The sequence below is a fragment of the Cricetulus griseus genome, chromosome X, assembly GCF_003668045.3.
Source record: "Cricetulus griseus strain 17A/GY chromosome X, alternate assembly CriGri-PICRH-1.0, whole genome shotgun sequence".
NCBI lineage: Eukaryota > Metazoa > Chordata > Mammalia > Rodentia > Cricetidae > Cricetulus > Cricetulus griseus.
In genome coordinates this window covers 107,213,771-107,274,718 of record NC_048604.1, presented here as the reverse complement: position 1 = coordinate 107,274,718, position 60,948 = coordinate 107,213,771, and the positions used below count along the sequence as shown (strand labels likewise).

Below are 60,948 nucleotides of genomic sequence, written 5' to 3'. Positions count from 1 at the left end.
CATGGAAAAAAAAATGTAAACATCCAGGCTTTTTTTTGTAGCAGTAGTTGCCACAAAAGTATACACACACTCAGTGTTTATACAGTTACAATGCATACAGAACAGCTGAAAGCATTCATTAAAATGCTGATGGCCAATGATGCTGGGGTAAATATAATATATTTTTACTCTAAGTGGGACTAAAGCTTCTAAAATTCCATATTCTCTAGGGAGTGGGGAGTTTCCTGCTTTCCTTTAAAAATAAAATAAAATAAAATAAAATAAAACAACAACAAAAATCCCAGAGGTTTAAGTCTGGTTAGTCTTCTCCCAGATACGGGCCCAGAGTGTGGGGTGGGGATTCCTCGAAATCACCGCCTTCCGTGGTTCACACAGAAAAGACCTGGGAGAAAAAGCAAAGGACATTGGGGAGGAGCTGAAAACCTGCCTGGGATCTAGGGCATGTGCGTGTGCGTGTGCGTGCGCGTGTGCGTGCGCGTGCGCGTGTGCGTGCGCGTGCGAGCGCGCATGGCCGCGTACCAGCTTGGGCCCACTACCTAGGGACACTAGCTCCTCTTCCGGTTTGTCTAGAGACTGCGCATGCGCACCACTGGCCTTTAAACGTGCACCGATGGTCCATCCGGTAAAAGGATCCGGCAATCAAATTACAATTTTGTTCCTCCGCCGGCGACATGAACTATTTTCTCTCAGTCTTGTAAATACTTTTAACTAACCACCCCCAAATAAGGGGCATATATCACCCGATTTATCTTAGTAACCACAGAATGAAGGCTTCCTAGGGTTTATTCTGACTCAAAGTAAACAAAACTCGGAGAGACATCTCGCGGAAGGATCTGGTTTGTTGTGGTGAGGTGCAGAGGAGGGGGAGGAGACGCTGACAAACCAAGATGGCGGTGGCGGCGATGAAACCTGCCGCGACTGGGACTTAGCTGTAGTAGCGAAGGCTGCAATAGTTGGGAGGCAGCGGTAGGGTGTGGAAGAAACGGAGCAGGATTAAGGACCGGTAATAGGAACCTCAGCTTGAGACTTTTAGAGCTCGGCACCCGCCCCCCCTTGGCCCTTGACGGGCGGTGGCCGTCCTGCTTAGGGCCTAGACTCCGAGAAGTGCCTCGGTTCCAGACAGCGGCGGCGCCATGAGTCCTTAAGGGCGGTCTGAGCCCTCCCGATCTCTGGCCCAGTCCTCGGGCCCACCATGGAGCTGGGGTCCGACGATTTCCTACCGCCGCCGGAGTGCCCGGTGTTCGAGCCTAGCTGGGCCGAGTTCCGAGACCCTCTTGGCTACATCGCGAAAATCAGACCCATCGCGGAGAAGTCCGGCATTTGCAAGATCCGCCCACCTGCGGTAAGGCCGGGAGCTGATGATGGTCGCCAGCGGCGAGCTTGTGGGTGGATCCGGGTAGCGGGTGGTGAAGTCCCGGGCGGAGGGCAGCAGGTGTGGGAAGATGGATTGGCTGGGATCTTGTGGATGCCTCGTGAATCGGAGAAGGGGTGCTGGGGTCAGGGGTTCTCTCGTTTTGTGGCATGCAAGTGACCTGGTGTTTGAGCCCACTGCCACCCTGCTCATGAGAATTGTTCTTGGTACAATACACAGATGCTTAGTGGGCTGGGGAAGAGTTCTCAGCGGGGTACGGAGAGCGCATCTCTTATTTACTTTGTATCAGCTACATCAAAGTAACGACTACTGTTACTTTCTTTAAGGCAGGCTGTGTGGTGTAGTGGAAAAGTGGGAGACAGATCTGAATTTAAAACTACTTAGAAGGTTAGCATCTGTATGACCTTGGGCATGTAAGGTAATCTCTGAGCCTGTGAATTGGTTGCTGGGAGTAATTAGATTAAACTAGGTAACATAGTACACTCTGCTAAGTAGTAATTACTGTGACTCTGAAGGTGCTTGATGTGGTCATTGGTTTGCTCCTATGTGTGTTGACTCATGTTTACTCACACCCTGTCAGGCCACTTCATCTATGATAATATCCTGGCCTGATGGATCAGTCAGGAAATCATTCTCACAGTGGGTGCTCTTTCTGGCTTCTCAGAGATGGGTTTAGGAAATTGTTCCGTTTTTTAGTCAGAACTTTCCTGCACATGGTCTCCACAGACTTCCTATAGAGAAATCTAGACCAGTTCACGTGGTATGGCCTTCTCCGAAGATTTCTACTTTACCTCTGGCCCAGTATGTAGGTGATCTATAAGATAAGGTTTTCTTCGGTTCCCAGAAACAGAGCGGAGCTATGGCGGTTCCCAGAAACAGAGCGGAGCTATGGCGGTTCCTAGAAACACAGCGGAGCTATGGACATCTCCCTTGATTCCCAAATGTCAGCAAAAAGGACCGTATCTTGGTACTAGCACTGACTAGACCAGAAGTTTTCCAAAGGCTAGGACAGGCTGCTGCTTTGACGACACTGGAGGAGAAATGATGATCAATGTTTAGTGACCACATGGGATTCGGTAGGCTGGATTGAGTTTGCCTACAACAATGTATTTCTGAGGAGGTGGTTCAGGATGTGAATCCTTATTCCCACTGGAGGAGAGCACCACAGGTCTCCTTATCCAACTTAATGCTTTTGGTGCCCTTCCGTTGGCTCATTTTAGATGGATCCTCTAGGCCCTAGAGTCTAGAAAGTGTTGTGTTAAGCTAATTTTAATTTCTTCCTTGTTGGAGCTTGGCCACAGGTGTCTGAGTATACTTTTCTGTGGTAGTAATAGTCCAGGAGGTCAGCAGAAAGCAAAGGTTGAACTCCTGGATTGCCTTAAGGAAAATTCCTTGAAGTAGACAGGAGAGGCATATCTGACATGGGGATAATTGAGGTCTGAATTTCCCTTTTTCTCCCTTGGGCTTTTGGGAAGGTTGGCCATATATAGGTGCTATTACCCTGCTTTGGGGGACCAGGATGGGAAGGAACAACACATTCATGGTGTGTGTGGCCACAGGGGACTGTGCTCCAATAGCACGCTTCTTTCCAGCCCAAGATAACTGACTTTTTATTGTTGATGATTTTCTGTGCCCCCTCCTCCACCCTTAAACCACCTTTAGGCCCTAAAGCATTTGGCTTTCTTCTGTTTGGAACTTGAATTACTCACCCAAGTAATGATTAGGCTCAGGATGCAAACCTGTGTGTGAGTAGGTATTGGAGTTTGTCTTAGAGGGGTGATTTGGGGTTTGAGTTTCAGAGCATATGACTGCTACACTTGGCATAGATGGATGGGCAATATGGGAGCATTTCAACTTCTTGAATTAGATAGCCATCCTGTTTGTCACCACATTCTAAATGCCATTCTCTTGAGCACTGCTCTAGTACAGGACTTAAGATGAGAGTTTGCTGGACCTTCCCCATCTGTCTGTTGCATCTATAGCTCCTGCTTTAGGATTTCAGTTCTTCACTCTCCTGTCAGGTGCTTGATGATGTACCAATTCTTTAAAACTTGACTGAGCAGAAAAATGGGGTACTGGAGCTTTTTGGGTTTGAGTACCTTTCTGTCTGGGTTATCTGGGCTGATGGGAGTATTGTAGTCTGGTGGAAGGTAAGAGGATATGGGGAGGTCCACTGGGCTTAAGCCATACCATTTTAGCCTAATTTTTTTTCTCTCCTACTTTACTTGACCTCAGGCGCTTTCTGTTTACTACTGTGGGTTGGAGAAGAATATGTGTACTTGCAAATATGAATCCTCTGGCTCCTTTTCTAAGAGAGAGAGCGTGTGTGCAGAAAAGCTCAACAGCTTTCTTTCTCTTTTCCCATTCCTTTACCCTCCTTTTGTATGTATGTACCTGTGTGTATGAATGCTGGTAGTTTGGTGTAGTGCTAAGAACCAGTGATCAGAGGACATGGGTCTAGTGTTGGCCCTGTTTCTAACTAGCATGTACTTTCTTCTCTGAGTCTTACTTTCTCCATTTGTAAAATGATGACATTGATCTAGGATATTCTGGGGTCTTTTTACCACTTCCTACACAACAGAGTTCCAGCAAAGAGAGGACTGTCTGGGGAAGTATTCATGAGGCTGTTGGGAAGGGGCGTCTTCATAGCTGTCCTTTGGGTAGAACAGAAAAAGCTCTAACTTGGCATGGTAAAGCTTTCCTTAATTTTTTTTTGGCTTCCCCTCCATAAATCTTTGCATTCTTTGCCACAACTGTTGGGCTTCCCACTTCCAGACTTCCTTCCCTGCCTCTTATACCAGCCAAGTATATGAGAGAGGACCCACAGGAAGGCCTTTCAGACCTGGTGAATGAGTATGAGATGCAGTTGCATGTTCCTTGGTCTTCCCTACAGTGTCTTCTGTGACTGTTTGAGAGAACAGATATTGATGGCCTAAACTGTTAATTCCTGCCAGAAGCAGAGCTGAGCTACCCTGCATGGGTATTCACTGGTGGGGGTCAGACTTAGAGATCAAATGTCTTATGAGGAAGCCAGGGCCAGAATTCATGTGCCCACCTTACAGAGAAGAAAACAGATTCAGGCCGGGGCGGTGGTGACACATGCCTTTAATCCCAGCACTGGAGGCAGAGGCAGGCGGATCTCTGTGAGTTCGAGACCAGCCTGGTCTTCAAAGAGAGTCCAGGACAGCTTGAACTGTTACACAGATAAACCCTGTCTTGAAAAACCAAGAAAGAAAGAAACAAAGAAACAAAGAAAGAAAGAAAACAGATTCAGAAAGATAAGATCTCGTAGTTGGTAACTAGTAGAGCTACAACATGAACCCAGGTCTTTTGACTGTAGGTCCTGTGTGGTTTGCCAGAACTCTGGGCTTTGTGTCTTGCCTAGAGAAGGGTGATGATGCAGGTATATGGAAGATTTGTGGTTAACTTATTTGAGCTTTTAATACTTATCAAAATCCTAGCACTTTACTGTTGGGAAAAACATAGAAGTTTACCAGGGCATGTACATGAGGCCTTTGCATATGGTCCTTGAGGGGCTCTTATGCACTGCTATAAGTCCTGGGGCAAGTTGGGAGTGGGTCCATTTGGATGTTTGCCAGGTTGATGGATCTAAGGTATCTAGAAGTTTTAGGAAGTATTAATGGAGCACTGAGCTGCTTTAGATGCCCTGTGATCTTGCATTAAAGTGAGATAACCCAAGTTCCTTTCCCCTTTCTGTTCTCCTAGGATTGGCAGCCACCCTTTGCTGTGGAAGTAGACAACTTCAGATTTACTCCTCGAATCCAGAGGTTGAATGAGCTGGAGGTGAGTTTGGCGGCTGGTGATGTGGTTTGGAGAGGGTTAAGTGTGCCCAGGACATAAAAGAAGCTTTGAAGCACCAGATGTAAGGGCAAGGACAATTCACTTTTTATTTATTTATTCATTTATTTATTTATTTTTGGTTTTTCAAGACAAGGTTTCTCTGTGTAGCTTTGGAGCCTATCCTGGCACTCGCTCTGGAGACCAGGCTGGCCTCGAACTTACAGAGATCTGCCTGCCTCTGCCTCCTGAGTGCTGGGATTAAAGGCATGCACCACCAACGCCCAGCTTTTTTTTTTTTTTTTTTTTAATTTGACTTTTCAAGACAGGGTTTCTTGAGCCAGGCGTTGGTGGTACACGCCTTTAATTCCAGCACTCGGGAGGCAGAGGCAGGTGGATCTCTGTGAGTTCGAGACCAGCCTTGTCTATAAGAACTAGTTCCAGGACAGCCTCCAAAGCCACAGAGAAACCCTGTCTTGAAAAACAAAACAAAACACAAAAACAAAACAAAATAAAACAAAAAAAGCCAGGGTTTCTCTGTGTAGTTCTGGGTGTCCTCAAACTCCTATGTAAACCAGGCTGGCCTTGAACTAAGAGCTCCAACTGCCTCTGCACCCCCCCCCCCCATAGGATTGAAGGCATGAGAGACTGCCTCCCAGCCACATTTTTAATTTGATAGCCCAAAGGCTGGAGATATTCTTTTCTCACAAAACTTTTCTACTTATGAATTTTTCCTGTCAATACCTACCCTACCTGGGTCAACAAAAGGTAGCTGTGTGGCTGGCTGAAATCTCTTCCTTCCTTGACCAGCTCAGTGTGACCTCATATATCTAATTTATACATGGCTTTGTGCTTCCTAATTCTTTCTTTGATACTTGGTAGAGTGGATGGTGGATGGTGGGGTTAAAGAACAAAATCAACACAAGAACTGGTCTGTAGAGGCTAGAATGGTTAGAGACATGGACAGGGGTCGGGCAGGTAGACTTTTCCTTTTCCCTTTTCTTCTATACAGGAAGTCTGGGCCCCTAGGACAGGTAGTATTTTTCACTGAAGCTTGAGAATGCCCTGGGATGATGAGAGTAGGTATCTTAAAGCTGGACTTTTAGGCAAGGTCCTGGAGTTTTCCATAGAAGATGCAAGTTCCTTTGCATGTTCCTTTCCCACTCCTCACCCATTAATATGTAACTTTGAGCCTTTTTAAATATTCTAGTGGAGTATTGGGCCCAGCTGAATTACGAAAACCCTAAAGTTTGCTTGTTTTTGAGACCAGAATTCTTCATCACTAGCACTATTGACAATTTGGGTCAGATTTACTTATTCATTTATTTTGGTCATGGGGTAGTTGTGTGTGGATGAATATGGAGCACAAAATTATTCCTATTTAGAGCTACTGCCCTAAACTCAGTCTAGATATTGTTCCAGTCAGAACCAGAGTAATCTGTTGTAAGTAGTATGAGTTCCTTGGAGAAATAAATATGACCAGGTCTGTATCTGGTATAACTGTGGCCAGGTATTACCTAGCACTGAACAAGAGCAGGTCTTCTAGAGAGTTTGTGCTAATTAATGAGGGGAAGGAGGAGCAGGGATGAGGCCAAATTTGGAAAGGTAAGGGTTCATATAGAAGGTATTCTTAGCCCCTTAAGGATTCTTTCTCACTGACAACCGAACATTGGTGGTGCATGCCTTTAATCCCAGCACTCAGGAGGCAGAGGCAGGAGGCTCTCTGAGTTCGAAGCCACCCTTGTTTACAGAGCAAGTTCCAGGACAGGCTCCAAAGCAATAGAGAAACCCTGTTTTGAAAAACCAAAAAAAAAAAAAAAAAAAAAAAAGGATTCTCAGTGCCAAGGAACTTTAGTTCATTCCTTACCATGGGTAGACCTTAGTTCTTCTCTACCTAGGACTCAAAATTACTGACTAGAAAAGTGCGTCTGTCTCAAGTGATGAGTTACAGACTTAGGACCTTTGGGGAGCCTTCTTAGGCCAGTGAGATTTTAGGCAAGCTTGGGAAACCTTGTTTCTAGGATCTTTCATCCATATCAGGTCTTGAGTTAGCCAGATATCATTGCTGTTTCAGTATGCCTTCTTAGTTCTTCAGGCCATTCTCATAATTCAGCCACTACAAAACAATTTTTGTGGTACAAAAGGTGATGAATGTGCTCTTTTGGAGCCGTATGTAGAACTTGGCTATAATTCTGAAATTTCCAGAGGGCCTTCACTACTCTTAATTAAGCCCATATCTCTGGGGTAAGTGTACCATTTTAGTTCTGAGACAGTGTCTTAAATAACCCAGGCAGGCCTCAAATCTGCTATGTAATGGAGGCCAGACTTGATCTCCTTATCTTCCCTCCTCTTCCTTTCAAGTGCTGGGATTACTGGTGTGGGAGCTACCACACCTAGCACTTATTTATTTTCTAATGAAAGCATATGGGGATGCAGTGAGTAGTGCTCATTTGCTCAAATGCAGCAAATCAGTAGTAGCGGAAAGAAAGCTAAGCTTAGAGTTATTTGATATTTAGTGTCTTAGTGCTTGTTATGTGACTTAACTCTTCTGTCCCCATTTCTTCATCTGTACAACAGATAATAATACACAAATAACCTTGTTAGGAGAATGAGAGAGAATATGTATAAAGACTATTATGATCTTCTGGAAGATGAGAGAACAGTGGGGCTAAGTATTGTCTGGAGCCCAGAGCTCATTCCATTGGGAGCCAGAAGATGGGTCACTGCAGAGTGGGGGGCGTGGGTGGGATGGAGTGTTGGTGGTAATGGATGGGTGTTGGTAGGATGTGGCCAGTGTCTTTGAGCCATTTCTTCTTTAGGCCCAGACAAGAGTGAAACTGAACTATTTGGACCAGATTGCCAAATTCTGGGAGATCCAGGGCTCATCCTTAAAGATTCCCAATGTAGAACGACGGATCTTGGACCTCTATAGCCTCAGCAAAGTAAGAACATGTTTTTTTCAAATATTCCCCAACCCCATCTCAATATAAACCCTTGCTACTGTATGACCCCTTTTGGTTTGAATATTGGGTCTCTGGGCTGTAATGGAAGGGGTAGACTGGTAGCACACCAGCATGTTTTCCCACCTCTTGTAGCAGTTGGAGATTGGGTGGCTCCTAGTGAAGTGAGAGGCTGCAGTTGTCTTCCTTACCCTTTTCTGTAGGCTTGCTTCTGCATGTTCACACACATAGTGCATCATGTCCCTTCTTGCTCTTCCTTCCAGATTGTGGTGGAAGAAGGTGGTTATGAAACTATCTGCAAAGACCGTCGATGGGCCCGTGTGGCCCAACGCCTCAACTACCCACCTGGCAAAAACATAGGTTCCCTGCTACGCTCTCACTATGAACGCATTGTTTATCCCTATGAAATGTACCAGTCTGGAGCCAACCTTGTGGTAAGGATGCCAGGCTGTGGTGGAGTAAGAAAGTCTTTGTCCCCAGGCACATATTGGCACAATTTTTGTTTGCTCCTAAAAACTTTTATTTATTTATTTATTATTTATTTATTTATTCATATTTGGCATGGGGTCTTTATTTGTGGCAGGCTGGTTTAGAATTTACCATGTTGCTATTCTACTTACCACGTAGCTCAGACTACTTAAAACTCCTTTTTGGTGGGGAGTGCAGAGGTGACTAATAAGTAGGATATTTCAACTGCCATGCCCTTGTTGTCTTAGATTCTTTTTTATTTTCTTTTGAAACAGGATCCTCTTATAGCCTAAGCTGATCTCAAACTTTGTAGGCAAAGACGAGTTTGAACTCTTGATCCTTCTGTTTCCACCTCCCAAGTCACTGAGATTACAGGCATGCCCCACCATGCTCAGTTTAAGCAATACTGGGGATCAAACTCTGGCTTTGTCCCCAGATCCCTACTTTGAGCTTTATAAATTACATTTATGATGTGTGCATGTATGCACATAGAGGTCAGAAGGTAATTTTCAGGACTTCATTCTCTTCTACCATGTGGGTCCTTGGGATTGAACTGAGATTCTCAGGCTTGACAGCAGGTACCCATTGAACCATCTCGCTGGGCCCTTGGCTTTGAACTCTTAATCCTCTTTTCCTCAAGTGCTAAGATTACCAATGTGTACCACCACAAACTACTACTCTTTTTTTTTTTCAAACTACTACTTTTTTTTTTTTTAAAGATTGTATATGTATATCTGCACACCAGAAGAGGGCATTATAGATGGTTGTGAGCCACCATGTGGTTGCTGGGAACTGAACTCAGGACCTCTGGAAGAGCAGTCAGTGCTCTTAACCTCTGAGCCATCTCTCCAGCCCTCAAACTACTACTCTTAACATTTGTTTTAAAGATTTATTTATTTTTTATGTATACAGTGTTGTTCTGCCTGCAGGCCAGAAGAGGGCACCAGATTTCAATGTCTTTGCTGGGAATTGAACTAAGGACCTGAAAGAGCAACCAGTGCTCTTAACCTCTGAGCCATCTTTCCAGCTCCAGCCATCTCTCCAGCCCCTATATTACTACTTTTTTCTTTTAAAGATTTTATTTATTTATTATGTATACAACATTCTGCTTCCATGTATATCTGCACACCAGAAGAGGGAACCAGATCTCATAACCGACGGTTGTGAGCCACCATGTGGTTGCTGGGAATTGAACTCAGGACCTCTGGAAGAACAGTCAGTGCTCTTAACCTCTGAGCCATCTCTCCAGTGCCCCTATATTACTACTCTTAATAGGACTGGTTCCATGGACTGGATACTGGGAAACTAGACCTTACCCTTTCCTAGTAATGCTTTTTTGTGTTTTTTTTTTTTTAGTGTCTATTGTCCAAGTCCTATAGTTATCTGTAGAACCCCTGGGTTCAGTCCCACCAGAGTGAGGGAGGGGGGGAGAAGAAAAAGGCTTGTCAGTGGCAGGAAGATGACTCATTAGGTTAAGATGCTTGCTTCCAAGCCTGGTGACATGAGGTCGACCTGGAATGCACATGATGGAGAGAACTGGCTTTCAGGGGTTATTCTCTGACCTTCACATACTCACTGTGACATGAATGCCACACACATAACGTAGACACATACAAATAAGTTGAAAAGGAGAAGGAATTCCCAAAGTATGTAAGGTGTTAGTGATAAAGACCAGTTGAACTGGGGGTATTGGTGTTCAGGGACATAGGCCACAACTTTGGCCATTGGATGAAGGCGAAAGGAAGGTCTTACTTTGGGGGCTGAAATTCCATGCCTTGGTCCTTACTCTTTACTTATCTCTAGCAGTGTAACACACGTCCATTTGATAATGAGGAGAAAGATAAGGAATATAAACCCCACAGCATTCCCCTCCGACAGTCTGTGCAGCCTTCCAAGTTCAACAGTTATGGACGACGGGCAAAGAGACTACAGCCTGATGTGAGTGCTTTTCTTCTTGCCAGATATGGGGCTTTGGGGTAGAAAGCATGCTGCTTGTTGACTGAAGCCATGTACACTGTTGCATTTTCTTTTGTGCTCTTAAGCATTAGCATGCCTCTCTGGCTTCATTATTATTGATCATTTCACTACTCAGTTGAGTTGGAGATCTGTTTGGACTATACCTTTTATGTCTTGTGTGCCTGATTTGTTCCTTTCTGCTCATAAAGTAGAAGTCATTTTTTTTTTAAGATTTATTTATTTATTATATATAGTGTTCTGCCTGCAGGCCAGAAGAGGGCACCATATCTCATTACAGATGGTTGTGAGCCACTATGTGGTTTCTGGGAATTGAACCCGGGTCCTCTGGAAGAATAGACCGTGCTCTGAACCTCTGAGCCATCTCTCCAGCTCAGAAGTCATCTTATTTCTATACCCTACCTTCAGACAGAGGATTATGTACCTTCCTTTTTTTTGGCATGGGACAACAGAGAACAATATATACACTATGTGCTCATTGAGGAATATTAATTTAGCAGGCCATATTAATGTCAAATGGTGTTTTCCTTTTTTTCTTCTTCTTTTTTTGGGGGGGGAAGGGGCATTAAGACAGGATTTCACCCTGTAGCTTTGACTGGCCTAGAACTTGCTATGTAGACCAGGCTGTCCTCAAACTCTCAGAGATCTACCTGCCTCTACCTTCCAAGTGTTGGGTTAAAGGCATGTACCTCCTATACCCAGCAATAATGTTACTCTTTATTTACTCATTTACTCATTTATTTATTTAGAAAGGTTTTTAAAAATGTTTTTAATTGAAATTGAGTTAATTACATCTTTTCTTCCTTCCCCTTCCTTCCTCCATCCCCTTCCAGTTATCCTCCTTTAAAGCATGTCCTCTCTCAAATTGATAGCCTCTTTTTTCTTTGATTAAATTTTTTGTGAACATACATGCATATATGTAACAAGTATACATATAAATATATGATTTCAAAACTGATCACTCAGCATTGGGCAACCAAATCAAGGGGCTTATTCCTGTGAGAAGCTAATTCTCCTAGCAGTCAGTATTTGCCTGTAGTTCTTTGTCTGGGGATGGGACACCATGAAATCTGCCCCCCCCCCCCATGTTAGCATGTCCATTAATATTGCCATTGTTCTGGTTTTGCTTATTTAGTCTTTTTTGTTTTGTTTTTTTGAGACTGGGTTTTTCTCTGTGTAGCCCAGACTCCATGGAGCTCACTCTGTAGACCAGGCTGGCCTTGAACTCACAGAGATCCTCCTGCCTCTGCCTCCCAGAGTACTTGAACTAAAGGCATGCACTACCATGCCTGGTTTATGCAGCCATTTTTAGGAGAGTCTTTCACAGCAGACTTCTTGGTGTTCTGGCTCTTAGGATCTTCCATCCCTCTTTCACAATATTCCTTGAGCCATAGATTGAAGAGCTGTGATGCAGATTTATCCACTGGAGCCCCGCTCTCCACAATTCCATTGGCTTCTCTTCATTGTGTCCAGTTGTAGTTTTCTGTAATGGTTTACATTTGCTGTAAGGAGAGGCTTGCTTGATAAAAGATGAATAGCTTCTTTGAATTGCTACACTTATTTGGAAAAGGTGGTTCAAGTACCACTCTACTTCTTATAATATGTTATCCCTAAGTTATAAGATAGAAGTTAATATTTTTATTTTATAGTTGGCAAAACTGACATTTTGCTTTTAATTTCTTGTCAGTTTTCTTTTAAATTCTTAAAAACATTTTTTTTTGAAGTTTTAAAACATTTTATGTGTATGGATGTTTACCTGCATGTATGTATATCCACCATATGTGTGCCTGGTCTTCATGGGTTCTAGAAGAGGGTGTTGGATCCCCTGGAACTGCAGTTACAGATAATTGTGAGCTGCCATATGAGTGCTGGGAATCGAACCTGAGTTCTCTGGAAGAACAGCCAGTGCTCTTAACCACTGAGCCATCTCTCCAGCCCCTAGATTTCCTTTTTAATTATGTGTATGCACATGTTTTTGTGGAGAAGTATGAGCATGTAAGTTCAATTGCCCACAGAGGCCAGAAGGAGGAGTCTGATTCTTTGGAGCTGGAGTTACAGGTGATAAATTGTGAGCTGCCTGCATGGATGCTCTTAACCATTCAACCATCTCTCTAGCTCCTAAAATTTTTATATTTATTTGAAAATTTCATGTATGTATACAGTGTATCTTGATCATATATACCTCTCAGTCCCCCTCCCCAACTTCCAGGGTACTCTCATCACATCTCCCAACATGTCTTCCTTTTATACTTTTTAATTAATTAATTAAATTTCTTTTTTAGTCTACCGAGTTCAATTGTGTTGTTCATTTGTGCATAGGTGTGTGGTCATGCACCAGGACATGAAGAACCTATCAGTTGCTTCTCTCCTTTTACTGGCAGCTGGACATAGGACCTCATGAATCCCTAAATGTGTTTCATTGTTATTATTAGATTTGATGTGTGTGTGTCTGTGTGTGTGTGTGTGTGTGTGTGTGTTTGTGTGTGTGTGTGTGTGTGTGTGTGTGTTTGTTTGTGTTTGTGTGTGTATTTGTACATGTGCATATCTGCGTATTTCTGCTTTGGCAAACATGTACTAGAGGACAGTTCACTGGAGTTGGTTCTTCCCTTCTACCATCTGGGTCCCAGAGATTCAACTCGGGTTGTCAGGCTTGATAGCAAGCAATGCTGACTCATCTTGCTGAACCTTTAACGAAAAGACTTAGGACTTAATCCCTAGTCTTCAAAAATAAACTCTGAATTCTTGCCCCGGCCCATATGTGCATTAGTTCCTGGCACAAACTTAGTGGTGTGTGTGTGTGTGTATGTGTAGATATAGTCTGAGCTTTTCTTTTAGGGTTGGGAAACCTGCTCCAGATTGTAGTCTTGACTCATTTCCTGCTTTCTTTGTAGCCGGAACCCACAGAGGAAGATATTGAGAAAAATCCAGAACTGAAGAAGCTACAGATATATGGAGCAGGTCCCAAAATGATGGGGCTGGGCCTTATGGCTAAGGACAAGACTCTGCGGAAAAAAGGTAAGACCTAAGATACCGGTGATGGCTTCATATGGAGGGAGAAGGCAGGACCATACATATCTCATTTAAATTTGGAACCACTTTTCTCTCCTACAGATAAAGAAGGGCTTGAGTGTCCTCCTACTGTGGTGGTAAAGGAGGAATTAGGTGGGGATGTGAAGATGGAATCAGCCTCGCCCAAGACCTTCCTAGAAGGCAAGGAGGAACTGAGTCACAGCCCTGAGCCCTGCACCAAGATGACCATGAGGCTTCGAAGGAACCACAGCAATGCCCAGTTTGTAAGGACCCAGCCCTGACTTCCTAGAGCTCTGCTTCTCATCCCTTCAGTGAGCATTTCTCCAGCATGGCACTGGACTAGGTTGCATTAAGTAGAAAAGTGGGTCTAGAGGGCCCTTCCTGCAGGTAGTTTACTTAATGGGGGGGGGGGGGATAAGGCCAGCTAATTTGGAACACAGAACAAGGATGAGTAAATAGCTACTTTCCACATAAAGTGCTAGAAGAGTCCAGAGAGGACTCCTATTGTCCAGTGCTTCAGGATAAAAGCTAAAATCTTCATTATCTTCATTATCATGCATGGTCCAGTTCCTGCTGATCTCTAACCTCATTGTCCAGCACTACCTCCCTCACTTCTCTGCTATAGCTGTTCTGAACTACTTTTACATATATTTGTTTTTTTTTTTTTTCTTTTCAAGAGACAAGCCTTTATTTCTTTTGTAATTCTGTATTCCTTGTACATATGGTTTCTCAAAGAATTTCTCTTTGTGCTCTGATCTAGTTGCCAAGCACTAGCTTCCTTTCAAATTTCAGTTAACTTCAAATGTTCCCTTCAGAGGGGCTGGAGAGGTGGTTTAGAGGTTAAGAGCACTGGCTGCCCTTCTAGGGGTCCCGAGTTCAGTTTCCAGCAACCACATGTTGGTTCACAACCATTTGTACTGAGATCTGGTGCCCTCTTCAGGCAAGTAGGCAAGCATGCAGACAGCATACTGTTAATGTAATTAAATAAATCTTTAAAAAAAAAAAAAAAAAAACTCCTTCGGGTGTTGGTGGCGCACGCCTTTAATCCCAGTACTCCAGAGGCAGGTGGATCTCTGTGAGTTTGAGGCCAGCCTGGTCTCCAGAGCGAGTGCCAGGATAGACTCCAAAGCTACACAGAGAAACCCTGTCTAATAAAAAAAAAAAAAAAAGAAAGGTCTCCTTCCTGGAAGTCCTCCCTCATCTCTAAGTAATATGAGTGCTGCTTCCTTTCTCTAGGAAATAGAGAAATACTGTTCCCACAGTATTTCTTATTGGCTGCTATGGCAGTTTTCTTTTTTTTTGGGGGGGGGGGTTCTCGAGACAGGGTTTCTCTGTATTGTTTTGGAGGCTGTTCTGGAACTTGCTCTGTAGACCAGGCTGGACTTGAACTCACAGAGATCTGCCTGCCCCTGCCTCCCGAGTGGTGGGATTAAAGGCATGCACCACCAGTGCCTGGCTCAGTCTTCTATTTTTATGAGCACTCTAGAGTACTGTGCCCTTTGAAATCAGATACCAGATCTTTCTCATCTCTGCCATAGAATGTGGTGTTTCTTGAATGATTAAAATGAGAAGATTGAAGAGTAGTAAAACTGCTCTCAAAGGTCAGTGGTGGTGTGAGCCTTTAATCCCAGAACTTGTGAGGCAGGGGCAGGCAGATCTCTCTGAGTTCGAGGTCAGCCCGGTCTATAGAGCTAGTTTCAGGACAGCCAAGGCTACATAAAGAAACCCTGTCTTGAAAAACCAAAAGAAGGCTGGGTGGTGTTGGCGCATGCCTTTAATCCCAGCACTTGCGAGGCAGAGGCAGATGGATCTCTGAGTTCGAGACCAGCCTGGTCTACAAGAGCTAGTTCCAGGACAGCCTCCAAAGCCACAGAGAAACCCTGTCTTTATAAAAAAAAAAAAAAAAAAAAAAAAAAAGGAAAGAGAAAAGAAAAAGACTGCCCTCATCTCTACTTGTCTTGGGGAGGTAGTGCCTGCATGCAGCTGAACTCCAGGTCTTTAATGACTAGCTTGTATAGGGACATGAACAACCAAGCCAGCAAACACTAATGGCTTCCAATTGGGAACTCTCTGGAATAGGATATTGTCTGGAGGGGCCTGATGTTCAATGACTAGACAGGGCCTATGTTAATAACCCTTTGCTTCTCTGTGGCAGATTGAGTCATACGTGTGCCGAATGTGTTCCCGAGGTGATGAAGATGACAAACTTTTGCTGTGTGATGGTTGTGATGACAATTACCACATCTTTTGCCTGCTGCCTCCTTTGCCTGAGATCCCAAAAGGTGTCTGGAGGTGTCCAAAGTGTGTTATGGCGGTAAGGTCCACATGGGATATCTTGCTTTCCTTTGTATGGTCTAAGAGGAGCCTCCTGCCGCAGCTGTAGAATTAGGACTTCAGAGTAAGGCTAGGCTTTGCAGAGCTTTATGAGAAAGAGAAAGAGAAAATGTAATTTATGCTCCTGTCCTGTGGGAGCTCCAGACTACATGTGGGGTATTACAATTAGATGGACTGTGTGGTGATGAACTATGTGTATTGACTTGTAAGCAGATGTTAAAACTGATAGAAACCCTGAGTTGTAGTAGTTGACCAGATAGGAAAGGTGGATTTTTGTTTGTTTGTTTGTTTGGTTTGTTGTTTTGTTGAAATAGTGTCTCACTATATAGCACAGACTGGCTTTAAACTCACATCAATCAGTCTTCCTTCCTCGGCCTCTCAGAGCCTGGGATTATAGGTGTGAGCCACCATGCCCAGGTCAAGGAAAATTCAGAGTAGTGATTAGGGAAGATATCAAGAATGAACTTTAAATGACAGGATTAACTATCTACGATAGACCATATAGCTATTTATTGAACCTATAGCTTTGAGCAAGCTAAGGAAGTACCCTCTACTGCTGAGCTATATCTTCAGCCTGTGTCTTATTTTTTATTTTTTGTTTTGAACTCACTTTGTGGCCCAGGCAGGCCTTAACTTGTAGTCCTCCCAAGTAACTGGATTTGTGGGCTTGCACCATCTGTCCTGGCTAGAAATTTAAAACAACAACAACAACAAAATGCTGTCCTTTTGATTCCCAAGTATTTTCTTTTTTTCTGTCATATATATAATTAACTTTAAGACACTTAAAAATCTTGTTCTATACTCTAAAGACTTTTGTAACGCCGGGCGTTGGTGGCGCACGCCTTTAATCTCAGCACTCAGCACTCAGAGGCAGGAGGATGTCTGTGAGTTCGAGACCAGCCTGGTCTACAAAGAGCTAGTTCCAGGACAGCCTCCAAAGCCACAGAGAAACCCTGTCTTGAAAAACCAAAAAAAGGGGGGAAAAAAAAAGACTTTTGTAAGATCATACCCTTTCTGTATTAAATGAATTAAAAGATTCAAAGTTTTCATCAAGAGGGTATATTGATTACTTACTTTCTTCCTGTTAGGGTATTTAGATTTGGTTTATAGTGATCAAGGGTGTAGAAGAGGGCCATTGGTGTTCCAGGTAGGGAAACAGGATTTTACACTGCCTAGGGCAGATAGGTATAGTGTAGTAAGGAGGAGCCACAAAAGCAGCAGTGAGGCCCAGTACCCAAGATGTCTGACACATTCATTTCATGTCTTTCCTACCTTCATCCATATTCTACATTTCCCTCTGGGTTTCTGGAGGGCATACATTGACAATCTTACCTTATTCTCCACAAGACAGGTGTGCAAGTGCATACATATAAAGGGGTGAAAAAGGACTAGGATACTGTACAAAATGTTCTTGGTAGTCTTGGAGATTCTAATGGAAAATTATGGATGCCAACAGTATTGTAGATGAGGGAGACAAACTGTTTGGCTTTCTTCTCTGAGTAATGATGAGCCAGTGGACCAGATTGACATTTATTTTTCAGATCTATGCAGGATATGTATCTGACTTTGGAGTATATATGGTTCCCATCTAAATCATGAACATCACTGCAAGTGAGGTAGACTCATGCCTGTAGCTGTGACAGTCTGAAGAGAAGGAATAGTATAGGAGTTGACATTGTAGAAGCTGTTTTCTTCATTTTTTGTCTAACAAGGCACTAGAAAGAATATTGAGTGCTGGAATTAAAATTCCAGGATTACAGTTCCAGCCTAGACATTAAAAATTTTCCTGAGCAATCTGCATAAACTCAAATTTTATTGGAGAGATAATACAGGATCAGAATAGCATATTGAAGTCAGAGCTTATGGTCTATTTTAGATGGCGAAGTTCTAGAAGATCATGAAATATAGTGGGGAGGACTCTTTACAGGTTATGAGATTGAAACTGGGTTTATGTTTTCTTTCTTTTTGGGGGGTGGTAGTGTTACTGGGGATCAAACTTAGGCTTTGTGTATGCTAGGAAAGTAATCCCACTGAAATCTCTTTTTCTTTTTTGTTTTGTTTGTTTGAGACAGGGTCTCTGTAGAGCCCTGGCTGTCCTGGAACTGCTATGTAGATCAGGCTGGCCTCATAGAAATCTTCCTGCTTTTGTCTCCCATGTGCTGGGATTAAAGGCATATACTACCATACCTAGCAATTTTTACTTTTTTTTTTTTTTTTTTTTCTGACAGTGTCTTGTTAGGTAGTCCAGGCTGGTTTGTGACAAATTATGTACACCTGGATGGTATCCAACATAGATCCACCTGTTTGTGTTTCCTGGAAGCACTTGGTTTTTCAAAATCAGTTGTTAAGGCTGGGCGGTGGTGGCGCACGCCTTTAATCCCAGCACTCTGGTGGCAGCTCAAGGCCAGTCTGGTCTACAGAGCCAGTTCCAGGACAGACTCTAAAGCTACACAGAGAAATGATGCCTTGAAAAACCAACCAACAAATAAATAATTAAAATTTGTTGAGTAACCTAGGTCATAAACCCCTTGTCTCGGATTTTCCAAGTGCTAGAATTAAGATGTGAGCCAAAGCACTCTCAAGTTGGGTTTTGTTTGTTGAGACAGGATTTTCTTAAAAAGTATCTTGCTACATTGCTCAGGCTAATCTTGGGTTTGTGGGCCTCAAATGATTCTTTTGCCTCAGGATCCGAGTAGCTAGGATTATAGGTTTATACGACTGTACTTGGCTTGGAGTTTGGGTGTTTGTTTCAGTGTTGAGGAATGATCCAAGAGTTCCATACATTCTGGGCAAGTGTTCTAAAAGTTGTGTTTTGAAGTCAGTAAAAGGAAGGAGGAAAGGGGCTCAGTGGTAGAGTGCCTAATTAACACATATAAGACTTTGGAGTCAAACCCCAGCTCCCAGAAAAGAAACATAAAAGTATTAGAAGACATTTCCATGGAGAATGAACTCTGTGAATATGCTATAAAGGCATCTGAAAGAAACAGTTTAATATTTAGTTATGTTTATTTTATTTTATATGTATGAGTGTTTTGCCTGTGTGTATCTTGCACCGTGTACATGCCTGGTGCCCACAGAGGTTGGAAGAGGGTTGTGGATTTCCTCGAACTGGAGTTGCAGATGGCTGTGAGCACCGTGTGCATGTTGGGAACTGAACCTGGATTTTCTGCAAGAGCAGCAAGAACTCTTAACTGCTGAGCCATCTCTCCAGATCCTGGGAGAAATAGTTTAAAGGAAGAAAGATTTTGGCTTATGGTCGTAGAGAGTTTAGTCCATCCTGGTGGGGAAGTGCTTATGGTACAACTCACATTATGACAGCTAAAAGGAGAGAGGAAGACCATGTTGGGCTGGGCAAAGATACTGCCTCCAAGAACCCAACTCCTGACCTACTTCCTGCAGTGAGATCCTGTCTCCTAAAGTCTGTAGTGCTTTCCAAAATAGCACCACCATCTTAGCACCAAGTCTTTAATACATGAACTTTGGGGGAGGACACTTCATATCCAAATCCTAACAATGAGCAGAATGATAGAAACGCTTGTGTGGCATGAGTAGATGTGCTAAGTTGAGAGTTAGAAAGAAAAGGTAGAGCTGTAAAATAAGGCTTTTTTCCCCTCCCTACTCCCATCCCATGTTTCCCTTCCACTTGAGATGATTCTCTCTTTGCCTCTATTTTTATGACTTGTTCTCTTTCCTTTGGGTTTTAGGAGTGTAAGCGGCCTCCTGAAGCCTTTGGCTTTGAGCAAGCTACCCGGGAATATACTCTGCAGAGCTTTGGGGAGATGGCTGACTCCTTTAAAGCTGACTACTTCAACATGCCTGTGCACGTAGGTGATGGAGGGCTAGGGCAGTACTGGGGCTACTTTCATGGGCACTGGTACTGTACCTACCCTGAGTCAATGTGGACAGGATAAAATGGGCTCTGATCATCACCCTTCTTTGTTCCCCCAGATGGTACCCACAGAACTTGTAGAGAAGGAGTTCTGGCGGCTGGTGAATAGCATTGAGGAAGACGTGACTGTTGAGTATGGGGCTGACATCCATTCCAAAGAATTTGGCAGCGGTTTTCCTGTCAGTGACAGTAAGCGACACCTAACCCCAGAGGAGGAGGTGAGTGGGTGATTATCATGGTTGTATATGTCAGCTGTATGAATTTGGGCACGTCATTGAGTGTCTGAAAGACCTGTGTCTTTTGGAATAGTTATGCCTGCCTCAAGTAGTTGCTTTGAGATTTAGATGAAGTGCTATATGTAAAGAACACAGCCTAGGTAGTATCCAAAATGTGCATGTATAAGATGCTTTTTCCCCGCTCTGAGCCCTATTTCTTAATTTGTAATATAGCGGTATACCTGCCATGCAAATTTGTTATAAGAATTATGTGAAAAGTAGGTGAAGGGACCTAAGGAGTGCTTGGTATACACAAATACACAGTAAGAAGGATTGAGAGTCCAGACTTGACTGAGGAGAGAATGTATTTGGGTTCAGGGTTTTTGTCTTTGTTGTTGTTTTAGCTCCCCCGCCTTTTTGTTTTTGTTGTTGTTGTTGTTTTTGGCTTGTTAGACTTTAATTTAAACTTGAAAAATTTGTGCATAAAAATAGGTAGGCAGTGGTGGCGCACACCTTTAATCCCAACACTCAAGATGTTTCTAAAATCTAAGCAATCTTTTTTTTTTTTTTTTTTCCCCACATTGGAACGAGATTTGCCTTCCTGTGCCTGGCTTATTTCACTCAATGTAGTGATCACCAGTTCCATCTGTGCTGCCACAAATAACAGGGTTTCATCCTTTTTAATGGCTGAATAGTATTCCAATGTGTGTGTATATTACATATTATATATATTTTTTGATTGATAGACAACTTAGACTGGTTTCCTTTTCTTGGCTGTTTTGTAAATAAACAAGCAAGTAAACAAAAAACAAACTCCCATGTTACAGTAAACATGGGAGTGCAGATAGCTTTGCAACATGCTGATTTTGTTTCTCTTGGTTATGTAACCTGTAGGGAATTGTACATTATATGATAGTTTTTTTGTGTGTTTTCTTTCTTTCTTTCTTTCTTTTTTTTTTTTTTTTTTTTTTTTTTTGGTTTTTCAAGACAGGGTTTCTCTGTGTAGCTTTGGAGCCTCTCCTGGCACTCGCTCTGGAGACCAAGCTGGCCTCGGACTCACAGAGATTCGCCCGAATGCTGGGATTAAAGGCGTGTGCCACCAATGCCAGGCATATTTTTTGGTTTTAAGATTTATTTATTATGTATGCCAGAGGAGGGCACCAGATCACATTACAGATGGTTGTGAGCCACCATGTGGTTGCTGGGAATTGAACTCAGGACCTCTGGAAAAGCAGCCAGTGCTCTTAACCGTGGAGCCATCTCTTCAGCCCCCATTATATGATAGTTTTATTTTCAGCGTGTTTTTGAAGAACTTCCAAAATGTTTTCCAGCATGGCTGTACTGGTTTATATATATATTTTCAAAGATGTATTTATTTATTATGTATACAGAGTTCTGTCTGCATGTATGCCTTCATGCCAGAAGAGGGCACCAGATCTCACTACAGATGGTTGCTGGGAATTGAACTCGGGTCCTCTGGAAGACCAGATAGTGTTCTTAACCACTGAGCCATCTCTCCAGTCCCCCTGATTTATATTTTTATTACAATATTCAGGGCTTCCCTTTTCTCCATATCACCACTAGTGTTGACTATCATTTTGCTATACTGGAGATTGAACACAGGGCTTTTGTGCATGCTAAACAAGTATTTTGCTACCTGTTTTTATCCCCTGTCTATTTGCCTTTTTTTGAAATTTACTAAAACTTTATTATAAAAAAGTTATAAATAGAAATCATCATACAGAACTGTGATTTATTTATAATAAGAGTCGTTTTTATTGAAGCCAGGTAATATATCATTGTGGGTTTGGCTTGTGTTTCTTTGATAATTAATGGTAGAGCACTTTTCATATACTTGCTTGCTGCTTGCATGTCATCATTTTAATAATTATTGAATCTTTCCATTGTTGATAATTTTTATATCTACCTACTCTCTGTTTTAAAATCTGGCCATCTGCTTTTATTGTTCCCCCTCCCCCAGTGGTTCATATCTTGTTAGGCAAATAGTTATTCTGTATGTTGTGTCCTTTTATTGTTTTTTTTTGTTGTTATTGTTGTTTAGTTTTGGCTTTTGGCGGGGGAGGGTGCATAGGGTCTTGCTATGTAGCCCTGGCCTGGTTCTCAACTCCTGTTAAACTTGTGGCAGTCTGTCTTCTTTCTTCTTAGCCTTCTGAGTGCTGGGATTGCAAGCATGTGTCTCTACCTACCTTGCCTTTGTTTCCTTTGCTATACATAAGCTTTTTAGTTTGTTGCAGGGACATTTATCTTTCTGTTGTTGTTTCTTGTGCTTCTGAGAGCTTTGGAGCTTTGGAGCCTATCCTGGCACTCACTCTGGAGACCAGGCTGGCCTTGAACTCTCAGAGATTCGCCTGCCTCTGCCTCCCTAGTGCTGGGATTAAAGGCATGTGCCACCAACGCCCAGCGCTTCTGAACTTTTGTACAAGAAACTGTTGCTCATTTCAATGTCCTGTAGCATTTTCCACATTTTTGTCTCATAGATTCATAATTTTAAGTCTTACATTGAAGTTTTAATCTGTTTAGAGTTAAAAATGAGATGGGGGCCTAGTTTTTCTTTTGCATATAGCTATTCAATTTATGTAGTATCTTTTATTAGAAAGACTACCCTTTCTCTAGTATGTGTTCTTTTGCTTTGTTTATTTGTTGTGGTTTTTTGAGACAGGGTTTCTCTGTGGCTTTTGGAGGCTATCCTGGAACTAGCTCTTGTAGACCAGGCTGGTCTCGAACTCACAGAGATCCACCTGCCTCTGCCTCCCAAGTGCTGGGATTAAAGGCGTGCGCCACCAATGCCTGGCTTGTTGTGTTAAAGAGACCAGGCTTCACTATGTCTCCCTGGCTGGCCTAGAACTCACTATGTAGACCAGACTGGGATTAAATTTACAGAGGTCTGTCTTCCTCTGCCTACTGAGTGCTAGGATTAAGCATGTACTGTCATGCCCAATTTCATTTTATTTTTTGACACGATATTGCAATGTGGCCCAGGCTAGCCCCAGATTTGTGACCCTCTTGTTTCAACCTCCCAATTGCTAGCATTAATAGGTATGTGTCACATCATGTCCCTAGGACTTTTGTTGAAAACCAGTTGGCAGAGCAGGCCTTATGGTGGATACATATACATAATCCTCCTGAAATTAAAGTGATTTCAATTGAAATTTTGCATGTGTGCATTTTGGGGGAAGAAGTGTAGAAGACTCATACATTTTTAGGTATGATTCCAAACCTTATACAAAAACAAATAACTTAAAATTTAAGTTCTTGTTGAGTGTGATCACTCACTCTCAGCCCTTATAAGGCTCAGACACTGTTAGGACTTTGATGCTTGTCTGGATTACAGAATGAGATGCTGTCTTAAATTTTAAGAAATGGGGCTGAGGAGATGGCTTAGTTGATTAAGTGAGTGCTATACAAGCGTGAGGACCCAAGTTTGGATGTCTGGCAACCACATAAAGAAGCCAGGTATGGTAGCTTGTCTCTATTACTCTAGTGCTGAGGGAAGGTGGACAGAGACAGGGAGATCAGCGGAATCATTTTAGCTAATTGGTGACCTCTGGGATCAGTGAGAGATCCTGTCTCAAAAAATAACATGAAGAGTAATAGAGGAAGATACTTGATGTTGACCTCGGGCCTCCACATGTATGTTCATACTTGTGCACCCACAAAAACATACAATACACTGTAAATACACACACACACACACACACACACACACACACACACACACACACACACACACACACACACACACACACACACACACACACACACACAGTAAATAAAACCAAAATGCTAGTCTTGGTAATTTAGGTCTATAATCTGAGCAGGAGATTGAAGGAAGAAGATCACAAGCTCAAGGCCTGCCAGGGCAACTAATGAGAACCTATCTCAAAATAAAAATAGAAAACACTCAGGCTATAGTGGTAGAACATTGCCTCGAATTTGTGAGGCCCAAGGTTCAATCCTCAGTACCGGGGAGAAAATTTCAATTCTTTAGCATAATCTCATCCTTCTGTACAAATGCTTGATCTGGCAGGAGTACGCTACAAGTGGTTGGAACCTGAATGTGATGCCTGTATTAGAGCAGTCTGTATTGTGCCACATCAATGCAGATATATCTGGCATGAAGGTACCCTGGCTCTATGTGGGCATGGTCTTCTCAGCTTTTTGCTGGCATATTGAGGATCACTGGAGTTACTCCATTAACTACCTCCACTGGTGAGTGGGGCCATGGTGTGCTGGGGAGGCTCTCTACATAACTGTATATATGACCATTGTGTATCCCCTTTTAACTTGAGCAGGGGTGAGCCAAAAACCTGGTATGGGGTCCCATCACTTGCAGCAGAGCACTTGGAAGAAGTGATGAAGAAGCTGACACCTGAGCTTTTTGATAGCCAGCCTGATCTCCTTCACCAACTTGTTACCCTCATGAATCCTAACACCCTCATGTCCCATGGTGTGCCGGTAAGTACCCAGAAACATAAGCAAGGGATAGGAATGATGTACTGATGATTTTTGTGGTAGTATTTGTAGTCTTCACTTGGGGTTTATCACTACTTTTTCTTATTTCTGTTCTTTGATCGGGCTGTAGGTCTGATTACTCTGAGATCCGTGGTCCTCATGGTTGATTAAATATACAATGTGGTAGAGTTCTCTGGGCCATGTGTTTGAGGGATACCTTATTATCATATCTAGGTTCCAGCTAGTGGAAAAGGGAAATAGAGGAAGGAAAGTCTTGCTTTTCTTTTTAATTTTATTCATTTTTATGTGTGTATGTGTGTGTCTGAGTGTCTGTATTTGTACCACATGCATTCAGTGTATACATTTGTTATATTTCTAAACATTTGTTATATTTGATAGTCGTTAGCCATGTGTGGCCACTGAGCATTTCAAATATGTCTCATCCCACATAAAATGTACTGAGTATAAAATGGATATTGGAATTCAAGACATAGTATTAAACAAAGAATGTAAAGTATGTCATGAATACTTTTATATAACACCTACCCAATGTGATGACAACATTCTGGTTTGTTAAATAAAAAAAGTTATTTTACCTGTTTCTTTTTACTTTTTTAATGTGGCTACTAAAGAATTTTCAAGTGGCCGGGCTTTATGTTCTGTACCCTATAATCTGAGCTGTTTGAGAAACTGAGTCAAGAGGATACTAAGTTCAAGGCCTGCAGCTTGGTAGAACATTTGTCTAGCATTCACAAGTACTAGCATTCTCTAGTACTCAGTACCAGGAAAGGAAGAACATGTTTTTTCTAAGCACCTTTGTGCCTGGTATATTTCTCTTGGACAGTGCTGCTCTAGTGTGGTTTTATGACTGCCATTGCCTTTTTTTTAAAACAGCTTTATTGCAATATGGTTTACATTCTCTATAAAATTCACCCATTTTAGTTATATAATTTAGGTGTCCCTAAGAAGTTTGCTGTTGTCACTGTAATCCAATTGTAAAACATTTTGCCATCCCCCCCCCCAAAAAAAATACTTCATACTCATTTACAGTCTCTCTCCATTCTAACTTATAGGACTAGGCATCCATTCAGTTTATTTTCTGGTTCTAGATTTACCTTTCTTGCTAGCTCATACAAGTAGAATACTGTTTGGTCTTTCATGGTAGGCTTCTCTCTGGGTTTTCAAGGTTCATCCATGTTGCAGCATGTATCTGAACTTCATTCTTTTTATAGCCCATTAATAATCACTTCACTCTTTGGGTTTAAATTTTTGTTGTTTTTTATTCATACTTCTCTTTTTTTGGGCCAGTGAGATGGCTTAATGGGTCTTACCCAGCCTAGAGACCTGAGTTTGATTCCCAGAACCCACTCGGTAGAAGAAAAGAATCATATTACTCTTTTTTAATAGCTGTAGACTAGAATGACTGGTTCTTGTTGTTCATTTTGTTGTCGAGAGAGTACTGCAGTGTGTAATAGCCCAGGCTAGCCTTAAACTTGTTAGATAGCTCAGGCTGTCCTCAAACTTGCGATTCTCCTACCTCAGCCTCTAGATACTGGGATTGTAGGCATGTACCACCACATCTGGATCAATTTTTTTTTTAAACCACCACATAGGAAACTGTAAAATAATACTGGCAAAATGGGCTTAAAAGGAAATCAGGAACATTATTTTCCTGGGTCTGCTGTCTGGGGCTTCTCTGGAACTTGGCTTTTCCATCCATGAAATTAGAGAGTCTGGGAATAGATTGTTCAACAGATATTGCTGAAGTTGTTTCTGTGTGCAAGGGCACTGGTCACCACCCTGATGGTCAATAAAGCAATTCCTGCCTTGGGTGTGTACCCATGAGTGGAAGACAGAGAACAGTAAACAATTAAATCGAGAGACATCATAGAACACCAGACTGGGTCATTTAGGACTGGAGTAATTGGATCAGGTTTGTAAAAGTATTTATATGTTTAATTTGTTTCCTTAAACAAGAAGTTTCACAACAATTTTAAAGATGAACTTTAGCCGGGCGGTGGTGGCGCACGCCTTTAATCCCAGCACTTGGGAGGCAGAGGCAGGTGGATCACTGTGAATTCGAGACTAGCCTGATCTACAAGAGCTAGTTCCAGGACAGCCTCCAAAGCCACAGGGAAACCCTGTCTCGGAAAACCAAAAAAAAAAAAAGATGAACTTTAAGTGCCCAATGCACAGTCCTTGATAAGAGATTAAGAATTTGCCTGCCAGACTCCTGGCTTCTTTATCCATGTAATCTTGGCATTTATTCCAGAGGAGTTTGGGTGAGGCATGCCATGGTCAGAGTTGGATCTCCATTTATTTACAAAACATTTCTGGAGGGTTGGAGAGATGGCTCAGCAGTTAAGAGCACTAACTGCACTTCCAGAGGACACGGGTTCAATTCCCAGCAGTCACATGGCAGCTCACAAGTGTCTAATTCCAGTTCCAGGGGCTCTGATGCCAATGCACATGAAATAAAGTTAAAAAAAAAATTCTGGTGATTGTTGGTGGAAGCAATAGTAATAATAAGAGCAAGAAATGTTTCAAGACTTACTGCTTTAAGAAAAAAATATGGTGATACACTAATAATGGGAAGATTTATTTATTTTCTTTTAAATATTTTATTTATTTATTATGTATACAACATTCTGCTTCCATGTATATCTGCACACCAGATCTCATAATGGATGGTTGTGAGCCACCATGTGGTTCCTGGGAACTGAACTCAAGACCCCTGGAAGAGCAGTCAGTGCTCCTAACCTCTGAGCCATCTCTCCAGCCCCAGAAGATTTATAATAGATGTTGATACGCCTCAAATTATGTAATCTTAGCAGAGGAATTACTGGGCTGAAACAAACTAGTTTCTTGGTATGTATTAGCAGGTTAATGAACTGTATATATAGCTCAGAGGTCATGGCTTTAATAGCTAGCACCAAGTTAACAAATAATAACAAACAAAGAAAATGTGCTTTTCTGGGAGACTGTGGTTCTTATCCTGGCACTTACTCCTTTTACTTCATGGTGGCTAGCATTGAATGTTCATCTGTAAAATTTTGTGAAACTTCTTGGTTAAAGAAACAAATTAAACAGCTGGTGGTGGTGGCTCCTACCTTTAATGACAGCACTCAGGAGGCAGAGGCAGGTTGATCTCTGTGAGTTCAAGGCCAGCCAGGACTACACAGAGAAACCCTGGTTGGGGGGTGTGGAAGAAAGAAAGAAGTCAACATATAAATGGCTACTTCTCCTTATTGAAGCCCAGTAAAATGACAAAAAGGAATTTTAAAAGATAAATCATAGAGGTGGAGAAAACAGGAAACAATGATAATTTTTTTTTGAATTGACATTTTAAAAATTGGTGTGTGTGTGTGTGTGTATGTATGTATGAAAAACTCATATACAAACAGAAAGTATGAGTATTTTTTACTGCAGACAGAAAGTGTGAGTATTTTTTAGGGGGAAGGGGAATTTGAGAATCTGACTAGTATAAGAAGAGAGAGGAAAAAAAAAAAAAAACCTAGAATTTCCTAAACTAAATAGTTTAGCCGGATCATTCATCCTCCAGTGAAGCTTACAAGTTGATAAATGTCACCTATGACATTTATTTATTTATTTATTTATTTATTTATTTATTCTTGGAGCTTCCATTCAGCATTTTTTTTTTGTCTCTTAAAAATAAGTAGGCAACCAAAGATTATCCAGTAATCAAAATGAAACAAAAACCCTAGAAAAAAATGGAACCAAATAGTAAGAAAGCAACTTGGAGAAATAGGCTAGGCAGGGAGGGAAACATAATTCCTTCAAAACATAATTCCTTCAAATATCAATTATTTTGTTTTCTGTGGTTTTAGTTATCCATGGTCAATTGCAGTTCAAAAATATTTAGTAAGAAATTCCAGAAATGGACAATTGTTTTAAAATGACATGCTATTTTGTGTAGAATGATGAGATCTCATGTTACTGTGCTCGTGAGAAAGATAAGTCTGCTTGAGGCTGGATGTGTTCACACACCTATAGTCCCAGCACTGGAGTGACTGAAGCAGGATTGTGAGTTCAAGGCTAGCTAGGCTACATATGTAGTAATAACCCCATATCCAAAAGCACCCCTCCCCCCAAAGAAAACAAAGCTGAGAGACTTACAGAAAGGTAAAAAAATGTATAGGAAAGGGTGTTTGGACTTCCACCAAAAAGTTGGGGCTCGAGTTAGTTTATGTATAGAAAACTAAGCCAGTTGAGAAAGTGGATGCTGTCCTCTGGAGCTGGACTTATTGGCGGTTATGAGCCACCACTTGTGGGTGTTGGGAATCCAACTCAACCCCTCTGCAAGAGCAGCCCACATTCTTAACTGTTGAGCCATCTTTCTAGCCAGACAATGCTAGTTTTTGTTGTTGTTTTTTTAAGGCAGGATTAAACTCAAATGCCACTATGCCTGGCTGACAATGCTACTTTTATTATAGTCCAGATCCATACTATTATTATTACTTTGAAACGGTTTCTCTGTGTAGCCCTGGCTGTCCTGATATTGGGATTAAAGGCGTGTGCCACCACTGCCTGGCTCAGATCCATATTATTTAGAATGGTTAAGGCTAATATTCAGATAATCAGAAGAGATAAACATGGACCCTGGGAAAGAGAATAACAGCACTTGATTTTGTGACTGGTATCATAAAATCATTTGATGATAAAACAAATGAATATTAATGTGAAATCATGGTCATCTTTTTAAAATTTATTTATTCTTATTTTATGTGCATTGCCATTTTGCCTGCATGTATGTCTGTGAGGGTGTCAGGTCTTGGAGTTACAGACAGTTGTGAGCTGCCATGCGGGTGCTGGGAATTGAACTGAGGTCTTCTGGAAGGACAGTAGTGCTCTTAACCACCAAGCCATCTCTCTAGCCCAAATCATGTTCATCTTAGTACAAAGTGATGTGTATAATTTTATTAAAATGGTAACAGGAAAGTTGAAGTGATTTGATGCATATGTTTCCTCTCTCGTGACGTCAATCACCTTTCAGAACAGAGGCCTGGGATTCTTTTGTTGTACTCAGTTCCCTGAAGCTTTCCTTTGTCTCCTTTAGGACCCTGCTTTAGGTCAGGTTGCTGACAACTGGAAAGCCTTGATTATCTCAATGGTCTTAGCCTTTTTTACCCCCCTTAGGTTGTTCGAACAAACCAGTGTGCAGGAGAATTCGTCATCACTTTTCCTCGTGCTTACCACAGTGGTTTCAACCAAGGCTACAACTTTGCTGAGGCAGTCAACTTTTGTACTGCTGACTGGGTGAGTCTGGAGTGTGGCAGTTGGTAGGAGAAGCAGAAAGGTTGTGGGGAAGCCAAGGCACTGCTCCCTTCAGGCTTGAACAAGTTCAATTTTGAACCTGTCCACAGCTGCCTGCTGGGCGCCAGTGCATTGAGCACTACCGCCGGCTACGAAGATACTGTGTCTTTTCTCATGAGGAGCTTATTTGCAAGATGGCTGCCTGCCCTGAGAAGCTGGATCTGAACCTAGCAGCAGCTGTACACAAAGAAATGTTCATTATGGTGCAGGAGGAGCGGCGTCTACGAAAGGCTCTACTGGAAAAAGTGAGTGGTGGTACTTTTGATCAGGCATCCTAGCTTGGTAAAGGTTTGGGAAGACCAGGGTAACTTCCAGGGATAGATGTAGCTTTTATTCTTAGAGTGTAGTAAAAAGAGCTAGGTACACCTGAATTGAAAACCACATTCTATTGTCAGTGCTTCAGTGCCTGGCAACCTTACACAGGTCAGTTTATTTCACTGAGGGTAAACTCCCTCATCTGAAAAATGGAATTCTGATTGTCTTTTTTAGATAGCTAAGTGAACTACAGATACTTTCGTTCAATAATTGTAGGCTATGGTTATAGCAGCTATTACCCTTATGCAAATGACCCACTAAAGTAGACAGGCACATGACCCCCCCCCCCAACCCCAGTTGTTGCTTAAAATGTAAGTGATAGTCTAACTTTCCCACCCTGTAAAATGGTAATAAATTCCTAATCTTGATTTTGTTTGTTTTCAAGACAGACTTTGTGTAACAGCCCTGGCTGTCCTAGAACTTGCTCTGTAAACCAGGCTGTACTCTAACCCAGAAATTTGCCTGCCTCTGCTTCCCAGGTGCTGGGATCAAAAGCATGGACCACCACACCCAGCTTAAGCTTGTGTTTGTAATGGTAGTTGTAAAGCTTGAGTGAATTGATGTCTGTAAAAGAATCTATTATTGCCCTTACATTGCTAATGTTAGTAGTATTAAGTATTAATGTTAGTAGTATTAAGGCATGAAGAAAATGAAGTATGAGATGTTTCTTAGGAAATTCTATTTTATTTACTTACTGAGATGGGATTTTGATCCTTTTTCACAGTCTCCTGAGCCCTGAGATGAATAGGTATACTCCACCATACCTAGCTATTTTCTTGAATTTCTTTTAAAAGATGTTTTGCTATTGTTGTTATAATTTATTTATGACTGAGTATAATGGTGCACTCCTTTAATTCCAGCATTCCAGCGGCAGAGGCAGGCAGATCTCTATGAATGTGAGAACAGCCTGATCTATATAGTGAGTTCCAGGACAGCCAAGGCTACATAGTAAGATCCTGTCTCAAAAGTGGGGAGGGGTCTATTTATTTTTTATGTGTATGGGTATTTTGCCTGCACATATGTGTATGCAGTATCCATGGAAGCCAAAGAGGGGTATTAGATCCCCAGGAACTGAAGTTACAGACAGTTATGAGCTGCCATGTGGGTGGGAACTGAACCCAGGTTCTCTGCAACAGTTAAGTGCTCTTAACTGCTGAGCCATCTCTCCAGCATCCTCAGCTGTTTTCTTAATTTCCAATGCTCCATCAACTTGGGTAAAATAATGTTATCTAGTAGAAAGTGAGCCTACTTCAATAGATTTTCCCTAAGCATGTGTCAGTTGTGTGTGGCTGAGTGGCTTTTGCTACACCTGCCTGGTTAGGGAACTGCTGTAATGAGGATCCTCCATGAGATGATGTAGGAGGTTTAGTATTATAAACTCCTACAGAGTGCTAACCAGCATGTACCAAGGTACTGATTTCATCCCCAGCATTGCAAAAGAAAGAAAAGATTACAAAGGAATGCTGGCCCTAAGGGACCCTGAGAGGCCTGTTTTCTGGAGTAATGCATTTTTAGTTTAAAGTTCATATACAGGCTGACTGTGGTAGTGCATGCCTATAATCTCTGCATTTAGCAAGCAGGGAGAACAGGATTGCCCTAAGTTTCAAACCAGCCCAGGCTACATACATAGCAAGGGTTGTCGTAAAACATATACACATAGATACACACTCATAACTTTGCTGTGAGTGTTAGCTATAGTAATGTTGGAAGTCTGGGGCTTCTCTCATTTGTTGTATTAGTTGGTAAATCTCTTGGCTTTTATCATGTACTTACTCTCTGTGTTATTAAATGATGGCCCCATTCTATGCCACAGTATGAAAAGAAACAAAATCAAAGTTGGAAGAAAAGAGAACTACCTTCCCATTTGCACAGAATTTTGTACATTTGGCACTTAGCTCAGAGATGAGTTCTGGACATCCTAATCTTGATATCTGTAAGATATGTGTTTTTGAGTATTTCTATGGAGATGACTTAGTATGTGTACATGTCTGTGGTCTGAAGAAATCTAAGGGCTTCACCCTTCCAGCATTCTCTAGCTTTCGATTCAGAATTGTCTGCAGTCAAATCCTCACTTTGACAAGCTCCTGGCTTTCTCTGTTATCCTTTAGTAAAATGAGATGTGCTGATGAGATGCATATTCTTACCTAAAAACTAGAGCTAATATTTGTTGACTACTTCTTAATTCATAGTGTTTTTTTGTTTGTTTGGTGTTTCTCTGTGGCTTTGGAGGCTGTCCTGGCACTTACTCTGGAGACCAGGCTGGTCTCGAACTCACAGAGATCCATCTGCCTCTGCCTCCCGAGTGCTGTGATCAAAGGCATGCACCACCAACACTTGGCTTAATTAAGTCCTTAATTGAAATACTTAGAACAATTGAGCAAGGATGATAGTTACTGCTGACAAGAGAAGCAAACAGACCCAGAAAGATTTAAATAATTTTCTCATGATGAAAGGATAATCACAGCCCCATTAGCAACAGTTTGTTTTTAAAGTTGTAAGGCAGAACTATTGGAGCCAGCATTTCTTCTTAAAATTCCTAAAATTGCTCATAATTGTTGTCTTTCAGTGACTCCAACCTATTTGCATATTTGGCGTTTCTTCATTTTAGGCATGGATTGCTTTTTTTTTTTAAATAAAAGCCAAAACAAAACATTCAGTTATGTTTCTATAAGCTCTATTGGTGCAGTGTTTCCATTTGCTAAGCAGTAGTGTCTGGAACATAGTGAAAGGTGAGTGACTGAAGCCAGCATTGTTTCCTAGGGCAGACCTTATATTTCCATCTCTCTGTGCTTAGGTCCACATTCTTTATCTCTCACTTATAGGCCCTTTATTCTCATTCTAATCTTTTTTATTTTTGTTTTAATTTTTTTTTTTTCATTATTGGGTGGGTGCATGCGCAGTGGTGAGCCTGTGGAGGTCAAAGGACAACTTTTGGGAATCTGTTTTCTCCTTTTCCCTAAAAATGTGGGTTCTAGGAATTGAACTCACATTGCCAGGCTTGTGTAACAAGTGCCTCTTTACCTGCTGAGTCATCTCGATTGTCCTTAGTTTGATGAGACGATAGCTAGCTGGCACTAAATTCACAGTAATCCTTCCGAATGCTGAATTACAAGCTTTTCTCTTTATAATTTTTTTTATCCTGAAGTCCACATTGATCTGATCGATTGTGGTCCATCAGAACCCTTGCCGTGAGATTGTGGACTAGGCAGATGCGATGTGAAGTTTGATCTTCCAATCTCCATGACCATCATCATAGATTTAAGTTCTTCTGTAATAGCTGAGATGGGGGCTTTCTACCGCCCTGTCTTCATTCTGAATAATGTATGGGTTGAATGCCCCCAGGGTATCACCGAGGCTGAACGAGAGGCTTTTGAGCTGCTTCCAGATGACGAACGTCAGTGCATAAAGTGCAAGACCACATGTTTCCTATCTGCTCTGGCTTGCTATGACTGTCCAGACGGCCTTGTCTGCCTTTCTCACATCAATGACCTCTGCAAGTGCTCCAGTAGCCGGCAGTACCTTCGGTAAGTCTAGGGCCTACCTGAAGGAAGTAGGAGAATGCAAACTTGGGCTAAAATTCTGGTGCTTTCCCAGGTATCGATACACCTTGGATGAACTCCCTGCCATGCTGCATAAACTGAAAGTTCGAGCTGAGTCCTTTGATACCTGGGCTAACAAAGTACGAGTGGCCCTGGAGGTGGAAGATGGGCGCAAGCGCAGTGAGTGATTGCGGGGTAGGGCAATGAGGATGGGGTTGGAGGGACTCTACAGCCAAGTTCTATTCTCTTTTCTTCTATATTCCTGGCTTTTCCCTCTGCCTTTACATAATACTGCTTATTCCTTGTTGCTCTCATTCTTCCTCCAGGCCTTGAAGAACTGAGAGCACTAGAATCTGAGGCCCGTGAGCGAAGGTTTCCTAACAGTGAGCTACTACAGCGACTGAAGAACTGCCTGAGTGAGGCAGAGGCTTGTGTGTCCCGGGCTCTGGGACTGGTCAGTGGCCAGGAAGCTGGGTATGTTGGTGTGAGGTGTTGCAGCACAGATAGGTTGCTGCTACTGAAAAGTATGTCACAATGGGTGGGTTCTGAATATAGTTGGGTCCATGGAACATTAACAGGAGATTGCCAAGTGGGAGACGGCCTGAGAAGTACCACAGAGTGCGAGGGAGACAGGCAACTTTTCGTGGAGGAGAGCCTTAGCAATAAGAACTTAGAAGTGTTTGTTTTATCAGTGTCTAGAAGATTTGAGAGGTAGGTTGAGGGATTTTGTGGGCAGGGAAGAGTGTGGAAGGTTTAGGGAGTAGAATAGGACACAAACAAGAAAACCTGAACATAGTTGCAATAGAGGGTGGATTGTAAAGTGTAAGGGTTGGCAGTGTAACTTAATGCTTATCTAGTATATGAGGCCCTGGTTCTATCTCTGACTCCATGCCGGTCAGCCGGTCAGTGGTAAATGTAAAGTCTGGCTTCTGTTACCATCGGTTAGTTTATAAGCTCCTTCACCTCCAACTGTTTCCCTCTCTCCTTCTATCCCTTCATCCTATGACTATCTTAGATTTAAAAACTCTCCCTGTAGCCCGGGCAATTGTGGGAACATTGAGGTACAAGATCAAAGTAGAACAGATACGATGAGGAATGGCTTTGGCACAAATGGAAGGAGGGACCTGGGTTTGAATCTGAAATCTCACACATGAAACTCCATAGCCCCGACAGGGTGGCTGGTCTACAGATGACCCTGGCAGAGCTACGGGCTTTTCTGAGCCAGATGAACAACCTGCCTTGTGCCATGCACCAGATTGGGGATGTCAAGGTGAGGAGAGGTGGGCTTAGGTAAGACAGAGTGCATGTGTGAGAAAATAGTGGGAAGTATGAGCAAGTGTTTAGATTTGGGACTTGGGACAGGGAACAGGGATGTGAGTACAAGATGCTGAGTGAAGACAGTGTTTGCTCAAGGGCATAAAACAGGAGGTTATAAGGGTGCTTGTTGGGCCTGAAACAATGAATGAAGTTTATAAAAATAAAAGAATGGAGAAGACGGGACCCCAAAGTGAGCATGAGGGCACAGTACTTCTTAGGGTAGAGGATCTCTTAGTGCTTTGAGAACAGAATCCCATGTAAAGATAAAGTAAAAGTACAAATTTTTGTCAATCATGTATAAAACTGCCTAGGAATGTACATTTTGAATACATTCCCCAGGGCATCATAATGAGCAGTCAAATGTTGCAGGGAACTATTGTTTTAGAGTTCAGTCCATGGTAGATTTCCTTTTCTCAGAAGGTTGAGTTGGGAGGTACTGGAGCAAGAATATGTAGTGGGACCTCTTAAGTGGCCTCAACTGAAGGATTTGTTCTTCATCCTGTATTTTGGTAGGGTATTCTGGAACAGGTGGAAGCCTACCAGTCTGAGGCCCGTGAGGCCCTGGTCTCCCAGCCCTCCAGTCCAGGGCTGCTGCAGTCCCTGTTGGAGAGAGGGCAGCAGCTGGGGGTTGAGGTACCTGAAGCCCAGCAGCTCCAGCGGCAGGTGGAACAGGCGCGGTGGCTGGATGAGGTAAAACGCACGCTGGCTCCCTCTGCCCGAAGGGGTACCCTGGCCACCATGCGGGGACTGTTAGTTGCGGGCGCCAATGTAGCCCCTAGCCCTGCTGTGGATAAGGCCCAGGCAGAGCTTCAGGAGCTGCTGACCATCGCTGAACGCTGGGAAGAGAAAGCCCACCTCTGCTTGGAGGCCAGGTAAGTCCAGCCCTTCCCCTCCCTGCCATTCTTTACCTTCAAAATTTAGTGGAGAAGTGGAAGAGAATAGCTATGGGTGGCCTTGAGTATCACACCTATCCCTGTATAGGTATATTGAGCTTCTCTGCTCTTTTGTTCTTGTCTCATTTTTTTGTTTTTGTTTTTTTCTTTTTAAGTCTGTATACATAGAGGCAGAGGTAGGCTGATGGAAAAACAGAAAATAGGGTGTGTGCGCATGCTCGCGTGCGTGCGTGCGTGCGTGCGTGCGTGCGTGCTCATGTATATATGCTCAGAAGCACAGAAAACAAGTAAGTAAATGGATATAAGTAAACAGAAGACACACACGTGTGTCTGACAGGCTTCAGCCACAGGATATGCAGTAGTTAGTATGTGAGCTTCTAGTAGGCTGCCAGTGGCAAACAGGTGCGAGAGCTATGGTGGAGGATATATGGGTACATGCAATCTGAAGAAAGCAGAACCTGGCAACCATCTTTACCAACATAAAATCACAGAAATATAACAAGAGAAAACAACAAGAGCCTCAGCTGTACATAGCTACTGATCAGACTGGGCTCTGATCCATAGGCTATGCCAAACCAGCCTGCTCCCCCCAGCCCCTTCTTTTGTTGTTGTTTTTAGGCAGAAGCATCCACCAGCCACACTTGAGGCCATAATCCATGAAGCAGAAAACATCCCTGTTCACCTGCCCAATATCCAGTCTCTCAAGGAGGCTCTTGCTAAGGCCCGGGCATGGATTGCTGATGTGGATGAGATCCAAGTAAGAACCTCCCCATCCACACCTAGACCTTCCATGTAGCTGGAAGAGATCATATATAGGGTTGTGCTGTGTTTGCATACATAGAGAGAGGAATGAGGTACCACATATTGTGAGGAGGCAAAATGTGTTTCTAGAGTAATGTTCATGAGAGAGGGACTTAGGAGGCTGGCTGGAAGGAAGTGGGGTTCCGGTCAGGGTAAGGATGGTAGAACATGAGAATGGAAAAGGACCTACATGGCGGTAGATAGAAAAGGAAGACCACAAAAGCATAGCTGGTCCACTGTACCTGAAGATTGACTGGCTGCTCTGACAGAGCCAGTCGGTAAATGCAGGTGTCGTGTGTGGCAGAAGGTATTCCTGAGGATAGTATCAGTTTGTGTTTTGAGACTGTGAGGACAGACCATCTTCCCAGCTCAGGCCAGACATGGAGAATTAGTAGATAATTGCAAGTTCGTCTTGCCTTTCTCTCTCACCTGTGCTTAGAATGGTGACCACTACCCCTGCTTGGATGACTTGGAGGGCCTGGTAGCTGTGGGTCGGGACCTCCCCGTGGGGCTAGAGGAACTGAGACAGCTAGAGCTGCAGGTACTGACAGCACACTCCTGGAGAGAGAAGGCCTCCAAGACCTTCCTCAAGAAGAACTCCTGCTACACATTATTGGAGGTGAGGCCTAGTACTTTTACCTGCATCCTCTTTTTGCCTGGATTGGCTGTTTCAAGGTAGTTTATATGAGAGTAAAAGTTCTTGAGGGGGCATGGGAGAGGGGAGGAGAAGATATGGGAGGTAGGGAAGCCTGGTCATTTGCCTCTGTCTGCCTGCCTCAGGTGCTCTGCCCGTGTGCAGACGCCGGCTCAGACAGCACCAAACGCAGCCGGTGGATGGAGAAGGAGCTGGGGTTGTACAAATCTGACACAGAGCTGTTGGGGCTGTCTGCGCAGGACCTCAGGGACCCAGGCTCTGTGGTAAGAAGCTTAGATACAGATGGGTAAAGAGCCTGGTGATGATTGTCTGAACCTCGTGACCATGGGCAGACCACTTGCTCCTTGAGCTCAGTTTTCCTGGTTTGGGAGTGGGGTGTTGAGGTGAGAAAACGAAGGAATCAGGTTGTTTCCATTCTTCCCCTTTCTTGGGCACGGCAGATCGTGGCCTTCAAAGAGGGGGAGCAGAAGGAGAAGGAAGGGATCCTGCAGCTTCGTCGCACCAACTCAGCCAAGCCAAGTCCACTCGCATCATTGACCACAGCCTCCTCTACAGCCTCTATCTGCGTGTGTGGGCAAGTGCCAGCTGGGGTGGGGGCTCTGCAGTGTGACCTGTGTCAGGACTGGTTCCATGGGCGGTGTGTGACAGTGCCCCGCCTCCTCAGCTCCCAGAGGCCCGGTTTTACCTCATCCCCACTGCTGGCCTGGTGGGAATGGGACACCAAATTCTTGTGCCCTCTGTGTATGCGCTCACGGCGCCCACGCTTGGAAACCATCCTGGCACTGCTGGTAGCCCTACAGAGACTGCCTGTGCGGCTGCCTGAGGGTGAGGCTCTACAGTGTCTCACAGAGAGAGCCATCAGCTGGCAAGGCCGTGCCAGACAGGTTTTGGCCTCTGAGGAAGTGACTGCTCTGTTGGGACGGCTGGCTGAACTCCGCCAACGGCTACAGGCTGAATCCAAGCCTGAGGAATCCCTTGCTTACTCTTCAGATGCTGGAGAGGGCGCTGGCCATATACCTAAGGTGAGCTTCTTAGCCTAGCTCTTAACCTCAAATTTCTGTCCCTTAACCTGTACATAGGCTCCAGCTCTCTCCCTGTGCTCCAGTTTTACCTCTCCTTTGGCCCTGCCTTTTTGTTCCATCCTTTATTCCTAGACCCTGCTCTCTGCTGGTACCCCATGTTTGCCCTTCCTCCAGGAGGTAGTCTTTCAGGTTTGGCGTGGGTGAAGGAAGAGTAGGGCCTGGCTCTTCAGTTCAGTTACCCCCTGCCTTTTCCTGATCTTGATATTTGATAGGTCCAGGGGCTGTTGGAGAATGGGGACAGTGTGACCAGTCCTGAAAAGGTAGCCACAGAGGAGGGCTCAGGTAAGAGAGGTAGGTCTAGCTGTAGTGTGAGTGGGATGTTGAATGGATATTACCAGTGTGGCCCCTGATGTCCTCAGCTCTGTTATAGTGGTCTAGGATAAGACCAAGGACAGCCTCTAATCCAGTCTATTCCCACAACTTCTAGATCTGGAGCTACTCTCCTCACTATTACCACAGTTGACTGGCCCTGTGTTGGAACTGCCTGAGGCAACCCGAGCACCACTGGAGGAACTTATGATGGAGGGGGATCTGCTTGAGGTGACCCTAGATGAGAATCATAGCATCTGGCAGCTGCTGCAGGCTGGGCAGCCACCAGACTTGGAGAGGGTCCACACACTTTTGGAGGTAAGGAGAGGATTCATTGACATGACCAAGTAGGCAGGGAACTCTCAGGCCTGTGCTTGTCTTTCGGGAGAGAGAGGCTGGATAGGATGGTATTATGTAGCCCTTACTGTCCTGGTAACTTGCTATATAGTCCAGGATGGCCTTGAACTCATGGTGGTCTTCCTGCCTTAGCCTTGCAAGTGCTGGGATTACAGTCACATGACACCAGGCCTTACTTAAAAAACTGTCTTTTTGCCTTCTGTGTTCACAGCTGGAGAAGGCAGAGCGCCATGGGAATCGGACACGAGGCCGAGCCCTAGAGAGAAGGCGGCGAAGGAAGGTGGATCGGGGTGGGGAGGCTGACGATGCAGCCCGAGAGGAGCTAGAGCCAAAGAGGGTGCGAAGCTCAGAACCAGAAGCTGAGGAAGTCCAGGAGGAAGAGGAGCTGGAGGAGGAGACTGGGGGTGAGGTCCCTCCTGTACCCTTCCCCACCAATGGCAGCCCCAGCACCCAGGAGGACCAGGATGGCTTAGAACCAGTGTTAGAGGCTGGTTCAGACACCTCAGCCCCTTTCTCTGCTCTGACTTCCCGGCTGTTGATGTCCTGCCCACAGCAGCCACCTCGGCAACAATTGTGACAGTGGCTGAGCCTAGCACAGACCCCCAACAAAGATCCTTCCTTGAACTCAAGGATCCTTTCTGACCATCAAGCCTGCTTCTTGGAGGTGGGCGGGTAGGTGGAGAGACTCCCCCCTCACCACCATCCCCAAGACCGTGACTTTTATATTCTGACTCCAAGGTATTGTTCAGACCTCAGCTCCTGGGGGCCGGCCCCTGGAGTCCTGCGTCCCTGGTAACCTCTAACCAGCATTCCCAGACACCAGAGGCAGATAGACAGGTGGGCAGGGGGTCGACTGGGGCTAGGCCAGCACCATTCCAGAGACAAATCCAGGGCACATACAAACTGGGGGGACCTCTCCCTTCTCCCCAGTTCTGGCCCTGGGTCAGGTCATGCTACACTAACCTCCCACCCACCCACACACATTTTTGCCTCCCGCCTCCTTTTTACTTCCTTCCCCCTCTCCATCTTTTCCCTTACTGTCCCACCCAGGAGGAGGAAACTTCACATGGCTGTCCTCACTTTTTTATTTTAAATGAATTTTGTTGGGGTTGAATAGGGCTGCCTATGGTCTGAAGGCTTTTGGTGCTTGTCCACACACCCACCTCAACCCTTCCTGCCCATCCTCCCCTGTCTCCTCCTCCTGGGTTCATGCTGTAATAAAAGAAGATTGTTGGTGTGTAATTAATTTGTTCAAAAGGAGAAAAAAAGCGAAACAAGAAACTTTGTTCCAACTAAAGCCTATTTTAATTTTATTTTATTATTTTCCTTGTTAGAAATAAAACCCTTAGGAATGTTTTTTGGAAACATGTTTCTGAAGTGCATTTCTCTTCAAAAGGAGAGTAGAACCTTCCCTCGCCTGTTAATGGAACAGCTACAGTGCTAGTGGTAGTGCCAGGGCCGAGTCCAGGGAGTTAGGGCTCTGAATCTGAACTTACCAGCTTCTCTCTAACCTTGGAAAAGAAATCCTGCTCCTCCCCCAAGCCATTTCCCTGTCTTCAAACTGGTGGGCACTGGTCCCTTTTGGGAGTTTGCACAACAGCTTCCCCTAACTTTGTGCTCTTATTTTCCTATTATCCACTTTTTCTTCGTGGCTTTATTGAAGTATAGTTTCCATGCTATAAAGTTGAGCTGTTTTAAATATGTAATTTGTTGAGTTAGACCATCCTTGATGTTTCTCTGTTAGTTTCTTTCTGCCCCTAATGAATGTGTGGTTAATTTGTAATTTCTGTGTTACTGTTAAACTGCTCTATTGAGATAAAATTTGGGTACCATCCAATTCATCCAATTCAGTATACAATTCAGTGGCTTTTAGTATATTTCAGTCACTGAATGAACCTTCATTGCAAAAGAAATTTTAGAATGTTTTTATGACCCTTAGAAGAAACCCCACATTTCGTAGGTGTTCCCTCCCCATTCCCATTTGTCTCTTCTGGACATTTTATATAAATGAAACTGTACAATATATGATCCTTTTGTGTCTGGCTTCTTTGACTTGGCATAGTAGCTTCAAGCCTACTAATAGTCCTACAGTAGTTAGATTTTCACCCCTCTGAACCTGAAAGATGAAGGGACTGTGCTTGAGTAGGAGCTGCCCTCCTGAAGTGTGTTTATACATGATTTTTGTGGGTATCTGTATGCATTTCCTCCCAGATGAGACCCACGAGGTTGCATCATATTTATAAAGGGACCATAACCCTCCAAAGACCAAGAAGCATTCTTTGTGGTTCTGAGTGTTCTTTGTTGAGAGTTTACCTAGGGAATAGAGGAGGAAGCAAAAGCTTGGAGGCGCTGACTCACTAGCTAGCTTCCAGGCATCTCTGACTTGTCCAAGATTTTTTCCTCTTAAGGTTGTATAAGGTGTTAGAGGCTAAAGTCAAATCTTGATCCCGAGCTCAGGAGCGCAGCACACCAGCACTCTTACTTTGCCCTTCCTCATTTATATGTTCAGAAGGACCATTTTGCTCCATCTCTCCCCTTTCTAGGATTTCCGGTTGCTAAAAATCTAGTGTTAGGAGATACCTCACCCTCTTTTGGTGGCTCTCTGGTGGGCGCATGGCTTAGACCTGCCTCATCCAGTCTTTTAGTCTATGTTGAAAAGTAAATACCAGTGAACAGTAAATATCCCTGCCCTGGGTCCATTTTCAATCCTAAATTGTGACCAAAGGGAAAAGATTGGCCTTTGCCCACTCATTGGAATTAATCCTGGTTTCCAGTGAGAGTTAGAGGTAAGAGAAGAGACACCTGGGACAAGTACCCAAAGGAACTGGATCTTGACATTTCACTCCCATTCTACTCCAAGCATCCAGGCACTAGAAGCAGCAGCCAAAAGAGGAAAAGATAGTGCCTACAACCCATAGCAGCTCCTAGGCTAAGGTAGGGGGTCCTTTGTGGTATGGATCTATTGCTTACCAATTATCAGACAGCCTTTCTCAGCTTGGCACTTGCTGCCTTATCCCTCTCATATACTTTTTACCCCTTTGATAGTGTACATGTAGCCATCATTGATGCAGAACTGACTTAGTTAGGGTTTCTATTGCTGTGATAAAACACCTCAACCAAAAGCAGCTTGGGGAAGAAAGGGTTTATTTATTTCATCTTACAGCATGTAGTCCATCATCCAGGGAAGTAGGCAGAAACCGACACAGAAGCCATAGAGGAGTGCTACTTACTGGCTTGCTCAGCCTGCTTTCATATAGCACCTAGAACCACCAGCCCAGTGATGGCACAGCCCACAGTGAGCTGGTCCCTCTAATATCAGTCATCAATCAAGGAAATGCACCATGGGCTTGCCTAAAGACCAATCTGATGGGGGCATTTTCTCAATTGTTTCCCTCCTCCCTCAAGAAAGCACCAAATGAGTGGGAAATTTTTACCTCAGAGTCATTTAGTTTACAGATACTACCTTGCTGCTACAGCCTACCAGACAGTTCCACTCCTGTCAGGATAGCACCTGAGTATGCAGGGGATGGAAAGAGGTACTGCTGCTACTACAGACAGATTCCTCTTTCCCTCCCCCCCCCCCCCCTCTTTGAGACAGGTCTCTCTGTGTAGCCCTTACCATCCTGGAACTAGCTCTGTAGACTAGGCTGGCCTCAAACTCACAGAGATCTGCCTCCTGAGTACTGGGATTAAAGGTGTGCACCACCACATCCAGCATCTAAATGCCTCTCGTCCCAACTGTCCATTTCTTCCCTCCTCTAGCTTTTTAGTGCCTCCGCTGTGCCTTAAATTTTGGCCAAAACACTGCATTTAATGTGTCTCCCCTCCTGCCTGAAACTTCCTATATTGAGAGTTCTGGAGGAACTAAGCAAGAAGCCTGAGGTCACTGATACTTACTTCAAGGCTGGAAGTGAGGGTGGGAGTTTTGCATAGTCAATTCAGAAAGACACAACTACAAGCAACAGTTACAACCCTACACTGCATGTGAATTCTGTTCTTTCTGTACTGTATGAAATTCACTGGTCCAGGATGACACTCTGGAAGTGGGGTCTGGGTCTGGGCCATGGTCATCAGAGCCCTGAAGGATAAGCATTAATCATGTGTCCTAGAAGACCAGAAATTACAGTAGCAAGACAAGCAAAGCAGAGAGAGTCTTTGCCCCGGGAGCACTTAAATCCTGGCTGTCATTCTCCATGTAAGATACTTGGCAAAGTTCTTAGTAAGTACAGAAAGTGTAGACACCTAGGAGAATAGGTTGGGCTCAGGCAAAACCCAACAGGATTGTGATTCTTTTTTTTCTTTTCCTTTTCTTTCTTTCTTTCTTTTTCTTTCTTTTTTTTTTTTTAACCTCTTTTGTTTTTTTGAGACAGGGTTTCACTGTGTAATAGTGTTGGCTGTCCTGGAACTTGCTCTGTAGGCCAGCCTAGCCTCAAACAGAGATCCATTTGCCTCTGCCTCCCAAGTACTGGAATTAAAGGCGTGTGCCATCTCTGTCTGGCTAGGATTGTGATTCTTAATTCTGTAAATTAAAAGCTCTATTCTTCATATCACAAAGGCTCTAAGTAATTGGCGTACCACCAGGATATTTGTTCATAATGGAAATTTACTGTTAGTAAACTTGGAACCCAGCAATGTTGACTTGTTAGGTAGAAGCCTATACGGCTAAAGTTCTGAATAATTCCTGTGCTTGTCTGTTAGGTGTGCATTGCTGTAAGACAATAGCTTGGCTGGCACATATCTCTAAAGCCAAATCTTTAGAGGTAGAAGCAGGAAGATTCCAAGTCTGAAGCTAGGCTGAGTTGTACAGTAGGACCCTGTCTCAAAAACAAAAAGCCAAAGCTACCATAAAGCAACATTTGGCTCATATATCCTTGGGTTAGAAATCTGGGTACAATTTAGCTGTGTTTATTAGGGTCATTCACAGGCATCAATCAAGGTGTCAGCACCTCAGTCATCTCCAGGCTTACAGGGGAAAAAATCTACTTAGAAGTTGTCATTGGCTGCTGACAGGATTCAGTTTCCTACTGGCTGTTGGACAGGGTTCACTTAGTTCCTTGCATGGGAGTGGATCTTTTCACAGGACAGCTCACAGCATGACAGCTTGCTTCATGAGACCAATTAAGATGGGCAGGAGTCTATCATAAAATCTAATTCCAGAAGTGACATTGCATTGATTTTTGCAATTGACAGTATTCGTTAGAAGCCATTAGGAGGGAGAAGGAGGAAAGGTCTAGAATATATTCAGAAGGAAGGAATTAGGACTAAATGCTAGACAGTGGCATTCATTGAGGGGCCATCTTGGAGCTGAATCACCATGGTTCATTCTCTGGTACTTATTCATATCTCTTCCATATATAAAATACATTAATTCCTTAAGTTGCATCCCATTACAGCATCACCCCTAAAGTACTAAATATGAGTGACTTGCTTTGGTCATAATCTCAAGTACTGTTTTTCTCTGTGGGCAGAACTGAAACTTACAAACAAGTTCCCCATCCTTAACACTTCCTAATATGTAATGGTGGGAAAGGCATATTCAGGCATTCCAGTTCAAAAAGGGCAAAAGATATGTGGCAATTGGAAGCAGTAACAAGTCAAATTCAATGGGACAAATGAAGTTCCTTCATTTGATTCCAAGACCCAGAGATGAGTTTTTGTCCTCCAGGCTTTGCTTTCTGGGCTCTTGGTCCCCACCTTCTGTGCTTCCTTTTTCGTAAGAAGTAGTACATGTTTGCAACTGAGAATTTTTTTTTTCTACCGTTTCCTGCCAGAGGACAGTGGCTTCTTGTAGTGTCTGTGTAATCAGTTACCATTCAAGACAAAGGGCTTAGAATTCTTTTGGCATGGTGAACATTCAGCAATAACTAACCAACCAGATTGGCCTTCAGAGCAGCCCTTAGAACTCATGCCTGCCACTTTGTTCAGGAGCCTGTTGGTAAGGATAAAGGTGGCAGTATAGAGATTGGCCACATCCATAGAATGGAATATCTCTCCTGAGATCTTCCTCAGTAGTGGTGCTTGTTTGTTTGGGTCATGAAAATTCTTACGTGGTGTGCCCATTCCAAGATGGACAGCCGTCTACATGGGCCTTTTTCCTCATGTCTTTTCAGCATTTCAGTCTTGTTCTTTCCAAATCCTTGACTGTATCAGCAGACACGAATCAGCTGACAACTCTAAGCTTTTGATCATTTATATGATGCTATTTTTCCTACTGGGAGGATTTCCTTCTCGCTTTTCTTCAGAGTCAACCCAAAGTGGAACTGTAACTCTGAAATTAGCCATTTCTGGCACATGCCAGCAAGTTGAGCAGAGCATCTATAAGCCAAGCTTGAATATTGTATCCCTTAGTTGTCTGGTCTTGAGGGACCCCCAAGAGGACTTGGATGACCTTTTCACAAGTGAGAAAAGGATGACAATGTAGTAGGTGTGAGCTTCCAAAACTGTGCATAATTTAGTGGCCCTGGTGGAACAGGTAACAGAGATTATTGTTTGATGTCATACGCTTAGACATTCATTCAAAAAATACATCTCCTTTTCTATTTTTATTTTTCTTTGCTTCTGAGATCTTGTCACTTGCAGTTTTATCCTCCATTTTTGTTTTGTCTTATAAATATGTTGTACCTTGGGCCAGTGAGATGGCCCAAGAGGTAAAAAACGCTTCTCAGGCCAGGTAACCTGATTTCAATTCCAGGGATCCACGTGGTAAGAGAGAATCAACTCATGCAAGTTGTCCTGGTCTCCGTGTGTGTGCACACACATAAATAGATGTAATAAAATCAATTTTAAATGTTGTATCTCTTTATTATTTTTTGCTAATTCCCAGAAATTCTTAGTCTGATCTTTCAACTCACTGCTTGTTCTTCTGCCATGCCCCTTGTATTTGTTTTTTTTTTTTAATTTTTTTTTTATTAGTTCAAGTTAGGAACAAGCTTGTTTCACATGTCAATCCCTTCTCCCTCCCCTCACCCCATCCCTCCTCCCCCACCCCCAACCTACCCCTGTATTTGTTTTTTAAAATACAGTATTTTATTCTGAGAATTTCATAAATGTATGCAATATACTTTGATTATATCCACCTCCACTACCCCCTCAAACTTCCCCTAATATATCCACCTCCAAGCTTCACATCTTTTTTTATGTGTATGTGTGTGCTTTAGTGTATGTATGTGCACCACATGTGTGCAAGAGCCCTTGGAGATCAGAAAGCCACCTGATCCTCTGGAACTGGAGCTACAGATGGTTGTGAGCCACTGTGTGAATGCTGAGAATCAAACCCAGGTCCTCTGTAAGAGTAGTAAGTGCTCTTAACTGCTGAGCCATTTCTCAAGCCCTGTCTTTAAAAAACAACAAAACACTTTTGAGTGCGATTAATGCTGCCTAGATGTGCATGGATGTAGGGCCCCAACCACTGGGACATGAGCAACCTACAAATGACCATACCACTTTCTTAGCATGGCCCTTTTTTTTTTTTTTTTTTTTTTGGTTTTTCAAGACAGGGTTTCTCTGTAGCTTTGGAGCCCATCCTGGCACTCGCACTGGAGACCAGGCTGGCCTCGAACTCACAGAGATCCGCCTGCCTCTGCCTCCTGAGTGCTGGGGTTAAAGGCGTGTGCCATCAATGCCCGGCAGCATGGCCCTTCTTTATGTCATGTATATTGTGTGCATTTAAATAATGTATTCAGAAACTGGAAAAATCTCCTGGGCCAATAAAATGACTCAGTACATTCATGTATAATCTGATCCCACCCTAACTGGTGAACCAAAATGATAGTCTGGGCTATCAGAGATTAGCACAAGTAGGACTTACTTCTTAGGCTACTATCAGTTTTGGTGCTAGGAAAACCATACTAAACCATTACTACAGATCTATACAGGTTAATAAATTCTGGTTACTGCATGGCTCTGCTACCCATTATAGAAACCAAACAACCTGTTTCTGGAGGTGATCCTACAGTCTTCACTGAAATCTTAAAAGCATGCATGGCATTGTAGTCTTTATCATCTACATCCTATCCTTCAAAAGTGGAAATGACCAAGTGAGAGGTTTTTAGGAAGTCAGACACTGGGCATACCTAATTTCAGGGGACACTGTAATGTCTGAATTTATCCTCAGGAAGGAGAGGAAAATGACTACGAAGCATTACAGCTATGCTTCGTAATGTATTTTTCACAGTTCTTGTGAAAGGAATGTTAATATAAGTTGAATGATTTACTATGGTTAATCAACTCTTAAGATTCTTTTGCCTTAAACATTTGCATTTCTCTATGTTGTCCCACACAAGTTCTGGCATCTTAACTTCATTTTACAAGCATTGTTACAGACAGTTGGACAATTGTAAGCTGTCATCATATGGGTGCTGGGAAATGAAGCCAAGTCCTCTGCAAGAGCAATAAGTGCTCTTAATTGCTGAGCCATCTCTCCAACCCTACTTTTTTTTTTTTTTAACAACAGCCAATTGAGTATAATTAGTGCTGCCTGGATGTGGATGGGTGTGGGGCCAACTACTGGAATATGGACAATCTAAAAGTGGCCGTACCCCCAAAGGAGAAATGACCCCCCCAAGTAGGGCCCTTCTTTTATGCTATGTATATTGTATATATTTAAATAATGTACCCAGAAACTGGAAAACTTTGGGCCAATAAAATGACTAATTAACAAACTATTGTTGAGCGTAAGTTTTGGATAACCAATAAAACAATTTTTGGAAATACTCATAGTGCCGGGCATGGTAGTACATACCTTTAATTCTAGCACTCAGGAGGCAGAGGCAGGTGGATCTCAGCCTGGTCTACATAGAAAATTCCAGGATAGCAAATGCATAGTGAGACCCTGTCTCAAAAAAAAAAAAAAAAAAAAAGAAAGAAAAAAGAAACAAATACTCATAGCTGCTTCAACACATATGTGTAATGTATATAAGATTGCTAATGTCCATCTCTATATTGAAAAAGTATCAAAAACATAAAGATAACACAAGAAAAGATGGTTACATAGAACATCTCTAATGAATATAAACAAAATCTTCAGTCAAATCCAGCAACCATGACAATTAAAATTTACTCTAGAAATGCAATAGTGAGTCATTGTAAGAAAATGACATTAACAGAACAAAAGGGAAAAACATGAGCACCTCAGTTGATACAGAAAATACGTTTCAGATGTAAAGCTAATACATTCCAGAAAGTTGCAGGATGCAAGAGTAATATATGCAAATCATTTTTTCACATTAACGTTTAAAATGAAATTCCAAGCAATTCCATTTACAGTAGCATCTGAAAGAATAAAATGCCCAGGAATACACTTAATTATGAAGGAGTAAAACATTGAGAGATGACTCAGTGGCGAAGAACACTGGCTGCTCTTTCTGGAGGACCCAGCTTCTGCACCCACATAGCAGTTCACAGCTGTCTAAACTCCAGTTCGGGAGGATCTGATGTCTTCTGGCCTCCGAGGGCACCAGGCATACAAGTGCACAGGCATACATGCAGCCAGAACACTCATAAAATACTAAAACACTTTCTGAAAAATATTTGAAGGTTGCTGGGATAAATTAAAAGAGCTAAAGAAATTAAAAGATACTCTCATTAATGGATTGGAAGACAGTGTTAAGATGTGTAATACTAGCTCAAGAAGCTAGCCACCAAAACACCAAACAATCCAATTAAAAAGGGTACAGAACTAAATAGAGAATTCTCAATAGAGGAATCTAAAATGGCTGAAAGACACTTAAGTGCTCAACATCCTGAGCCATCAAGGAAATGCAACTCAAAACAACTCTGAGATGCCATCTTACACCAGCTAGAATGGCTAAAATAAAAAACACCAATGACAGTCTATGCTGGAGAGGATGTGGAGAAAGAGGAACACTCCTCCATTGCTGGTGTGAGTGCAAACTTGTACAACCACTTTGGAAATCCTCAGGAAAACAGCAGTCTACCACAAGATCCAGCAATTCCACTCTTAGGCATATACCCAAAAGATGCACATTCATGCAACAAGGACATCAGTACAACTATGTTCATAGCAGCATTATTTGTAATATCCAGAACCTGGAAACAACCTAGATGCTCCTCAACCGAATAATGGATAGAGAAAATGTACATTTACACAATGGAGTGTTACTCATCAGAAAAAAACAATGAAATCTTGAAATTCGCAAGCAAATGGATGGAACTGGAAGAAAACATGCTGAGTGAGGTAATCCAATCACAGAAAGATAAGCATGGTATGTACTTATATATGGATATTAGACATAGAGCAAAGGACTACCAGCCTACAATCCACACCTCCAGAGAAACTAGGAAAAAAGGAGAACCCCAAGAGAAGAACACATGGTCCCCCGGAGAAGGGGAAAGGGACAAGAACCCCTGAGCAAACTGGGAGCACGGGGGAGGGGGAGGGAGGGAGGTAGGAAAAAAAAGGGGAGAAGAGGAGGGGGAGGACATGAGAAACAGGGGAGGAATAGAGGAGAGCAAGAAAGGAGATACCTTGATAGAGGGAGCCAGTATAGGTTTAGAGAGAATTCTGGCACTAGGGGAATGTTCAGGGATCCACAGGGATGACACCAACTAAGAATCTAGGCAGTAGTGGAGAGGCTGCCTTTGATGCCCTTCCCCTATAATGAGATTGGTGACTACCTTGGTTGCCATCCTAGAGCCTTCAGTAGCTGATGGAAGCAGAAGCAGAGACCCACAGCTAAACACTGAGCCATACTCCTTGTAGAGAGGGAGCAGGGATGAGCAAAAGAGCCAAGACCGTGCTGGAGATACCTACAGAAACAGTTGGCCTGACCTAGTGAGAGCACAGGGACCCTAGTCGTAAAGCTGGGGAACCAGCATTGGACTGAACCAAACCCTCTGAATGTGGGTGCCAGCTAGGAGGCCTGGGCAGTCTATGGGACCTCTAACAGTGGAGCCAGTGGTTATCTCTAGAGCACAAATGGACTTTGGGAGCCCATTCCCTACGGAGGGATACTATTGCAGCCCAGATACACAAAAGATGGCCTAGGCCCTCCCCCAAATGGTGTGACGGACTTTGATGATCCCCCATGGAAGGCCTCACTCTCCTTGGGGAGTTGGGGGGGTTGGGGGACTGGTGGGGGAGGATGGGAGGAGGGCAAGGGAATGGGGTGGATTGATATGTAAAATAAGATTGTTTCTAAAATAAGTAAATATGTAATACTAGCCAAAGTGAGCCACAAATTCAATGCAGTCCCTATGAAAATTCAAACAGCTTTAAGAAATAGTGTCTTGATGAGGGGTGGCGTTTCGGGGTTAAGGACAAACCTGGTACCAAGGAAACTCCCAGGAATCCAAAAGGATGACCCAAACTAAGACTCCTAGCAAGAGTGGAGAAGTTGCCTGAACTGGCCTTCCTCAGATTGGTGAATACTCCAACTATCATCACAGAGCCTTCATCCAGTGACTGATGGAACCAGATGCAGAGATGCACAGCCAAGCACTGGGTCGAGCTCTGGGAATCCTCCTGAAGAAAGGGAGGAGGGATTGTACAAGTCAGGTCTGTTATGATAGAGGAACCCACAGAGACAGCTGACCTGAGCTCGTGGGAGCACATAGACTCTGGACCAGCAGTTATGGAGCCTGCATGGGACGACCTAGCCCCTCTCTCTGCAAGTGTGTGGCAGTTGTATAACTAGGTCTGTTTGTAAGGCTCCTAGCAGTGAGATCAGAACCTGGCGCTTAGCTGGCTTTTGGGAACCTGTTCCCCATGCTGGATTACCTCACCTAGCCTTGACACAAGGGGAGGAGCTCGGTCCTGCCTCAGCTTGTTGCACCATGTTTTGTTCAAGCCCTTGGGAGGCCTGCCCCTTTCTGAGGGGAGATGGAGGAGGAGTGGATGGGGAGGGGATAGATAGGAGTGGGGGAGGGAAAGGAGAGAAAGGAGGAGATACCATGGTTGGTATGTAAAATAAATTAAAAAATGGTAAATGTTAAAAAAGAAATAGAAAACTCAGTTCTCAAATTCACATGGACTTGCAAAAGACCAATACATTAAACACCCAAAATAATCTTGAAAAAGAGCAAATGATGCTGGAGATTGACCTCATCTAAACCCTCCCAGCCAGCCAGTTAGTCTCTGACAAGGTACACTATATAATAAGGAAGAGAATAGCCTCCCTCACATATATGCTGGGGATTTCCACATGCAAAATAATGAAATTGGATCCCCTACCTCTCATCATATAGCACTTACTCAAAATTATTTATTATGTATACAGTGTTCTGCCTGCATGTATGCCCACTTGCCAGAAGAGGGCACCAAATCCCATAGAAATGGTTTGTGAGCCACCATGTCATGTAGTTGCTAGGAATTGAACTCAGGACAGCAGCCAGCAGCTCTTAACCTCTGAGCCATCTCTCCAGCCCTCAAGTTTTTTTGTTTTTGTTTTTTTTGATTTTTCGAGACAGGGTTTCTTTGTGTAGCTTTGGAGCCTATCCTGGCACTTGCTCTGGACAGCCCTCAAGTTTTATTTTTAATTCTGTGTCTGTGCAGGTGCACTCAGAGACCAGAAGAGACCATCTAAGCCCCCTGGAGCAGGAGTCACAGTCAGCTATGAACCATCCAATGTGGGTGTTGGGAACTGAACTTCAGTCCTCCACAAGAGCACCGGAGTTTGGGCTCTTAACTGCTGAGTCATTTCTCTAGCCCCTTGGATCTATTTTTAATTCATATATCCTCTAAGACTTTAGTGTTCAGACTATGAAACAAATTTATCAGCAAAAAGACATTACAATTTAAAAATGAGCAAAAAAAAATTGGGTATAGCAGCATATAACTAATCTCAGTACTCAGGAAGAAGAAACAATAAGATCTCAAATTAGAAGGCAGGCTGGACCAGGCTGGTGAAACCCACAGAAACAGCTGACCTGAACAATGGGGAACTCTTGATCCCCAGACTGACAGCTGGGAAACCAGCATGGGACTGATCCAGACCCCAGGAACATGGGTTTCAGTGAGGAAACCTCAGGAATCTACGGGACCTCCTGTAGTAGTTCAGTACTTATCCCTAGCATAGGTGTGGACTTTGGGAGCACATTCCACATAGAGGAATACTCCCCGAACCAAGACACATGGGGGTGGGCCTAGGCCCTATCCCAAAGGATATGATAGACTCTGATGACACCCTATGGAAGGCCTCACCATCCAGGGGAGCAGAAAGGATATGTGATAGGTAAGGTTTTAGTTGGGGGGTGGTAGGGGAGGATGGGAGGGAGAAGGGAACTGGGATTGTCATGTAAAACAATCTTGTTTCTAATTCAAATAAAAAAATGTGCAAAAAAAAAAAAAAGAAGCCAGGCTGGTCTACATAGGACAAAATTAAGGGCATGGAGGGCCTGGTGGCAAATGCTTTTAATCCCAGCACTCAGGAGGCCCACCTGGTTAACATAGCAAGTTCTAGGCCAGGAAGGGCTACACAGTGAGAACCTGTCTCAAAAACCAAAATAAGCAAATGCAATTATAAAAAGGAGATGGAGGCTAGAGATATGATTTAGTGGTTGAGAGCACTTGATGCTCTTGCACAGGACCTGAGTTCAATTCCCAGCTTCCACAAAGAGGCTCACAACTCTCTATAAGTAGTACCAGTTACAGGAGATCCGATGCCCTCTTCTGACCTCCACTGGCATCCAGCACACACATGAAGCACATACATACATACATACATACATACATCATACATACATACAGGCAAAACACTCATACACATAAATAAATGTGAAAAAATTAGTTCTGGAGAGGTGGCTCGGCAGTTAAGAATGCTCGCTGTTCTTCCAGAAGATCCATGTTCGATCCTCAACATCCACAAAGTGGCTGACGACTGTTAGTACCTCCAGTCCCAGGGAATCTGATACCCTTTCCCAATCTCTGCAGAAAACAGGCATGCATCTGATGCACAGGCACACATGTTGGCAAAACACCCATATGCAAAGATTTAAAATTTTTAACTTTTTTGTCATTTTTTATTAAAACAGTCTTTTTAAATTAATTTTTATAAGGGCAGACAATTTGAATAGGTATTTCTCCAAAGAAGATATGAAAAATACAATGAGGCACATTGAAAGATTCTTAGTCACACACACACACACACACACACACACACACACACACACACACACACACACACACACAGTTTTTCTGAGATGAAGTCTCTCTGTGTAGCTCTGATTGCCCTGGAACTTGCTGTGTATCCCAGGCTGGCCTTAGACTTGGATCTTTCTGGCTCAGTCTTCCAAATGCTGGGATTACAGTCACATACCTAGTTCTAATATACATTTTTCTTATAAGATCTTCTCGCTTCTTCCAAGTGCTAGAATTATGAGCATATGCTTGCCTTGCCTGGCTATAATAAATTTTAAACCTAGAATATAGTAAGTACTGAAGATGATACAGAGATTGTGGGTGGGAATAGAAAATGAGGCAGCCACTGTACAGGACAACAATTTAACTCCTCAGTATGCAGTTAAAATAATTGAAAAGGGTAACACAAATAGTTACACACTAATGTTCATTACAGTATTATATTCAATAGCCAAAGGGTGAAAAATGCATGTATCAACAGGTAAATGTAGAAACAAAATGTGTTATGTACAAATACTGGAATATTATTCAGGCAAAAAGAAGATAGATGCATTATTAATCAGCTGACATCTTGTCCCAAGCCATTCTGTACCTTTGCATCTGTCCTGTTACTACTATTGCTGCTGCTGCCACTGCTTCTATGGAGACAGCATGTGCTTTGCCACTGTCATGACTCTACTGCCTCTTCCTTCTACCGTCTCCTCTTCAGGCTACTAATTTGGCCACTCTTCTAAGGATCCCAAAACAACAATAACCAAGCAAACAACAACAACAAAAACCCACATCACTACTTTTAATGTTGCAACCCTAGAGGGACAGCATAGGAAGGTTTCTCCCCGATAATTTGAAAAATGAGCCAAACTGTTTGAAATAAGCACAGAGGATGTGTGACATCAATCATGGGTCTACTTGAGACACTAGAGGAGGTGCTTCCACTCTGGTGTGGGTGAAGATAACTACTGGAGTTCACCAAGGCTTGTGATAATAAAAAGGCCAGTACAAACTATTTGAAAGCTGTTGGACAGAGCAGTGTCTTTTGGGGCTGGAGTTGCCCTTCTGTAGCAAGTGGCTGTGGTTACAGTGTAGGTTCCTCTAGGCGCCTATGGAGCTTTCAAAGTAAAGAGGCTGAGGTGAGGGTAAAGTATGTGACTGCCAAAGAGTTTGACTGATTCTGTTTGCCATGGCCAGGTATAAGGGAAGGAAGGGCCTCTCAAACAGCTTGATCTTGAAAGTGTTAACATTTCACAAAACGTTAAACATTAAAGGTTTTTTAGAATGAAGACTTAATGGAAGACTGGACAATTCCAATAACATTTAACAGGATTGCTAGTATTTAACAATGCTTATCATACTTAACACCACACCTGAGGATTTCCGGGAGAGATGGATCTGTCACAGATGAACCTTGAAAACATTCTAAAAGAAGTAATCCAGATACAAAAGGGCAAAAATTTTGTGATTTCATTTAAGTGATATTATTTGAGCTTGCAAATTCACAAAGACAGAAAGTAGATTAGAGATTGCCAGAGGCTGGGAATATAGTGGGATGATGGCTTGGTGCATGCAGTCTGTTTGACGTGTTTCTGTTTGGGGAGATGAAAAGTTTTAGAACTAGATAATAGAGATGGGTGCAAAACTTTTTGAACATAACTATTGCCACATAGTTGTACAATTGAAAATGGTTAAAATACACAAAAATGCTGGGCTCAATCTAGTATTATGTCTCTTTCTCCATCCATATCTCAGACTGTCATTATTTGTGTGTATGTGTATGTGTGTATGCGTGTGTGTATGTGTGTGTATGTGCATGTGTATGTGTGTGTGTATGTATGTGTATATGTGCATGTGTATGTGCATGTGTATGTGTGTGTGTATGTGTGTGTGTATGTGCGTGTGTATGTGCATGTGTATGTGTGTGTGTATGTGTGTGTGTATGTGCATGTGTATGTGCATGTGTATGTGTGTGTGTATGTATGTGTGTATGTATCTGTATGTGTGTGTATGTGTGTGCATGTGAATGTGTGTATGTGTATGTGTGTATGTGCATGTGTGTGTGTATGTGTGTGTGCATATGTATGTATGTGTGCGTGTGTATGTGTGTGTATGTATGTGTATGTGTATGTGTGTGTATGTGTGTGTGTTTGTGCATGTGTGTGTATGTGTGTGTGCATATGTATGTGTGTGTGCGTGTGTATGTGTGTGTATGTATGTGTATGTGTACATGTGTGTGTATGTGTATGTGTATGTGTATGTGTGTGTGTATGTGTGTGTGTATGTATATGTATGTTTTCTCCCTCATGGTTTGGATTCTACTTCTGAAACATTCAGGACTCAATCTAGTAATGAGTCTGGCGATTGAGAAAGATTGCCAAATCTCTTTTGTTTTCTTTTTCTTTATCGTCCTTTTCTTTATTCTTCTCTCACACAATACATCCTGACTGCAGCCTCCCCTCCACCCAGTGACCCCCTTCCTTCTCCCAACACTGGGATTAATGGTGTGTACAGCCATACCTGTCTCCTTACTATTTTATTATTTAAGGAGTTCATGTATCATACATATAGTGTGTTTGCATCAATCAAATTCATCCCTAATTTCCCCCCTCCAATCATTCCCCTATCTTTCCACCACTTTCCCCTCCCAACTTCATATACTTTGTTTTGAATTCCACTTAGTCCACTTAGTACTGCTTGTTGGGCATAGGGGTAGGAACATCTATGGGAGCATGGGAGCACCTCTAAGACACATCCTTGAAAAAAACTGACTCTCATTCTAATATCAGTAAGGAGTTGCTAATAGCTTCTCAGCTAGGATTGGGGCTTCGTGAGCCCTTCCTCCTTCCATGCTGAGATTTTTGCTAATTTTTGCACAGGTCTTTAGCATGTAGTCACAGCAGCTGCAAGTTTATGTGTTCAATATCCCTGCTGTTCCTGGAAAATATTGTTTTGCTGCTGATAACTACCACCTCTGGTTCTTACAGTCTTTCTATCCTCTCTTCCATGATGATCTCTGAACCTTGGGGCATGGGGTGTGATATATATACATGTCCCATTTAGAGCTGAGCACTCCAAAGTGTCTTATTATCTACATAGCTTTCTGTAAATTACCATCTACTGCAAAAAAAAACAACATATTCTCTGATGAGGGATGAAAAGTTCCCTAATCTATGGGTATAAAGCTAAGGACTTTGGAGAAAGTTTATTATTATGTTCCTCTAAGAGAATAATAGCATTAGTTCTCCCTTAGGACTAAGGTTACCTTGGGAATTTTTGCCCAGCCATAAGTTCCATCTTGTGGAACAGACTTTAAATATAGTCACCAAGTGAGTGGTTGGTTACTTCCATGATGTTCATGCCACTATTGCACCAGTATGCATAACTTAGCTAGGCCAGTAGTTATTGTACCTCACAGGGTCCATTGTAGCTCAGCTGGGTTAGACCGATGATTACTTTTCCTCCCTTAGCAGTGTATATAGAACCTTCCAGGACTATGAAAGCTAACTAGTAGGGATTAAGCTTCCAGGTCAGTGCCAGTTTGATTTCTTCATGTCTTATGACTGAAATGTGTGGTGTCTTCAGCAACAGCAACTTACCATCAAGTTCTATGTGGTGACCAAGAACAATGACAATAGCTGCAATGGTTAGGGGTAAAGGAGAGTTGGGGACAGGGAACATAAGTAGAAAAGGAAAGTAAAAGTGGGCTCGCTGAGATGGTAGCTTTTAATTCCTAGGAGACATTGTAAGGTGAAACAGCAAGAAGGCATGAGAGAAAGTATCGAAAAAAGACCACCAGGGAAAGAAGAACAGCCAGGGGTCCTATAAAGTATCCAAGCCAGAGCAGACTCCAAGCATTAGGGCCCTTCCCATGCCAACGAGATAAGTCTGTTAGTTTACTTTTCTCTGCAGCTTAGTCTTGTATTTCCTGGATGTTCAATTCTTTGCCATCCTGGGAAAGGAGGTAAGTGAGACAGCCTCCAGTATTCCCATTACATTTCTTGGGGTCTCTCACCTGGGTTTAGCCAGGTGTCACTGGACTCAACAGCAAGTCTCCTGTTCAGTGTAACCACAGAGTTTAGTTTTATAGAGGAACAAATGCCTTTTGTGTAAATTGTCATATGATGTTTGACCTCACTGAGAAGTGGGCTCTGGAGATGGCATTTGGTACTACTATTTTAAATTCAGGCATATTTTGTCTAAAAAATGTCCTCCAAAGCCCCCTTTCCTGAGTGAGGCTGGCCCCCTGACTCTGTGACAGGGAGAAAGAACAGCAAAACAGCCAAAGAGTAAAGAGATTGTGACTATTTATCTCATAATACAAGGCTCTCTCTCTATCTGCCACTTATGCTCACTCAAAACCAAGAGCACAGTTATGGTATATGACTGCATGTACTGTATGTAGACTGTCTTGTGCATAAGGTTTGTCTGGGAATTTACCAAGCCCTATAGTCTAACAGTATGTTCAGGTAATAAGAATGTAGCTTGGATTCCACTTTCTTTTTTTAAGGAGCACTATCTTCCAAGGCAAACAGTGGCCCTCCTCATGACATCAGCAGTGCCTACTTGCAAAAGCGAATCATGGCTAGGCTTCTTGACTTTTGACTCATTAAAGTTATTCTGTTTCATAAAATGGCTGGATGCTTTATCCAGAATGGAAAAGACAGGGAAGTTACAAAAGCCTGAGCAAGCTACATAAGGTATGTAAAAGACCAATGTTCAATATATTTTTTTGCAGATTTATTTATTATGTGTACAACATTCTGCCTCCATATATGCTTGCACACCAGAAGAGGGCACCATATCTCATTACAGATGGTTATGAGCCACCATGTGGTTGCTGGGAATTGAACTCAGGACCTCTGGAAAAACAGTCAGTGCTCTTAACCTCTGAGCCATCTCTCCAGCCCCAATGTTCAATATATTAATGTCACACTTCTGCTTAAATCAATGGAGTTACTGGTCTACTCTTTGAAACAATTACAAGAACTGCCTTAAAGAACAAAAGTGCATGTTTAATTCAAGTTTGTTTGAGTGTTTGGTTTTTGCCCAAGCTTTATATAAATATTCAGTAGTTCAAAGTTCCAAACTGTTGTTCTAAACTGTTTTAACTGACCTCCTGAGTATTCAGTAGTGATAGTTGGAAGCTATACTAATGTGGTCAGAGGGATTAAAATGGAGAATATTTTTCCTTTTGTCTTTAAGGTCAACCAGGCCCCAGAGGACTGTGGAGACAGCTCTCAAATTGTTCCATAACTATAGACAATCTACTGCTCTCTTGTTCATGGAAGTTATGAAGACCCCACCCAGTGAGCTCTAACCAGTGTCTAGTCTACAAAGAGGAAGGCCAATAAAAAGAAAAAAATTTCTTCCAGGCCTCCAAAGTCATGGTCAAGCAAGGTCTTTGATTTATCTCCACATAGATAGAACCACTGCTAAAAAGGAAAACTACAAGAGCCAGAGGTTCCTCTCCAGTCCAAGTGACCCCAGAAGGCTAGATCTTCAATTGGCCTTGACAATAAAAAAGTGATTAATCTTGACCTTGGCTCGATTAATTACTGCAGTGCCTATCTTCAGCCAAGAGAGACAAGCCCACTATTGTTTTCTTTCTTTCTTTCTTTCTTTCTTTCTTTCTTTCTTTCTTTCTTTCTTTCTTTCTTTCCTCCTTCCCTCCCTCCCTCCCCCTCCCTCCCTCCCTCCTTCTTTCCTTCCTTTTTTCTTTTTTCAGCTTTTCGAGACAGAGTTTCTTTACATAGCCTTGGCTGTTCCGGAACTCAATTTGTCGACCAGGCTGGCCTGGAACTCAGAGATCTGCCTGTCTCTGCTTCCTGAGTGCTGGTGGTGCATGCCTTTAATCCTAGCACTTAGGATTTCAGGACAGCTAGGGCTATTACAGAGAGAAACCCTGTCTCAAAAAAAGGGAGGGGGCATGTGCCACCAGCAGCCAGCTCCCACTATTATTTTCGCCCAAAAATCAAATGATGGTTAAATTTCTTTTCTGTCTACCTCTCTAGAAGCCATCTGGAAGGGGCCTAACATTGTGATTCTAGGCACTGCAACAGCTGACAAAGACTCTGAAAGCACATGCTGCATTCATCACTCTTGTGGACAGCCTTAGACCAATTGTTATGTAGGATTTTCCTGGAAATCATTGCTCTACTCAGGGCTATACTATAATGGTCCCTAGCATTCTCTTCTACACTCCATCAGCCCCTCTGCTTCTTCAGATGGTCCTGCAGAAGAAGACGAGGATGCACTGCCCACCAGGATCTTACCGTGGCCCCTTGGGTGGCCCCCAGGAGCCCACCTCATAAGAATCCCTTCACTCTTGGATAGATATCCCCCTCTCAGAATGAAATAGCTGAAAGGGTGTCCTTCCCTGACAGCATTCGGTGTTGATCTCTGAGAGTGAGAACTGAAGGAGAGTCAGAGGGATACAGATAACATAAGGACATAGGGACATAAGAAAAGTGAAAATGAGCCAGCTCCCTGAGATGGCAGCTTCTTGTTCCTGAAAGACACTGTGAAGAGAAATGTCCAGAAAGCATTCAGTGCCTTAGGGCCCCAAAAGGATAAAGCTGGTCCTTTCTCTTTCTCTTCATTTTGTTCTTTTCTTTCCTGGATCTTCTTTTTTAAATTATTATTAGTTAAATTTATTTATTTTACATTCTGATCACAGTTTCCCTTCCATCTTCTCCTCCCATTCCATCTTCCCACCCCCTCTGCCCCCCCCAATCCACTACTCCTCTGTTTTTGTTCAAAAAGGGGTGGCAGGCCTCCCATGGGTGTCAACAAAGCACGGCATATCAAGTTGAGGTAGGACTAAGCTTTTGTCCATTGCAGGGAAGAAGCTCATCAATCCCCTAGTGGACCAGCAGCACCTCTGTTGCAGGAGGGCTGGAAGAGGTACTGCCCCCCTCTTAGAGGCTAACTCCATTTGAACCCCTTTCGTATGTGCACATGTGTATATTTTAAGAAGTTTCTACAGCAGTAGGTCTCCGTTTGGCTTTTCTAAATGTCTTCAATGTTATTAATCTCTCCGTATACACCTCCTCCCATTCTCCACCCATTTAACCCTCCCTGTTCTACTATTCCCCCTTCCCCCTTCAGATTACTGCATTCTATCCCCCTTTCCTTGAAATAAACACTTGTATTTCTTTTAAAACTTTAGTATTTGGGCTTTGTCAAGATGGTCTTGTTTAGCTCAGGCTGTCCTTAGACTCTTGGCAATGTTTGAGCCTCAGCCCCATGCCAACATTACAGGTACGAGCCACTATGCCAAATTTAGATTTTTTTTAATTGTTGCATTTGATTTTGCGTGCACATGTGTGGGTATGCACGTCATAATGAGCCTGTGGAAGTCAGAGGACAACTTGTGTGGGTTGGCTCTCACCTTCCATCATACCAGGTCCTGGGGACTGCACTCACTTTGTCAGCGTTTACCCACTGAGTCATCTCCCTGATCTCTAATTTGTTCTTAGTCTTCTCCCATATATTACATCCTGACTGCAATTTCCCATCCCTCTTCTCCTCCCAATTCCTCCCCCAACCTTCCTTCTTCCCCAGATCTACTCCTCCATTTTCCTGCAGAAAAGGGCAGGTCTCCCAGGGATATCAGCCAAACATGGCATATCAGGTTTCTCTATGTTGCCACATTCCCCTCAATGTCCCCCAATTCCAGTCATCTCTGTCAGTACTGTCTCCCTCCATCAACCCCTTCCACCTGATCCCTCCTGTTCCCATCCCC

General features: G+C 43.1%; 1 protein-coding gene across 6 annotated transcripts; it reads left to right on the top strand.

The window, feature by feature from the left end:
* Positions 1 to 849: 849 nt before the first annotated feature.
* Kdm5c (lysine demethylase 5C) lies at positions 850 to 41,140 on the top strand. 6 transcript variants are annotated; one of them, XM_027432184.2, is made up of 26 exons: positions 851 to 1,342; positions 5,099 to 5,176; positions 7,990 to 8,112; positions 8,394 to 8,564; positions 10,405 to 10,536; positions 13,464 to 13,587; positions 13,684 to 13,865; positions 15,758 to 15,916; positions 19,641 to 19,760; positions 19,885 to 20,043; positions 24,089 to 24,270; positions 24,354 to 24,516; positions 29,671 to 29,790; positions 29,898 to 30,092; positions 33,505 to 33,686; positions 33,757 to 33,881; positions 34,028 to 34,175; positions 34,866 to 34,971; positions 35,532 to 35,890; positions 36,530 to 36,668; positions 37,152 to 37,331; positions 37,493 to 37,630; positions 37,808 to 38,389; positions 38,662 to 38,731; positions 38,877 to 39,076; positions 39,327 to 41,140. In XM_027432184.2, exons 1-26 carry the CDS (start codon positions 1,193 to 1,195, stop codon positions 39,690 to 39,692), a joined length of 4,653 nt encoding a protein of 1,550 aa, XP_027287985.1. In that variant the 5' UTR covers positions 851 to 1,192; the 3' UTR covers positions 39,693 to 41,140. The 6 variants fall into 6 exon arrangements, with proteins under 6 accessions (XP_027287986.1, XP_027287985.1, XP_027287987.1 ...); XM_027432180.1 differs by having other exon boundaries at positions 1,193 to 1,342; positions 10,402 to 10,536; positions 38,662 to 38,740; XM_027432182.1 differs by having other exon boundaries at positions 1,193 to 1,342; positions 38,662 to 38,740; positions 39,327 to 39,692.
* Positions 41,141 to 60,948: the final 19,808 nt, after the last annotated feature.

Excerpts from the sequence above, each read along its gene's own strand:
- Kdm5c (XM_027432180.1), top strand. The coding sequence starts at position 1,193 with ATGGAGCTGGGGTCCGACGATTTCCTACCGCCGCCGGAGTGCCCGGTG. Across the intron at positions 20,044-24,088 it reads ACCTAACCCCAGAGGAGGAG|GAGTACGCTACAAGTGGTTG; the intron begins GTGAGTGGGTGA and ends TTGATCTGGCAG. Across the intron at positions 39,077-39,326 it reads GGGTCCACACACTTTTGGAG|CTGGAGAAGGCAGAGCGCCA; the intron begins GTAAGGAGAGGA and ends CTGTGTTCACAG.